Below are 64,274 nucleotides of genomic sequence, written 5' to 3'. Positions count from 1 at the left end.
TACATCATTCAGAACAAACAATTATGTTCCTGCGGAATACTTCTGATCAGGTGTTGTGGATAACCAAAATGAAGTAGTGAGGAGGGATTGGTTTGCTTTCCAACACCAGGTATAGTTGACACATGCTACATTTATTTGCATTTTCCGCCTAAGCAGAGAGTACATAAGTCCTATGCATAAATCCCTCCTGTTCTGAGCAAGATACCACGTGGTTTCATCCGAACATCTTTGCTATGTTGTCAGTTTTAATTGCAACCCGTACTTCAATATGCACATGACTATTTTCAAATATAATGAAAGCTCAAAATAAACAGCGTCAGTCACCAGCATTGCAGCTATCGGTAAATCCTTCACAACTTCAGAAAAAGTCTCTTATACACATTGTGGGAAGTAGATACAGAATGTACAGAGGACAGTTTTCTATACAAAAGTGCATTGTAACATACAATTAGCAGAGAACCTGGAAGAAAAACAAAACAGAGAGAAGCCTCGATTTAATCAACTCCATTCACTCCAACCTTGCACCTCCTATTCTCCCCACCCCAGAAAGACAAAAGAGCAAAAAGAAAAATGAAAAGTAAACCCACACATACCACAAAACTCCACTTTCTCCTTGCTTTGGTTATGAATTATATTCAAGGCTTCAACATCATATTTTTCCTTCATATTTAGGAATTTATTTGCAATTTGGAAAGGTTTAGAGTTTTCCAGATAAGAGAGAAGTGCAGGTATGATTAATGAGACTTAATAGTCAAAACAGATAAGCTTTGAATTTCGCTAACGTTTTCACTTGGTATATTACTAAGCAATCCTTGCAATCCTTAAGTGGAAAACTGCATGTTGAACAGCTATTTCTGAGTCTAAGAACTGCAAGAACAGTAAACTCAAGAACGCTAACTCAGTAAATCCAACAATATTGGCCATGAGAAAGTCTGGCTTATAAAAAGTGAACTTCAAGAGCACTCCCCAAAACAGTCAGGCTATTAATATTTATAGAGCAAGGGATCAACTGTTTTCAGAGCTCGCAGAGTCTTAGGAAAAAGTAGCAGCCTCAGGCCATCTAGCTTAGACAAATAGTAAATATTGCTATTTTTATATGCTTCTCTAATATGCACTCTGATGTAAAAGCATATGAATAAATTTAAGCAGCCTTTTCCCCCCACCCCAGAGAGTAATCTTCACAGGTTTCAAACCACAATATAAGAAAAAATCCAGATGCCAAGTCTGGTGAGACATTGCTCACTTCTCAGTAAGCATCCCATGCTGAACATACTATAATCATCCTTTAGTCAGTTTCCCAAATTAAAATGGTCTTAACAGAGACAAAGGGTTCTGAAGTTAGATACACACACAAAAATTAAACAGGTCTGTCAGGTAGCTAGTTTTCGTCCGCATATTTAAAATCATATTAAAAAAGAAGCTTCTCTATTGTTTACAGTCCTTTTGCAATCAGACTCAGTGCTCCTTCTAAGCCTTTTTAGACAAAGAATTATCGTGGAAGCAAACAGTTAATGTTACAGAGTGTAAACTGATTACATTCATATTATAGTGGGTTCAAAGCACCTACACATAGAGCTTCGGGACCAGGGAGTCCTACAACTACTAGCTCTTTGTTTGTCAGCATTTTGTTCCTAAGTTTGACATTTCCATCAATGAAAAAACAGAGATTCAATTCTGTTTTAAAGAGTATCAATAAGAACTCTGAATTTTGCTGCTTTCGCTGTTAGCCATTGCTGTTCCTGCCTTGTTTTACAGGAGCCCATCCAGAATTTGTCAGGTTCAAATAGCTCTAGGATGACAACAAACTGCTAAAACTAACTGCTAGCCTGATGCTGCAGGCATCCAGCACAATTTGCAAGCACCTTGCAGCACCTTGCAAGGAAGGCCCCAGAATCTGACAAAAACACCTTGGGCTGGGGGAAAACAAAACCCCCCCAAAAAAAACACAGAACTAAGAAGGACCTGATATAATATTGGGCACTGTAGAATGCAAGAACACCATCACTCTGGATACCACAGCTATTTCAGATCTTATTTTCTGAGACGCCTTCAAGCGAGAACATAAAGATCACCTGTATTCTAATCAGAGCTTTCACAATTTTATATTCTGCAGCCATAAACTTCCTGGAACTAGCAAAATACAAACCTATTAGCTGTTAATTCCAGTGCTCCTGGAAATTTGCTTCTTTTCTCCTTTGAACTGTTACAAAAGTGACTGAAGCTCCCAGCTGGAGATGAGCTACTGCTCTTGGCAACTGTGGCACCCAGGGGAAGAAAGGAGAGGGGAAAAAAAAAAAAAAAAAAAAAAGGAAAAAAGTCTCAACAAAACCAGGGGGATTTTTAAACTCAGAAGAGTTGCTGATACACTGCCATAGTCATCACATTGACACACTGCATCCTGCAATTATTTCAGAGCTTCAGTGCTCCACAGCATCAAGCGTGCATTTTTTTCTGGGAGGAGTTAAAGGGAAGAAGAGATTCAAATCTCAGAATCATTGCAGAAAATAAATGTTCTACTGAACTATAATAATGCAACGAGTGAAATGTTTCATGATAAATTCTTTCATAAATGCGCTGCTAAATTGCAAGAGTTCAACGACTGGACCCCGAAACCAGTAAAATCAACGGCAATACAATTTATTTCCTCCAAGAATCTAAAAAATAAACTCCACATTGTAAGTCAATCTACATTATCATATACTGTTAAAAAGTTTTTCATACTGTTTCTACAGGACGAAAGAGAACATCCCCAAGTAACAGTCACTTCTGGTTAGTAGCCAAGTGACTGGCAATATAGGACAGCTCGCATTCAAGTTTGAAATACCATTACTTAGTTTTTAAGTGGTCACTGGCCAAGCATGAGTACCTGTTATCTAGTGGCAGTGACAGTTTTCAATTTGACACAAACTATTTTGTCCATAGATCTCATGAACTTCTTCGTCAAAGCCCTTTCTGAGGTTCCAATTTAAATATTTTCCTGTTCAGGTTGTTGAGGCTACACAGAATGCCCCTCTGAAGGAAACAAGTCATCTTGGAAATCTAATGCATCCTGCAGCAGCATCCCAATGGTGCTCAACCTGCAGTTTGTGCTTGAAAGTGCAGGCCCATGTTTTGTTGGCAAGGTGGTACTCGAAGTGCTGCACTTCATTATCTCCTACAAATATGCTAGTTACTACTTTTGGTCTTATTCTGATGCATGACCTCATATGCATTATTGATAGCTTTTCATCCCTCGCAGAATACTGTTTCTCCCCCAACTTATTTCAGCCATTTGCCAAGATGGAAATTTAAATAGATCCCACTAAAATGCCACCATCGGGTCTAATAACTGTGCACAGGACTTATGAAATGGATGCGAGAGGTCCCACACCTATATAAAATCAGTCATGAAGTTCAACAGAATTGGGCTACATCCTGCATTTATAAGTACCCAGAGCTTCAAACTGTGGAACTTCTCACTTCACAAGAATGAAATAAATGTAATGAAGCACCAATGTAATAATAATTCAAAATTAGAAAATATTTTTATAACCCTTTGAATTTTGCACTGAAATTTAAAAGCAAGAGCTTTATCAAAAGAGGAAGGAAAATGAGGAATCCTGCAGCAAGTAGTTCCAAGATAAAGACAGAAGTTGCTTTACAGATTGACAGGTTTAATAAAAAAGGTTAAACCTCTTAACATCCCTATCTGAAAGCCCCAAGATTGCCTCATTTTTTCTAAAATAATAAGATATTCCAAAAGCAGACTTCTGGAACATTTCAGTAATGATCTAACAAAGGACAAAGAAAACCTATACTCTGCTAGGTGGTAAAGTGACTAAACATATAATTAAAAAACACACAGCTGCATTAAGTTCTCTTGCCCACAAAATGACTATATTTAGATATACTTCTGAGTTGAAGAAAAAAAAATAAAGTTGTTTGCATTTTTTTCTATTGCAAATAGCATGCTAGACAATTTAATTGAAGATTAGTGTACTTCTAATGCACAAAGACTTGTTTAATTTGAATCTCTTTATAGCAACACTAGGGATGTGGTGGTTAACCATTAGCAATAATCAGACTATAAGATATTGAGCAGCAAAATAACTTTCTAAATACTAAATCTGCATTGTTTTTTAAATTGTAAATGCTTACTTAGTTTTATTTGTATTACAGGTTCTCTACATTAGAAGTCCTGCTTCTTGTTTTCTGTGTATAGTTTGAGAGAGGAAAAAAAACCCACATAACTTCTAGAAAGGAGATTTATCACAGTGTTTTGATTTTGTATGATCCAAGAGCAAGATCAAAGAAAACCCTATATAATTAAAGACTTGTTTTTCATGCTAAACAGCCTTCTCAGTAGCAAGAAAGAGACAGAATAAGCCAAGAGTAACATTAACTCAGTTTTTTTTAAAAAAAAAAAAGAAAAAAAAGCTGAAGCATTGAAGCATACTACAGCATGCTTAGCGTCATCCAGAAGCATTGTTAGACTGATGTCTTCAGTTAAGCAACATATTAGCCAAATTAATTTTGCCTTAAAATAGTAACTACTCAGCAGCTTTTCAGAAGTCAATGAAGTTTCTGAAATTTCTGTTGCAAAATTAGCCTCAAAAAGTTCAAGTTACTTAATACTGAAACATCTTACCCAAAGTTACAGTTGAGAAATAATCTGGATTATATTGTTAATGCTAATCAAAATTTGGTCAAGAAATATATGTAAACAATAAGGATAATACATTTAAGGCTTAGAAAGAACACTGATAAATTCACCCCTGTCACATCAAAACATCCACATCTCCTTCATGGTCCTCCTCAGTCACTTTTAAAGATAGCACTTCTTCATTAAGAAATAATCCACTCAGTCTCTCCTTACGAGCCTGTCTTTGTTCTTTCAGCTGTCTCTTGCGTAAAGCCTTTTGCTGTAGTTTCCGTTGCTTAGAACGTTTCTGTCAAAACACAGACAAGACAAAGAATAAGATTTTGTTCTGTAGATTAGAAATTGCTTTTTAAACAACAATCACAGTAACCTCTAAATTAAGATTAGCTCTTAAAATAGCTGAAATGAGTTGTCAGAAGTGGTACAAGCATTCATCCAAAAATAAGCTTATTATTGCTTGAATCAGTTTTGACTGCATTAGGTGGGTATTTAAGTCTTGTTCTACCTTGCACATCAAGACCATTCGCCATGTCTCGGTTATATGGCACATGATCGTCCTGTTATGTTGCATAGCTGAGTCTTTGATTAGAGAATTTTTATTACAGAAGTTATAATCCTACAATAAGGAATCAAACCAAAGTCCAGCTTGGGATGTTGAAGAACAAGCAGGAACTGTTCCTCTCCTCCAGTCTTGAAATTATGGAGACAGGACAAGTGCTACAATACTACTTTTATTGAGTCACACTTCAGTATGTCCCTTCTCACCAAGTAATTTCATGAGACATGCTGGAAGAGTAAATAGAAGATGATTCAAAAAGCCTGATGAAACTTCTAGCCAAAAATACAAAGCGAGTCTTTACTATTCAGAAATTATGTATAGATGAGATTAATCTTTAATCAATTTTATTGATAAAACTGCATGTTCATTCAACAAATGAGATTAGATGCATCAACCCTTCAAGCACTCACCTTACTCAAAACATTCAAAAGCAATCAGAAGATCTACCACATGCAAACATCAACAGACTTTCACTTGCAGAGAAAATGTGGAGAAGAACAAAAGTTTACATTCCTTATGGTCATGTCAGAAAGCAGTCAGCATTAATTTGGCTAGATAATTTCAGCAGATCCACAGTTACTAATCACACTCCTTTGGTACAAATATCCCAATCAAGAACACATGAATGACTTTAACAAGTTACACAGGTTAAAACACATGCACATGATTAGAAACTTTACTTTTGAATCCCGGATTCTTTCTGCAGCACTTGTGGACAAGTTACTATCACTGTGTGCTCGACTCATGTTGGCACTTGAGTTTGAAGCAGAGTTGCCAACACTAGAACCACTGCTGCTTGCAGAGCTGACCATGCTTGCGCTGCTGCTGCTGGCACCGCTCACACCACTGGTGCTTGCACAGCTGTAACTGCTCCTCTTCCAGCTCTCCCTCGCAGATCGTTGTCGAGGTCCATGTTCCTTAATATAGTTTCTCACCTTCAGAACAGGGATAGCAGAGTTACTAAAGCCTGATAAATACTGTATTGGAACACTCTGTTTCATGGTAAGATAGTTAGCCTATCAACATCAAGTTATTGGATTAGTTCAGTTAAATAATGAGTTAACTAGATTAAACATTTTGTGGGGGCTGGTTAAATCCCAAGCCTTCTGACAACCATCAGAAGTTGGCTTAGCAACTTCAATATTAACTTAAAACACAAAAAGAAAGAAAAGATGTAGGGCTTTGTGTGGGAGTGGGAAGGTTCCCTCTCCCAATTTTTTTCCTGCTAGGTAAATAAGTGGTGACACCACAAACACTGAACAGGAACATCGATTTCAACTGAATTAAACTATTTAAGCACAATATTGAAAACCTTTAATCTGCTAGGTGCACCCAAACAATATTAGCCATAAAGAAAGCAGTAGCTTTCTACTTTGAGATAGTACTTATGAATGACTTGTAATGCAAATTGGCATGGAACCTGTCTGGATTCTGTATGCTGTCTTTCCAAAATAACACATTACAACTTGAGGAAAACTAAGACAATAGCATATCTGTAATGCAAACCAAAATCTTTCTCTATTACAAACTATTTTGTAATGCATTGTTTTAAATCCCCTATGTAACATTCATGGTCTGTCCCCACAAAATTCCAATCCACTGCAGTTTTAAACTCTAGTTTACATTCAGTGAGGAAATTAAGACCCTGTACCAGCTGTTGCTTATGAAGGAGATGAATTTTCATTATAAATAGTAATGGTCCCAGAGCTACCTCACTACATATGTGCCATCATTTCAAAAACAACTGCTAGACTTCTCACTTACTGAGATTATGTAATCAAAGGTCTTTCACATAAAGCTTCAATATCTACAATATGCTTTTGAACTCCAGCTTTCTCCTTCATGATAGCATAGTTTGTACTTTACAAAAAAATAAATAAAATAAAATAAAAAAATAGAGACCACAATCCTGTAGGAGACTTTGCGAGACATACTAAATAACAGAGGGCAAAAAAGACAATACATACAAATCTTCAAGTACCTGTTTCAGTTTTTCATCTGTGAGACAGTTCAATTCGATAATGAATTCACTATCTGTAGGCGATATCTGAGCAGTAGGATCAATAATTTTAATAATGTCAAGTTGCTCTCGAAGGCCCATCTCCGTACTGACTTTACGACTTAAGTATTCAATATATTCAACCTAGATCCAGAAAAAGGCAGGTCATTTTTAAAGTACTATTCGTTCAAATACTACAACAATAATAATAATAAAAATAGTAGAATACAATGTTCAAACATCACACTTCCTATGATTCTTGCCTCATTTTTGAATATCTTCAAATCAAGGTGGAAAACTACATGTTAAACTGTCTATTACAGAGGAAGCAGACAAGAAACTTGAGTTTCCAAAAGAAAAAAAATAAATCAAATACTGATGTATAGGGCTTAATTAAAATCTATAGCAACTGTATGTCTTAAAATGCAGCGTTAATTAAAAATTCTTCTGTATCTTACAGTTCCTCACATAGGAAAACAAACAAACAAAACAGTTTCACCTGTTCATCATTTGTCATTGCACTCCACGGAAGTTCATCAAGATTCCTATGCTTGTTTTTCTTTTTTGGAAGCAGACACGGAGAGCTCGGAATACTAGGTATAACATCAGAAAGTACATCACTCCCACTTGTAATGTCGCTGCCAGGCAACTTGGAACATGCAAGAGAAACAGAACAAAGCCTCAGAATACAGTGGGCTCGTTTAAAGTCATTCCAACACTATTAACAATTCAAAACATACTGTCAAATTAGCAGAGCATCAGTTATCTACGCACGTCGTCAAACTTCTTAATAATTACTCATAACCCCGCAGTACTTGTTTTAATCTTATAACAATTTATAGAACTGACATATATCAAAACCAAAACATACTTATTAATCCACTTAACACAAAAACGTAGCATTTCACTATTTGCCTTCTCCATGAAGGGTGCAAATCATCCATTATAAATAAATATAAGCCTTCCCTGCTAAAACATAATTCTAGTTTGAGATCACACTTAGAGTAGGCTTCTAATTTACACCACATGCAGTAATTGCACAAGACAATTGAATTAAATCACCATTATTTTCCTGGAAGCAGCTGCAGAACTTCAGCTTCACTTAACACAGCTGACACGTAATTTAGGAACACACCACCAGTTAAAGTGGCAGTTGGATTACTCATGCTCAGAGTCTGCCAGGTAACACTGCAAAAAGCTATGGAAAAGCCTTTCTAAAATTCAGCAAGTCCAATCAAGTACATCTCTTAATAACAAATCCTTGATTAAAAAACAAACAAACAAACAAAAAAATCCAACCAAGCTACTTACTAATCAAAAGTGTCAGCTAACCAAAACATAGGAAATTGCTTCTTTTCAAAATAATCCCACAGTTTATCAGGCAATTGAAACTGCACAACTCAGTGGTGAAGAACTGAATCACTGAGAAACAACTCAGATTGGAACTATGGGCTGCATTACATAAATGCACTTGCAGCTTCTTTGGTACAGAGTACATACAGAGACTAAAACAATACGGAATTCAGAAAAAAATTTCAGCCCATATTATCTTAAATTAATTTGCATTTTCTCAGCAATTCCTGCAAGATCTGTACTTTCTTGAAATCAGAGTTTCACCCTTTGAAACAACATTTATAAGACTGGATATCCATGGCTCCACAACAAATTTTGAAAGCACCTTTCAGTATATTCTGAAACATCACATTTCCTATTTCAAAGCCATATATATGTTGACATTTGGTCAAAGCCTATAATATAAAAATGCATATCTCAACTGGAATACCGCTGCACAAAGGGGAAGAAAAAGAAAAAAAAAAGAGCTACTGATACAGAACTGCACATAACACAGACCAGGCAGCACAGAATTCGCTTTCACACTTTTCCCAGCCTGGAGAAAGCCAAAGCAAGCTCTGTATTCTCACTAGCACAAAAAGATGGACATTAGGCATGGCTTCACCTACCACCAGCGCCATTCCAAGGAAGATTCAATATCACTAAATCACTGGAATCAGACATCTACAACCACAGGTCATTAGCAGCACAGATCCCAGCACACAGGATCTACATTCACGGCCACAAGCTACAGCCCAGTCACTAAAACCATGTAACCATAATACATAACAACCCCTCTGTGAGGAACTGACCTTTTCCCTACTGCAGACCAAGAATTCTAGAACAAAATAAACACAGTATTTTCTTCAGCATTGAAGTTTCACGTTTCTGCCCTTAAGTTTCAGTGCCTTTCAAGAAACGAGCGCTAAGGATTTTTCAATCAAAACAAAACTCAACATTTAACAGTTTCTCCAAAATCTTAACTTTACAATAGAATTCATTTACCTGCCACTCAAACTCACTATCTGACCAGTCCCAGTACGTGCTGATAGAGGATGAGACATCGCTGCAGACACTGCCTTCAGGGAACAGATCAAAAGAGGTGAACTCCTGGTCATCCAGCAGGGAGAAGCAGTCATCTTGATCACCAACCGAAACTGATGAGAACAGCTCCTCACTGCACTCTGAGCTGGCTACGCTCGTTCCACAAGAAGTCAAGTTCCACCTGCAAAACAAGCCACAATAACAGAAGTCAGCAAACATTTTGGCACCATTTGTCTTGAAAAAGGATTACTTCTAAATCTCCAAGTCACTCCACTTTACTTGTCAAAATTGATGCATGGATTTCACTGAAAAAAGTTATAATTATGTAAACATAAGTATTCTAATATTTTTGAACAGTTCCACAAGTAAAGGCAAAGGAATTTGACACTAAAAATGCCCAAGCAAAAATCCATACATAGCTTGTATAGCCACACCTTTATCTTAATATATTAGATCTTCTACCCTAGGGGCATGGTTCCTATAGTACATAAATTGTTTTTTGAATATACTAAACTAAAAATAGTTTCCCATGCACTGGAATTTTTAAAGTTTTATTTTAAAAACCAAAATAAGCAAAACTATGAAGTAAATCAAATTGGCTTCTAAACAGGATAATTCTTGCTAATCCAAACAGGAATCCAAGAACAACTTTTGAATGATAATCCCACAGAAAATCAGTACTTAGAGAAACATGTTGCGGATACATCCAAGGCTCCATTATTTATGATTTTTAATACTGGACTATTCTCTCCGCAGAGAATACTGGACATACCTTTGGGAACAGGGCCAGATGGAAAAGTGACGCATGTGAAAGCCCTGCTGAGTTAAAACCTTTTCCTCATTTACATGTAGGAGCTAGTTAATGCTATTACTAAAATAAAGCATTTAAGAACTCAGACTTCAGAGAACAGGTTTTCACTCAATGACAGTAAGTCAGAATTTAAAGCACGCATGAAACCAGTCTCCATATCTGGATTTGTTTTACAAATTGGTGAAAAGTAGGCCAAGACAACTATGATTCAGCACAGCGCTGCGGTACAGTTAAATCAAAACAATTTAAAGAGAAATTCACCACACTAACCCATGCAATCAATTCCTATTCCACCAGTCTATCCACTGTGACCCAGCTAACTGGAAAAACCCTTCCCTATTCCACATGCAAAAGCTGAACAATGCTATTTGCCAGCAGACCCATATTCATCTTTATTATTTATACTGTGCACCTGATTGGATGTATAAGCAACACGTTTTAGTGATATGCTCTCTTCCATGCCTATTCGGCCAATAGTAAATTTATCCGACATTAAAGATATAATTTCAAAGACATTTCTCTTTACAGTCTCAGGAACACCTGCTCTCCCTTTTGGCATCATTCACCCATTTGTTTTTGAGGGCTGGCCAATGAATCAGGATGCAAAATAGCCAGCTGACCACCTGACACACACTTAGACTTCAGGAGTGCAAGTGCAATTTCAACACTATGAAATATCAATGAAGAGAGAGACAGAACAGACCAAGTTTTCACAGAACCATAGAAGAGCTGAAGTTGGAAGGGACCTTTAGAGACCATCTAGTCTAACCCCCCTGCTAAAGCAGGCTTTGGAGCCTTTTAAAACACAGGCTGAGGCACTGAGCTCCGTCACAAACCCCACTGTGGTTACAGGCACAATCAGACCCACTCATAGGGCAGCATTTGCTGTGGCTGCTGGAACGAGCCTGGTGCACAGAAGTGGGAACTATCTTACAATTACCCATGCCTTTGAAAAAGAGAAAGCCTCTGCAAATACCACAGGGAAAGCAGTACATTGTAATGGCTTCACTGGAGCAAGACAGGGCATGTCTTTGCCCGGAGAAGTGAAATGCCTAGTCAGGAAGCCTGTGGTGCCTGGGTTCATATAAAGAACAAGCCAGGATAACCCAAAAGCGAAAGACAATATATAAAGGGAAACCTATGAAACAAGTTAAAGACAGATTTGGCTACTATCATACATTTGTGTTATGGATTCACTAGAAATACCGAACTTTTTTTATGTTTATGCTACATGGGAGCCTCCTAGTAATAGAGCATGAAGATGTAGTATTTAATCAATACACTTTGTGCCAAAACACTTAAGAAGCTACATTTAAGAGCTAGCCCTTGTAAACAAGGCTTTTAAAACATAATTCCCATATAGTTTACTTTAAAAAAAAATAATTAAAAAAAAGGTTTCCTTTTAGTCAACTATACATTGGGAGGTACTAGAGGCACAGCCACCCCAAGAGAATATTCCATAGCTCTGCAGCAGGAACAGAAAGCACCCACTGGCACATATGCAGGACTGAATGTTCATAAATCAGTCTCCAAAAAAGCTCCTGGAGTGCACAGATTTAACCCCACACGTGAACAGGGTCGAGACTAGTTTCTCGGCTAGGTAAAAGGGCCCAGTCTCCTTGCACCAGGGCAGCCGGCCCTTCCCCTGCGAGTCTCGCGGGGCTCCACGCGGGCAAGGCCTGGCCGGGGCCAGGCGGGAAGGCCGCGGAGGAAGGCGGAGGGAAGGGGCCCGGGCGGACCTGTTGGAGTGGAAGCGGCGCAGCGGGTCGGTGCGGTGGCATGACGAGAGCTGGCAGCCGAAATCGCTGACGTCCAGGCAGCCCTCCTCGCTAAGGCTGCCGCCGCCGCGCGCCGCCGGCTGCTGCGAGAGCGGCGGGCACGGCTCGTCGGGCGCCAGGAACTTCTCATAAGGCTCCTCCGTCATGGCGGCGAGCAGGGCGCGTCTCCCTCAGGCACGCAGCGGCCGAACCGTGGGCCCTGCTACGGACACCGGTACCGCGGCCGCCATGAGCGCCGCGCCGGCACCAGGATTTACCTCAGGCGCCGCGGCCCGCGCGCCGCGCTCCTTCCGGCCCCGCCCCGTCGCGCCGCGCGCCTCCTGCCGCGCGGGAGGGCGAACGGCGCCACGCGCGAGCCCCGCCCCCCGCCGAGCCCCGCCCCCCGCCGAGCCCCGCCCCCCGCCGAGCCCCGCCCGCCGCCGAGCCCCGCCCCCCGCCAAGCCCCGCCCGCGGCGGCTCTCACTTAGCCCCGCCCCGCAGCCGCTCTCACTTAGCCCCGCCCCGCAGCGCAGCAGTTCCCGGCGGGCGGGGCGAGGCCGGGCCGCCATGGCGGCTGTGGCGGCTAAGGCTGCGGCCCACGGGCCCGGTGAGGGCGGCGGTTTCCTCGGGGTGCGCGTGCCCGCCGAGGTGGAGGCCATGGCGCGGGCCGTGCGGGACGTGGACAGGGAGACCTTCCGGCGGCTCCTCAAAGGTAGGAGCCCCGCCCGCGGCCGGGCTCGCCGCTCTCGCGGGCCTTCTGCGGCGGCAGAGCCCGCAGCCCGGGGGCGCTTCCCGCTGCGCCGAGCCCGCTGGCGGCTCCACAGGAGGTTGGGAGGGTAGCGCGGCCGCGAGGAGCCGCCGCAGCCCCGCGCTCCCCGAGTACGGAGCTTTCCAGTAAGAAACCTCCTGACTGGGGCATTTGGGATAGGATTAGATACACACCAAGAACCGTAATTTGCGGTTTAGTGCGGGGGGAACGGAAATGGAAAGATTATTAATTAATGTCGGGAAGTCTGACCGTCTCCTAAATCCCATGTGGGTTTAATTTCGCCGCAAATTATCGCCTAAGCTTCGCGTGCAGTAAGCGCCTCGCGCTGCAGGGGGAGCGCGCAGACTTGCGCAAATACTTGAAGCTTCCCTCAAATTTCTGAAGCCGGAGCAAGTGAACGTTGCCTTATCGGTCTCTACCAGAGCCAGTGGAAATGTGTTTACAGGTTAAGCAGAGGTAGAAGGAGATCCCAGGTGTCCTCTGCCCTTCCTGGGCTGTGAGAACAGCTTCTAGGATGGGCCTTTTTTCCCTTTGCAGGACTGGTTGCCGTTGAAGACCTGACTGGATTTTAGTAGACTTCTAAGTTCCCTGATGTTTAAACCCTGAGTTTTTTTTTTTTTTTTTTTTTTTAAATTTTCCATAATAAAAGTTGGATAATAGAATAGAAGAATAAGATGGTGTGGATTTTTAGCCAGTTCTTGGGATCAGTCAATAGGAAGAATACAGAACGTTCTGTTACTAAAGCTACCTGGTTAGAAACCATAAGCAAAATGCTATTTTTCACAGAGACAGGTCAAAGTTGTATTTAAGTAGACATTAACCTGTTTTCTGCTCAGAAAATGATCTGACAGGCAGACTTCAGCACTAGTCTGTGCTTGGGCTTTTCAGTACATTGATCCTTTCTTCTCTTCTCAAAGGCAGTTGTTTGGATTTAAGGCGGAGCATTTTCCAGATGGTCTGCAAAGTTGGGTACTAACATTCTGCACCTTCTAGAAAATTTGTGCCAAACCTGCCCTGCAGGTCATGTCAGGTGAACTCAGCCAGCCATATCAATGATTTTAATTTCAATTTTATCTGCACTTAAAAATTTGAAAGAGGAAGAAAGCTAATCCAGAAATAGAAGGTGATACTCACTGGAACACATCTAATATAAAAGGAAGACAGTTCAATTCAAACTTAAAAAAAATAGATTTAAGGTAGTCTCTTAGACTTTGATTTCAGTAGAACTTGCTAGGCTTTTTTAACTTCTTATGTTTTGTTTGCAGCAGTAAATCTGTTGCATTGTAAGTGGCTGCAATGGGCCATGTGGGATCCTTTTTCCCCAGAGGGGCTTTCTGTGTCTCCGTGCATCCACTTACATGTATCAGGCTGCATCAACCAAAATTACGTAAGCCAGTGTGTTTAGGGAAGAAAGAAGAATAATTGGATGCTGCATTTTGAGTTAAAACCAGCCTAGTTAATCATATCTGATATTGCTCTATGGTCACTTCCTGCGAGAGCTTCTACTGTCAGCGGTTGTAGAAACTACTTGAACTCAAAGATTCAGTTTTGCTTCCTTGCTCATTTAATATTTAGTCACTGCTGACGTTGCAATGTAAATTTAATATGCGAAACATTGAAGAACAACCTTGAGTTGTTTATTGTCTTGGTACTTTTTTATTCTGTGTATCAGAAAGTGTAGTTAAGTTGCAAGTAGACTTCTGATGTCAGCAAGTTTGTTGATACAAGGTTAAATTTAAAGGAATACTTCCTTTTTCTTTTTATATCTTACTAGAACAAAATTTCATAGTGGAAACATCTTCAATTTTACAATGCAAATGCATAATCTGTTTAAATTCTCCTGATAAAATACTGTGAGACTGATTTTTGGTAAATAATTAGGTGTTTAGAGACCTGGAGTGGTAGTTTCATGTCAGGAAAAGTGTGAAGCTGCTAAGTCAAGTAAAGTTATAGATATATTTATGCCAATGTCTTCCTCTTTTTTAAAGAATCTTTTATTGGTTTCTTATTTGCAGTCACTGTAAGTGCATTGGAAGGAAAAGATTGCAAAGAGTCTGTCAAACTGATTGCAGAAAGCTCTAATCTCTCTGAAGAACAGCTTGCTTTCCTCATTTCTGGCATGTACACCCTTCTCCGAGAAGCTTTAAGACTCCCCTTATCAACTTTGAAGCAAGAAGTAAGTTCTGGGAATGCTCAAGGCCTTGATAAGCTGAAGTTACGTCAGTCATGAGTTACCATTTAAACCCTATTTGCAAGGGTGGGGAGCTCAGCATAAAAATGCTACTCCAAATTAAAGTAGATGAAAAACTTAAAAATCCAGAGATTATTACTTTTTATGTTGCATAGATTTGCAGTGAACTTGTCAAAAGAGTATTTCTTCTGTGGGAAAGAGGTTTCTTATCTTCTACTGCTTTAGAATCTTGCTTACCACGTGTGTTTGTTTTCACTCTTGAATGAATCCCTGTTGAATTAAACCCGTTGAAAAAAGTTATTTCTGTGGTCTCAACTCTCTCCTACTTTGTTTGTCACACCTACCACTTTGTTTACACTTGGTTTCCTACATTTGTTTCTGTTTTTTTTGTCAGATTTTTGTCATAGAGGAAGGGAGGGCTTACAGGCAGAACAATATGGTGGGATTTGGGAGAATGTGATATTTGTGGTTATGGTATTGATGTTCTGCATGAATGAATGTAGATAGAGCTGCTATATTTTCAACACAGATTTCTTCTTTATGGCTATTTTGTGTTTGTTATGTTATCTTACACTTTTAAATCTTATCACTTATCTTATCACTTTTAAATTTTGCTTTTATGCGGGGAAACCGCTTATGAGCTTCTGGCACCTTGCTCTTGCTTAAGATACCATTTTTGTATTTACTCAGGCATAATGGAAAAGCTCCAGTATGGCAGTAGACATAGGGCAAGTCTTTTAGCATTCAGACTTTATCTTCTGGAACTTCCTTTCTGCTCTTTTGGCTTACACAAGTTACTGTAAAGCATGTGCAAGAATAAGGTCACATAATTACAAGAAAAATGTGTTACAGATAGCAGGGACATTGGTTTTACAATTAGCTTACAAGTAACCACTCTTTAATTCAGCTTGTAAGAAGTCATGTTTCAAAGCTATGGCCTGTAAAAATTTTGCTTTCCTTGTCTTTTTAGGTTTTTAAAGAAGACCTGAAGGAGCTCAGGTAAGCCTGTTAATTTTCACTTGTTTGTTTTAGTAGTCTTTATGCAATTACTTCTCCAAATTATTATTATTATTATTATTTTTGCATAACAAGCTTGCTATACAAATTGCATGCAAGTAGTCCAAGTACATCCCTTACCAAAGGTCATGTGAAGCTAGAGAGGAGAAAAAAAACAGATGTTGGATAAGACTTGTTGTGGTACTGAATGTGAACGATAAATTTTACATGCTCAGGAGATGGGTCTAATGTAGCCCGTAATGCAAGTTAATACAAATGTGACTGACCTCTCTGCCACCCCAACCTGGTCCTGCAGTATTTTCTAGCATGTTTAGTAAGATAACGTTAACTCTTCAGATGCTAGGAAACTGCCTTTTTTTTTTTTTCTCTCCCTTCTTTGAAAGGCCAATGATATGACACTAGTGAAATCCTACTGCATTGTTCAGCTATGATCTCTTGTGCCAATTAGCCAACAAAGCATAACATTTGTTACACAGGCTTAGTAAAAATCTGATTTGTCTATTCAGAGCATCTCTGAATAGAAGTTAATGTCCTAAAAGTTAGGCATCAGTTACTAACAATCTCTGTTTTTTTTACCCTTATTTTCACATTTTGTAATAACAAGAGGGAATCAGAAGTGCACTTGATATTTTGCTCTGTAGAGCAACTTGTTAATTTTCTGAGATTCTCAGTGTTCTGATAACTGACGAGAAGGTGCAGGTTAATGGAGATCTCTCAATCATTTTTTTATCCTTGTTTTCATGTTGGCCTGCAAATTCTGCCGATTGGCTTTCTCGGCCTCTACTCTGCGAAGTCCCAAGCAAATTCAGGCAGATGAAAGGAACAGATTTAGACAGATGCCAGATGTAGTTGAGGCCGCTGGTGAAAGATGCCTTGTTGGGACAATTGTTTGGAGCTCAGTGCTGGAGTTTGGGCTTTGCCTTGTGAGCTAAAACTCAAGCTGCTTCCTCTGGCACATGATGGAGTTTGCACCCAGGTTCAAGAGGGTCAGTAAAACTGATGAATTTGTGTTGACTCCATGGAAGTTGTGGGTGTATGTGTGGGGGGTTTGTTTTGTTTGCTTTTCCCACCTTCTTTTGAACAGTGGAGCAAGCTGATAAGTATCACAAGCCACTGAAAGAGCTGGCTGGGGACAATGGCTGTGTTCAAAAATACAGACTTCTGGGCCTCTGTCCGTGTCATCTGACCACTTTTTAATGTTTCAGACTCCTGTAGTTCTGGTTGTTTTTCTCTCCCTTTAATGGATTATTCATGTCAATATGAAGGTGCTGTTCAGTCTGGATGATCTTTTTTTAGATGTAGCCTAGATGTCTAACTATCTGGTTAACGTGGATTCAATTATATCCAAATCTCTTTTTAAAACTATTTTAATTGTACTTCTACTAAAAAATTCAAGGTCTGACAACTACTGTTTCCTCTTTCCACTATGCAAGTTGAGTTTTTTTCCCCACCATTAGACACTAAGCCCTTTAGGATGGGTCACTTCCTTGTTTGCTTTGATTTTTTTTTTTTTTTTTTGATATGCTGCTATGTTTCTCAAGGCAAGGGTGAGTAATGTCTCTGGACACTGATTCATGATGTATGCTGGACTTAGCAGTGGCAACTGAAGTGGTTATTCTTCCCCCTTGTCCAACCTGCCTCCCTGCAGGAGACTGCTGTCCCTGTGGCAAAGACAGCGGAATGGATGTTGTTTACTCTGCAGTCTTTGGCAGTTCTCAGCTTGATATATTGAACTGAAAATCGACAACAGCTTGTTTATAAGGCGGTCACAACATCAAAGGAATAGTAAAGTAGTAAAGTGGCAAAAAGTGTATGGGATGTGGGTTGGTTTGTTCAACCAACTCTTAGTTCATGGTTCTAATTCAGTTTGTGCCTGTTCTCCCCATGTTAGCTATAGCTCTTTTGTAGGCACCCTTAGCTATACAAGGGTCTCTGGTTTCACTTCTGGAGCAATTCATTCTGTCCTCTTTTCATTGTACTTTAATGGAGCAATGAAATGTGTGCGCTGGGATTTTTGAAAGCATGCATTGCTGGTTCACTTCTGCTCACGGTGCCACCGATAAAATTGATTTTGTGTTCACTGTGGGAAGACTCAGGCAATATTGACTTCTTTTGAAACACACTCCTGCCGTATCTGTATGCTTTAACAAAAAGCTTGTCCTAGGTATGAAAGAAAAATGGAGCTCTTAAGGTTCTTGATGTAAAAAGACTTATTGGAGCCATTCTGAGCAGAACAGTGCCTAGACCAAATCAATACTGAAATGGTTACTTAAGAACTGATGGCAATTTTAAGCAAGGGAAAATGGAAAATGATGTCACTTTTTGCATTCTATAGTAGTTCTTGCAGATAAGACTATATATTTGTGGTTACAGAACACTTAACTGCTTTGTATTGTTGATCTTTTCTTTAAGGATACCAGAAGATTTCATCATGGACTTTTCCAGTGTAGTTTTTGGTAACAGGTTAGTATTTTCATGTTTCATGCAATGTGTAGCCAGAGTGTTGTGCAGACCTTTGCTAGCAAAACCTGAAACTTATTGAAGGAATGGCAAAACTTTCAAATGAGAGCAAAACTTATTGCATAAATTTGATTCAACATAAACTGAAGGCCAGGCTGCATTTAATCATCAAGTCTGCATGAACAATTGACTTGGGAACTCATACTAGGTGACTTGATGATATATATGCAATATAAAGTGCTGTGCTAGCTGGAATTCATTCACAAATTCATTTACAAATACCTCAGTAGCTCATGAGGATGTCCTAATTGAGAACTTCTTTAACAGCTTCTCTTGTGCTGCTTCTAAGGAGATATATATTTATATATATATTTTTTTCTGAATAGTTGTCTGCTCAATTATATTTAGCTTCTATGTGGAATCTGGAAATTGCTTGATCTTTTTGCATGTGCAAAACTTTCTTGAGAGTTGAGGTTACTCAGCATATAGCATCACCAGCCTAGGACTGCTCTGGATGTTCTGCTTGGAGTCCCAATAACTATAGCCATTGTATTTTGGTTACCCTCACAAGGGTGGAATGATACTACCAGAATTAAAAATATATTTAGTTTCTTTGGTTAGGAAGGATCTTGGCTTCAGCTAATTGTTCTTGTGACAAAAATAAGTGTAGCAGCCTCATTTCTTTATCCTTCTGTTTGAATTATAGGTGTTAAGAATGCAAAATTCATAGTTGCAATGTAAAATATTGTTTGCAATAGAGAAAAGATAAATTTAGATGTCACTTGAAGCATGCATGATTGTCTGTTTTCTACTGTGAAATCACGATGCTGGAAAATTTAGCTTTTTCTCTTTTCAAAAGCTGTGATTATCCAGCATAATCTTGCTATGTGTTTTAAGAACAGAGAAGAGCACCTCAAATTTGACTTCCAAACAGATCTGCTTTTATGATCTTAAATATAACGCTGAATCATATATACATATATATATATATATATGCTTGTTGTGTTGTAGATAGTGATGGCAAGGGAAGTATTAGCATCTGATAAAAAATTTAGTATGAGTTAGCCTGGAAAGGTCAGTTTCAAGGCTTTTTATATACTTGCCCTGGCTTTTTCTTCCTTTTCTTTTCCGTTTTGTTTATTGAACAGCTCTGAAGTGTATTTAACATTTGTATTTCAGTGTCCCCATAATTCCAGATCCTTCAAGCTATATAGATTGCAGAAGCATGTCTTACCAAATCGACTCTTATCAAATAACTGCATGGAATTTAAACTTTTTTCCTTTTAAAGGAAATGGAGTACCATAATTCTCTGCTTCTTGAAAGCTTTTAATAAATATACTACAATTGTTTTTCCTACTGTAGCTTTAGTTTCTGCCATGGAAATGGGTTTTGTGTATTATTTGAGAGACCAATTTATGATTCTGCCAGCTCAGTGCCCTGCTAGGGGTGCCTTATCAGGTGTGTAGGGCAGCATTCAGAATGTCTTCAGATTTGGTCTTATTAGGTTGGTTACTGCACCAGATTTTCCAATGTTTCATTTTCAGTTGTTTTTCTGTTGCATCTTTTGGTGTGTGAATTTTTGTTTTTGGCTGTAGGTGCATCATCCTTATCCCAGTATAATTTGGATCATCTCTAAATGATCCATTTTGCCTTATTCAAGTCTTGCATTCTGCAATATGTGCTGACAGTGTGCTGTGCCTGTTGGCAATGAGCATTTATCAAATATAGTTATATTCCATTAGTTATGGATACAAGAGTCTCTTCTGCCTGTATAACTCTCCATATGCTGGCCACTGTGCACATAGTCATCCTTATAGTATTCTTGCTGTTCCAGTTGCAAGCCTTTCCAAGTTGGGAAGGTGCTGAGAGAAGCTGAAACTAAGCTGAAAAAGATCTGACGTTGTCTGAAGGAATGGTATCGGGGTGTCTTCCTCACCAGAACTAAAGCCTTGCAGTTTGGCCACAGAAATTCCCCAACTTAACAAAATTTGGAAACTCCATCTGTGCTCAGGCATTGACCTTCCCCACTGCCCATAACCATAATGATTTTCTGTTCTCTTTAGTCCCTCTCCCAAAACCCTGGTGGTGAACTGAACAGACCTTCTTCCACTGATGGCAGTTAGCATGACTGAAGGAAGCAGCAGCAGCGTGGCTATTTTGAGGCAGTCCCCAAGTTAAGCAATACCCTGGCAGCAGCTTACTGCCAAGGGAAAGGCCTGCTCTTACTGCTTAATCCTGCTAATGACAAGTCTGGGCTCCCGCTTCTCGTGGTTGCACCCAGCTGTGGTGACCTACTTCCTATCCAGCAGTTGACAGTGAATAAGAAGGAGCTGATCTATTTTCTCTGCTTATTCCTTTGCCTTACTACTAGGAATGTGTGTCATTTAAGGCTCCCTGTCCACCCCCAAAGAGGAAAAGGATAAATTCTCCCCTTTAATGCATGCAAGGGAATTGCAGGATCATAGCCTGTTGGTGCAGTGCTCTTTATCAAATCATTAATCTTTCTGGTGTTTTCTGAAAGCACCAGCTAACTTGCACACAAGATCCTAAGTAGGGATGTTAGACTATCATTCCTACAGCTCTTGATTTGTTCAGAGAAGATTCCTGTCTGATGTCAAGTCTGTAATTAGATTATGGCCAGCACCATGGTTAAAGGATGAACCATTTCTTATCCTGCCCTTAACTGGAGTAGCTTTGAAATGCACCGTAAATAACCTCCAGAGACACAGGATGCTTTAAAAAAAGAAAAGTCCGTCCCTGTCGATCTGTATGGTAACACGAAGTCCAGACTAGCTCCCTAATGGACCAGAAGAGTGACCTCATTCTGAAGATATTTTTGTATGTATACCTAAAAATGGATGGCTGCTATGTCTTTGTATAGATTTGCCTTGTTTACTTGCCAGGAGCTTAAGATGCTATTAAAATTTTAAAGACTGTCAGGCATCTGAAGCTTAATCACTGTCAACTGCATTTCCTAATAGAAATAAACTAAGCCTTGATGAGCCTGATTCTTGCTGCATTATAAGTAATAAATGAAAGTCTTGGCTTATTACATGTTAGACCGGACAAAAATCTTAAAGGTTATACTGGGGTTAGAATGAACAATGCATAAAGAACCGGATTTGTAAAGTATGTTAGATTTATCAAGAACCAATGTGTGACTTTTGATTATATGTTTCTCATTATATTGTATGCTCTCATATAATTATATTAAACTTTGCTGCTAGCTAATAGTAGGTGCCTTCTGCTGAAGGAGCACTGTGAGCTTATTGCAACTTTTTCACTTTAGAGTCATCTGTCTTTTGTTCCTGCTTGCTTCTTCCTGCTGTTTGTGCTGGGTTTGCATCCCAGATCCCCTCTTTATCCTAGTTTAATTGGACGTGGAGTGATAGATATGCCAGACACCATGATGATTCTTAAACTCTGCAATTCTGGGAAATGGAGGTTACAACAATGGCCTATATAGTCCCCTAACGGGGACTATAGTTGAGCATAGGAAATGCAGGTAATCTGAGCACAAACATCCTAAATATACAAAGCCTCCACCTATTCGAGCTTCTATAAATGAAGGTATATGTAGAAGACAAATGGGTTCCATGCAAGTTTGTGAAGAATTTTATTTTATCTTGAGGTTGTTTTTTTCCTGATATGAATTTGGCTTTTAACCTTCCAATTCTGGTTTTCTTGGTAGACGTCCTGTTTCTGAAGGCACATCTCTGACACAAAGAAGTAGGCTGCCGAGTGTCCAGGACTTTAAGTGGAGAGTGGATGTGGCTATATCCACAAGGTAAAGAAAGGAACGTTGCATGATCACAGGGAAGACTTTTTCAAGGTTAAACTGACTTGTACTGTTGAAAATGTTAACAGTCTTAAAATACATCTTGCTGTTAGGGTTTTGCATGCAAAATTAAATGATAAGACACAAAGAAAACTTTTGAAACAGTGTGGAACACTGAACGGTGTGAAACAGTTTATATACAGAAGGCTGCTACTGCTGCAGGTATTTGTCAGCTGGTTGCTGTCTCCTTCTCCTAATGATACATTTTTATACTCTTTGTTTGTTCTGATGTCTAAAACCTCTGCTAGAGCATTTCGTGCAAATTCTGAGTCCCTCTTTCTACAGTTTAAAGCTTGATGGGCTGATACAACTCAAGCAGCCCTTAGAGATGATGGAAGCAATTCATGGACTGAGTCTCAGCCAGCCAAGCTTTTGGTTTCAGTGGGAGGAAGGATATAATCCATTCAGCATTTCCAGTAGGCTGGCATTTGTATGTTGCACGTGTTAAATAACTTTATCACCCTTCAGTCTGCTATAGGCACGGCATTAAAAAAGACTTTAGAACAGCAGCCTTGCATTGCCATACTCAGGCAGTTGGCTACTGATCTGCCTCCTACTTTCTTTCATGAAACTGTAGAAAAGTCCTTTGCAGTCATGCTGCTTGTCCCTGCAGTTTCTTGCCATCTGCCACAGCAGAGACATCTAGGAGATGGTTCTCTGGCTACAGCCCAGCCATAAATAGAAGCCTGTTATCTGTGTAGTTCCTGGTGCATGTCTAGGTCTAACCAAGAGTGACCAGAATCAAACAGATTACAAGATGATTCGGTATCTTTCAGTTGCTTAAATTTACATGTGTGTGACGACTTAGGGTATCCTGTGTAACTGGACAAAGGAGAAGGTGCCATTTACTCACTGTTATAGCTGAGGCACCCATTGTAATTTGGGATAGTTTGTCTGAAACCAAGCAAAAAGCTCCCAATTGAAAATTGTGATGGCCAAAAGCTACAAGCTCAGCTGACTCAGATGAGCAGTGCTATAAAAAACGTCTACCTGCAAGAGAGCAAAATGCCCAGATAAACATCCTCTGGCACAATGCCTGCCAGCAAATGCTATGATTCACTTTCCAAACAACACAGGAATGGTGCATTTTCCTTTTCTATTTTTCTTATATTCCTTTCCAACTACCTTCCTCTGGGAATTCTTGTTTATCATCGAGCAGCAGCCTCTGAGGAGCAGTAGAGCTTCCGGCTCCAGGGCCTCTCAGTACCTGAGCAGGCTTCGGCAGCGGCCGTCAACGGATGCTGCTCAAAAATGACTCATTTCCCCTCCTTGGGTCATCAAATAAAATAGCAATGCACAAATTTAGGATGTAGTCTGGAAAAGCTTTGTTCTCCAGCTGAGATGGCAGTTGAGAGCATGAAGGGATGGGAATGGTTAATACAACAGGGTAAACTGCATGGAAAACAGCATATGTTATTCTTGTAGTAGTACTTGATCGGTTCTTATTCCTGTGACAGTTCCATTAAATTGTTTTTATCTAAAATGAAAATATTCTTAAGCCTGAAATTATTAAACAAGAAAAGATTATTTTTTAGTCTTGTTACTGAGGTGGATTGGACAGGATTTCTGTGTTCCCGAGTCTCCTATTTAGCCAGATATGTGACTGTATAATTTGACTTATTCATATGTTCTGTGTAAAGCCTACATGAGCACCTTAGATTGTTAATGCATGATGCTGTACTAATCTCACTGCCAATATGTGTTGTTGTAACACTAATAATCTAACTAATTTCAGTTCATTGGCCCGTGCACTTCAGCCATCCATTTTAATGCTGATGAAGCTTTCAGATGGGACAGCTCATCGCTTTGAAGTAAGTCTGATTGCAGTAATAAATAAAAGGAAACTATTTGATGTTCTTTCTTTTAGAAAGCTGAATTACTATATAAAATGATAAAACTTTGTAAAAAATGCATTGTCACTGCTTGGTTTGCTCTGGAATCCTCCAAGTTCAGTGTAGCCACATGATATATAATCAAATGCTACCCAAATAATTTCATATCTTATTTCTAGGCATGTTTGTGGAAACCTCCTTTGTTAGAAGAATATTAATCATTGTTTTGCAATATCTGCTTTGATTAAATCTTACAGTTTTGTTATCCAGTTTAACTTTCAGATGTGATAATGGCATTTGATACCAGAGTAGTTTATATAATATATGATGCACTACTAAACCTCACTTCTGACAACGCTCTCTCCTGTGGCAGAGGTAGTTTTATTCTTCTTTCTCAATATAGAACTTTCTCTTAGTGCTTTTTACCTCAGAATTAGTCAGTGGCAGGATTTATGATACTCTACATAATGGTTTGCCAGAAAATGGCATAAACTCATCCATATTTTTAACCTTTAAGAAGGAATGCTATTTGTTCTATAAATAACCCAGTGGTGCATACAGGAGTCAGTGCACAACAGGCATCACATTTGGAGTCTTTAAAGATTTTTGGCTTCAGTTCATGTATTCATAGTAGTCTGTAAGAAGCATGGAAGGGCTGTGCGCTGAAAGTGACAGGGAGAAATTATGTTATTTCTTTATTTTTTTTTTATCATAGTGAGTTTACTGACAATGAAGATGTTGAAAGAGCAATGGCTACTGCAGCATTTTGAGTTTGTAGCATACGTTATGAGGGAAAAGAGCATGAGGCTTTTTTATGACTTTCTATGCATTTCTGATCCATATGGGAACTATGAATTGGATCATGGATTGCTCTAACATAACTGATACCTGTGCCACATTGGCAGAAGCGGGGTAGGAGTCTGTCAAAAGAACTGGCCTCTTCCAGCGTGCAGTAAATCAGCCTGTGCTCTGTGGAGCCTCATGGCACTGGCCGTGCTGCAGTGGCCACCTGTGACAGCACGTGCGCTTGTGCACTGCACTGGTGGTGCTCTGTCACCGGGCTCAGTGCCTTCTCACAAAGTTTTAGCAGCACTTAATAGGCTGATTTATCCATTTGACTTGTCAGGCTTGCAATGATAAAAGAAAGTCCATTAGTTTTCTGCCTCCTCTACCTACCTCACACAGATGAGTCTCTTCCAGATGAATCTATGGGTACATTTTTGGCATGATCCAGAGAGCAGACTTTGTATTTCTATATCCTGACCCTACCTCTTAACCTTTGAAAAGCTGATCTCCTTTTCTTTGAAATCTGTGCATTATTCATGCACAGATGTGCGTTATTGCTATTTGGATAGCAAGTGTGGTATCCATTTGTCCTAGCATTTACAATTCTGCAATTCTGAGTTTCAGCAACATCATTTTTCCTACCTAAAGCTCGTCTTCTCTTTGAAGTTGTTATCACATTAGCCTTTATGAAACTGTGTGTGAATTTATGATCAGTGTAGGTAAGCAGAAGGCCTATTTTCTTGGCAGTTGGTTGCAATTAACCTTGTAAAACCAGGTTTTAAGGAAGACTAGGTGGCAAGATCAGAAAATATATTGTATCTAGTTAGAAAGCAAAACCATAGTTGGTGTGCATTAAGTAGTTGTTTCATAATAATGTTATTGTATAAATAATGCTATAATTCTTGCACTCATCTTCACCTCACCATGTCTGTATGATTTGGTGAAGTGTTTAGTTGAAGTGTTTAGTCTTCTGTTTTGGCTATGTCATTTTGAAATGGGGAGTTATGTTGGGGGTCCCAAAATAGTACAGAAGCTTGAAGAATTTGAAACATGGATGCATCTTAGGAAGTCTTGCTTATATATTTGTTGCAACAAAGATTGAATCTTTGAATTTAATCATAGCATAATGAATTCCAAAGATTCGGGTGGGGTTTTTATATGCTGGATTTTGTTCATGCTCTGCTAGTTGACATACAAAAAGATAAGTCAGTAACGGGGACATTGAGTTTAAGATGTAAATCTGGAAGGAAATTTTGTATAAAATCAGGTGTGGGTAGAGAGAGTAACTCTAATGTAACCAGATTTTTATTCCCCAAGTATTCCCTCCACTGCTCCTGCCCATCATGCAGCATTGCAAAAGCAAGTGTACCCAAAGAGTCCAAATGTCCAGAAAGTGAAAGACTTTCTGGTTGTGACTAAGCTGTAAATAAAGCTCTGGAGAGGATGTGTCAGGACAGGGTGTGTTTGTGTAGGTTAAGTATTTTGGAGTTGATCATTTGTTTGAGAATTCTGATCTTGGTGTAAGAGGAGTTTGGCAGTCCTTTTCATTGCCATTTGTCCTTTAGTGTAAAAAACAAATATATCTGATCCACTTCTGTAAGCTGATTTTGGGCAGCTCTTTCACTTTGTGTTTGCATGAAATCTATAGTATGTTGCTATAATTTTTACTATAGTGTTGTGACTACTTCCATTTTCTCATGTAAAATGTGTATGTCTCATAGCTGGTTTTTAGGTGCTTTCAAAATTGTGGCCTATTGGATAAGGGAGAGGATTTGATTTTACAGTTTACAAGGAATGGTGTTTTAGTATTGATAGAATTGATTTCCTACCATTCTCCGTTTCCCACCTCAATGGCAGAGATAGTTTAGTTGAATTAACTGGATTTAATTTACTTCAAGGCTAAAGTCTAAAAAAATATTTCTTTTGAGAGAGATTGGGCTGATGCTGTGGCATGTTCCCTGTTCACAGGCACACCTTAACCACGGTTTCTAAGAACTTTAATGTTTCCTAAACTGAATCCTCTGTTTCAGGTGCCTGTTGCAAAGTTTCAAGAACTGAGATACAATGTTGCTCTTATACTGAAGGAAATGAATGATTTGGAAAAAAGAAGCATACTGAAGATCCAGGACTGAAACATTTCCAAATTGGGAGCTTGCAGATTTGAAATCCTCAGCAAGGTTTGTGAATGGCAAAACAAAAAACAGTACCTTTTTGCTGGTCTGAAACGCACTGTGGCATTTATGATGTCTGCTGTAAATATTTTTTTTTATTTCAAATTAAGTGTTAAAAGCACCAACTCTTTTCTTATGACTTTGGAAAAACAAGAAATATATTGATTAAAAAGTATAATCCTGTTTGTGAGCATTCTTGCATGATTCATCAAAACATTTTTAAGTAACTATCTTAATAGATGTAAGAGCCATTTCTTCCTGATTATGATTCATCAGTTTAATTATTTTTGAAAGCCTGCTACCGGAAACCCCATCAATGTGTATCATAAGAATGCTCTGCAGTGTCTTTTTTTTTAAAAAAAAAAAAAAAAAAAAACTTCCTGCATTCTAGTACAACAAATGTGAAGTTGATTGAGTTTTGCGTAAGTAAAATTGCTGTCTGGCTTCCCCATAAGTGACTGAGGTATATCTATGCTTTTTAATGGTAATTTTGGAGGAAACTGGAAGTTCATTAAGAAGGAAATGTGAATTGAGTTTTCAGAACCATTTCTGTGGAATTGTAAAAGTAGAAATGTGCAGTCTAATGCTTGGTCTGATTGATCAGAATAAGCTAAGAAGCAGTCATCTCCTAGATTCCAAGTGCCTGTGTCTTGTTTCATGTATTTCCTAGTTTTGATTTAAACTGAATTATCTGACCTGTGGCACTGAGCTGATAGCAAAGAGCAGGAGCAGTGACCTTGTAGACCACTGCAGCTATAGACTCCTGAATAGTGTAGGTCAGATCCCAGGATGAAGATGCTGCATCCAGCCCCTGGGATGGAAGTGACAGGTAGGACAATGTCCAAGTTCCCTGGTCAAGAAAACAGTTAAGCATGGGCTGAAACTCCCTTGCCCCGAGTAAAGCTCAGAAGCGTTTGCTTAACTTGTAGCATATGTTTTAAGTCTCATTTAAACTCAGTGGGACCACAAGTATTTCCCCAGGGGTTTGCCAAGAAAGGATGCATTCCTGATTTGGTGCCTGAATGAGTTCCCCCAGCAGCAGAGATATGGAGGCTAAGCAACAGCACAAAGACAACGCAGCGTGAGCCCTAGGACTAGAGGATGTGTAAGTCTGTCAGAGGTAATTCAGAAAGCACAGAGCACTGGCTTTTTATAACTGCTTGATGGGTTTCTGCCTCGTAGTGGTACCACCTGTACTTCTCTTTCATTTTCTGTGATTGCAGAACTCGCCTTTATTCACCTCACTCCCCACAGAAAACTATTGAAATTATCATAGATTGTAGAGGCCTTTTACACTCCTGCAGGTGTTTGTGTGGGAGGGGATGACTTGGCTCTTGGATTTTAAGAATCACAATAGGCATAAAAACACTTCAGTGTGATGTTGGACTTGCTTCAGACTTCAGTGTGACTTTTGGCTGAAATGAATCAAGATATCTACAGAATTTTGAGTAACATGATCATTGAAAGGGCAGTTTTGCAAGGGTGATATTGAGAACATACTAAGGACTGAATGTCCCACTTCACTCAGTGGATGGTTAGGAAGCTTATTGTACTTTGGGTAGCCATGAGTTAGAAGCGGATATGGTCGCTGTCGTTAGGTTTCTCTAGTATGATTTCTGTTGTCACTTTTGTTACAAAATGACTAGTATTTCTTTGCACCTTCTCTATATTACTGGAGATTTCTGAATTTTAGGTATTGTCTGGAAAAAAAGGATTTGATGGCAAGAAGATACATATTGCTGTTTCTAAGACATATTACAATTTTACTTGTAGCATTTGGAAGGTTCAATCTTCTTTCCCCTGTTGAAGCATAGGAATTGAGTAGGAACCAATAGTACAGAGCAGTCTCTTGAGCATCTCTGCGACATAAAGTTGTTTTAGTTTACCTGAAAATCCTTAAGAACTTGCTGCACAGCACGTCTGCAGATCAATGAATATGTTTCTAAACCTGTTGATGGCAATTTCTGTCTCAGCAGAGTATTAACATAGGTAAAGTTGAAAGGTTTTGAGAAAAGGCTTTGGGTAGAACCAAGCAGGAAGCATCAGATTGAAGAAATCTTACTTTTTGAATATTGAAGAGCAGTTCATTTTAGATTTAGTGTATCTTTTAATTACCATTTTTTCTGGTGCTAGGTCAGTTGACCACAGTTCAGTGTTTAGACAGCTATATAGCTGAGGTCCAGAGAGGCTTTCAGGTCTGTGCAACAATTTGTCCTGTAGTTTTAAATGTCAGACATGATTTTGGACATTTAAGAGGCTGAATTTTCTGTTTGCTGTCTTAATAGGCCCCCTCCAGGCTTGGCCCATATTAACTGCTGTAGTCAGGTCATATAGCAAATACAAAGGAATTGGGTCCTATAATATGACTTCAAACACATTATGTTAATATGATAACTTCTTTTTTACTTCATGAAGTTTATTCATCATCTTACTGGAATTATCACAAACTGTGAAACAAAACATATGTTCTTATATTTCTTGTTATTGCCTTTCCCTTCTGAATGTTTAGATTTACGTATTTTTGAACTGGAGAGATATCTCAACTGAGACCATTAGTCAAGTCTTTTACGACAAACTAAAAACTGCATGGGCGTAAAATAACCTCTAATGTTGCTCAAGACGTTTGCAAAGTATTTTCTACTAGTCAAAATAAAATAATCTATAAATACTTTACCTTCTATACAAAATAATTTCATTCAGTGGTTGTCCTAACAGCAATCGCCCAGATTCTCCAGAAATGGAAAGGCTTCCTACCTCGTTTTTCTCATGTTCTCTGCAGTAGGTGATGGACCTAGTCCGAAGTCTGTCTTGCTATACGTTAAGCAAGGATTACCAGGCACCTCGAAGGATACAAACCCCCTTGGCATTTTCATTCTTTTGTACTTGAAGCTGTTCATTGGGGCTTTATTTTTGGCAGAACAGCTTTTCAGTAAATTGGCTTAGTTGTCACCAAAGTGCCTACTGGGAATTTCTTGATTCTGATAAAATAGCTATGTTCAAATTATTGCTAGCTTTCTAAGAATTTCTTGGTGAATTATGTATTTGTTCACTGTTGAAACATTTTCATCCTTCCAACTTAAAATATTCCAGAATTTGCATTCCACAATGAATTTCTGACTTTCCTTCCCATATAGAACAAAAATAGCCTTCCCAAATCTGGGTATGTCTGAACAGAACTTATTTTATGCAAATTACTTGAGGCTTGGTTACCCTTCAGGGACACACTCTGAATTCCCCTTTCTGTATGACAGTGAAAGACGGGATTTGAGTGGGATGCTCACGGTGTCAGTCCCAAGGTCTTGTCAGGCTGATCACTATTCAGTCATCAATTAGGAAGATAAGAGGTTTGCATGAAAAGGGCACCGCTGCCTTCTTACTACTCACTGTTCACGGATCAGTTGGTAACAAGGACCTTTCAAAGGTTCTATTTGCAGTTTTCCCTGAAAAGCAAACCCTGGTGTTCCAGTTGCTTTCTGCGTTTGGTGGTACTGTATATTTAAACCAGCTAATGTATTTATAAGCATATTAATTTTTGCAAATTTCTAAATATGTAATGTGAACATCAAGTTCTCTATTATCACTTTTCTCTCAAGATTAATATGTTAGAATATATTTAAGAACTTGAATTTCTCTTTTCAATATAAATAGTGTGTATAAATAATACAGTAGCAGAAAGATGCCCTGTGTATGGAGGACAAGCTAGTTATGTAGAATTTATAAGGAGAGTTGAAACAATTGCCAAAAATCACTCACTAGCAAAATGATGCTGGCAAACTCGCATCTCTTGACTTTATTTATCTGAGCATGAGTTAGTACAGCTGCTATAATGGTCAGATTTTTTTTAATTGGCTGGACTCCATGGGCCATCGGTCCAAAACTATTTTTGCCTATTGAGTGTACAGAGTGTACAGAGTGTGTGAAAATAAAAAGCTATCTGTGGCTTTATTTGCTATATGACGTCTACATCCCTACCTCCAATGCAGAAGGAGCTTCATCATGATGACTAGTAGGTCAGAATTTCACACTTTGGTTAGTTGTATAAAAGTAGAATTGCTTATTACTTTCGTGGTCCCAACTAGGATGCAGATTATGAATCTAGAAGAAGGTTCAAGAATGTAGTCATGCTCTCATCCTGTCTGTTACACCAGTCATTAGCTGCTGGAAGATCAGTATTGTGCTCATTGTCATTAAAAGGAAGAAATTAAACCTCCCTTTGTAGAAAAAAAAAAAATCATACAAGGGAGACGTGCTTTTGCAGAGTGAGTCACCTCCTAGCTTTAACTTCTGCTTAAATGAAGGATAAATCAATTCTTGATCTCATGAACAACGCAGAGTAAGGATTTGCCTTTTTGCTTTCTTTCTAGTGAAATACACCTTATGACCCCCCTGTTGCTCCAAAGCCATGAATATATGTATGAATGTACGGTGCTTTCAGGGTCTGTTATTTTAAAAAAAAAAAAAAAAAAATCTGGATGGAGTACATATATTCTTACACAGCTGTTTTTGCTAATGTCTTTGCAGAGCTTGGCCAGATGTCAGGAACCAAGTATTTTGTGGTTGTTTGACTTGTGGTGAGCAGCGCAGCGGTAGCTTAGGTTGGAAGTTCTTTGACGTTAGTGAGTGCAAGGCTCAGTCTGTACCTGTTACACCCTACACACTATTAACATTTACCAAACAACACACGCACACCAGGAGCCAGCAGAGGCAGTGCCAGCTGGTTTCTCTCCTAAGAAGTCACAGTGTTTTCCCATAGGCCACCCGTGATAAGGATTTAACTCTTTCCCAGCTCAGGATCGAAGTCTGTGTTCTGACTCCTGGTAAATGTACAGCTCCTGCTGCTGGAGTAGAGCTCACACATGCAGGGTCCTTTTTGCTTGAAATTTTGAAATGTTTCAGCTGTGCTCCGAGGGCTGTTTCCCAGTACTTTTTTGAGCCTCATTTTAGTTCCAAGGGATCAGGCTGTTAGCTGGCTCTCTAGTCATTTTCACATCTTGTAAATAGATCCTGGGGAAGTTCCTTTCTTTCAGAGTGCAAACCCTGTTTGAATTTTCAGCAATAATCTATTTCCATTCCCTATCTTGAACTCATGTAGTGCTAATAAACCCTGCTTTTATACTCCTGACTTTTGCCTCCTTAGTGTGTGCTGTGTAGCTATGTAAATACTGCTGGCATATCCCTGATAGAGAGATTGTGGTTGCATTGCCGCTGGTAACCAGCGGTTATGTCACTTTCCCTCGCTTGAATAGGCTTTGACTCATAGTGGTTTTCAGGACAATGGTTATAAAATAGCACACAGAAGGGCTGCTGAGACTATCGTTTTGCAACAGAGACAACTGTCGACCTCAGGGCTGCAAGAAAATATTTTCCTTTTTTTTCCTTTGCCTGGAAGTTGGAAAACAAGATGTCTCTGCCCTGTAAGCGAGTTTGGGTTGGATGGGAAGCAAAGTGGGTTTTAAGCATAGCAGACACTCTGAGTACATGTGCTGACTTTGTTGTTGTTTTTTTCTCCAACTGTTCTGAAGCATTGCTTAATTGAGACCAACAGAAGTTCTTCAACTGTACTATTCTTTCTATGAACTATTTGATAGCAGGCTGTGCTGTACTTGGGATGAGTGCCTGGCTTAATTAATGTTTTTCAATTTATTAAATAACTTGCCTGGGTATAGCTGTTAGTGTGTGTGTGTGTGTGTGTGTTTGTAAAACTGAAGCACCTCAGAGACCAGAGTGGCCAAATTTTGGTCAGGTGCAAGTTGTGTTAGCACCCCAGGAATCAGACAGCTGAAGGGTCTGATGGCTGGTTTCTTTTGCCAGGTGTATGTCTGTTTTTTTGTTTTGTTTGTTTGTTTTTCCAGGACACTGGGAAAAACATCCCTAAATTAATTCTTACTGTTTAAGTGCTTTTAAGATGCAAGATCCTGAATATAAGTTTTTCACTTGTTTTTCATTTTAAGTCTTAAGTTCAGATGAACTTTTCTCAAGCAACTTCTGTAAATTAAGCTCTTATAAAAGTCAGGTTACCTCTCCCTTCTCTCTCTTGTCGAAGCCCCTCAAGGCAGGGCCTGTTCTTTAGTACCGGCTCGCGCTATAGAATGTGTGGTGGGGAGCCTGGCTCTTGTGGCATTAAGACAAGGGAGGTGACTTTGCTTAGCCCTTCGCTTGAGCTTTGCGAGGAGGCTGTTGGCATCACTGCCAGGATATCCTTGAGAGCTCAAATGTGGCGGTGGGTTTACAGGAGTGTGAAGAGAGGCCTTTTTACTTTTTTTAGAGGATGCATGCATGTAGATTGCAGATGTTTCTAGAAACTAGGTACAAGATCCATGTAAAACTACAAGGATTAGATCAGACAACTTAGTGTGAAAGTGCTGCTCCTGGTCCTGCCCTAACCCCTAGGTGAGTTGCTGGTTTGTTAACATGGCTCCTTTTCTTGATCTTTCCTTAGGTTATGCTTGGCCAAAAGCCTTGCCTGTGTGCCAGGGCCGTTCACATAACAGCAGGCGGTGGTAGGTGTGTGTTGCAACCCCTCTTAAACCAAGTGTCCTTGGGCTGCCTGAGCCCCATGTTGTGACATGGAGCTGCTGTGGCAGGTGGAGCGACCCTGCTTGCCCTGCCCTGTCACCAACCCTGCGCTTGTCCTCTTAATTTTGTGTTCGGTTGTCCTGAGCGGTGTGAGCAGTTCTGTGAAAGCAAACCAGCCTCGGCAGCGCGGAGGTCCCTTCGAAGAAGGGCCAAGGCGGTTATCGGAGCACTTCGCCTGTCCTGTCCCCGCAGAAGGCGCTTCCCGCCGGCAGCGGCGCGGGGGCCGGGCCCACCTCGCCGAGCCCCCGGGGGCGGCGGGGTCAGCCCGCTCTAGGTCAGTGGGTCAGCGGCGGCAGCGGCGCGGGGCGGCCCGGCGCGAGGCGGCGCCGCTCCGGGCAGGGCCGGGCTGGGCCGGGCCGGGCGGCGCCGAAGGCGGCGGGCCGCGCGGTTACAAAACTGTCTGGTTTTGTAACGCTCGGGCGCGCGCGGCCCAATGAGCGGCGCCGCCGCCGTCACGTGCCCGCGCTTTATATAACGCCGGCCCGCGCGGCGGCCGTTAAGAGGTGGCGGGCGGAGCGCCATGGGGCGGCGGCGGGCCGGGCGCCGGGGCCGCGGCCGCGCCGCGCCGCCTCCGCGCCCCTGCGCCCCCCGCTAGCGCCATGGGCTCGCAGCTGCCGCCGCGGGCGGGCGAGGCGCCCCCCTCGGAGGCGGCGGCCGCGAGCCGCGGGCCCGACTGGCAGGTGCTGCTGGGGCGCGCCGAGGCGCTGGCCCGCGGCGGGCGGCTGCACGACGCCTTCCAGCTCTACCAGCTGGCGTCCCGCCACCGGCAGCTGCGCGCCGAGCAGCTGGGCCGCCTCGTGGAGTGCCTGGCGCAGGGCGTCCGCAGCAGAGAGGGGCTGCCCGGGGCGCCGCCGCCCCGCGAGTGGGACGTGTTCAGGTGCCGCAAGTGCCAGGGCTTCCTCTTCGAGCCCGTGTCGCTGCCCTGCGGACACACCTTCTGCAAAAAGTGCCTGGAGAGGGGCCGCGCGGCCGAGCCCCGCTGCGTGCTGTGCCGGGAGGAGGGCGGCGCGGCGGCCGGGCAGCTCCTGCGGGTCAACGTCATCCTGAGCAGCCTGCTGGCCAAGTGGTTCCCCGGGCAGGTGAAGGCGTCGCGGCTCCGCCACGAGGGGAACGCGCTCTACAAGGAGAGGAAGCTGCAGGCTGCGCTGCAGAAGTACAACGAGGCGCTCAGCCTGGGTAAGCGCGAGCGGAGCGGGCCGGGGGGCGCGCAGGGAAAGTGGGTCAGGAGAGCAGCGCGTTGCATAAGCCCCGGAGCCGGCGAGTCCAGCCCGGGCGCCCTGCCCCCGCTCCCGGGCCGGTTGTGTAACCGGGGAGCGCGGGGAGCGCAGCCCGCGGGGCGCCCCCGCGCCGCGGAAACTCCGCTGCCCCGCGCGGGACCCGGCGGCGCGCGGAGAACCTCGCCCAAATGGAGGGGATAGCGGGCAAAAGGCTGCGGGCTCGGGACGCGGCACTGTACCCAAGAGCATCCACGGTTCCTCCTCATTCTAGTGTCCCGTTGTTTCCTACAGCCTCGGAGGATTTTTACCTCCCACTTAAGCACTTTCATCCTAGTAACTTGAAACTTCAGTCCGCACGGCGCGAGCCTGGCGCACGCCACCTTGAATGTTCCCTTTGCGCTGCCGTGGCCCCTCTGAGCCTCTGTCCGAGCTCGTAATTTATTGTACGAGTGTCTCGACATTTATTTATGCAATGTTCTCTGCAGTTATATAATGAGTAGCTGACATGTTGTCTGGAGTTGCCCAAAGAGGTTGCCACATTTGATTTAGTACATAGTTATTTAAGGAATAGATATTTTTGGCTTATTTGTTTGTTGCTTTTTTTTTAAAAGGAGTTCTAGGGAATAAAGTTTTTGTAACTATTTCTTAAATAATTGTAATAACTCATGTTTTTTTCTATTCGCTACAGCTCCAAATGACCACTTACTCTACAGCAACCGGTCCCAGATTAACTCTACTTTGAAAGCTTGTGAAGATGCATTGCACGATGCAGAAACAGCCTGCAGGCTGCAGCCATACTGGCTGAAAGTAAGTGCTGACTTCAGCTGCACTTTGTTTTAAACCTTTATGCTGCATCAGTTACAAAACCGTTACACTGTTCAAGGAGAACTAAATTTGAGAGGTGCTTTAAGCCTTGTAACTTCTTTGACTTCTGTGACTTACAGACATTCAGCTATGACATTCTTGTCCCTTCTGGTGTGAGGGAGGGGAATGATAAACTAGACATACCCTTTCTGGAGGATGAACTACTAAACACTCTATAGCCCATCTCAAGTTCATGAAGAAGTTTTAAAAAAAGAGTGCTGTGCTTACATTTTTCTATAAGCTGTAATAGCACTAGTTTAGTACATTTTTCCAAGACAGAATATGAGTTTCCTCAAGTTTCAACTGTGCCAGTGACCAGCTGGGTGCAGGAAGATGATACTTAATGGAGTTAGCGAATATCCTATTTCTCTCTGTAAGAGCTTATGTATTTGAAGAGTTTTCACGACAAAGTTAATTCACGTTTGCAAATCCAGACACTGGTGGTACCAAGGCATAAGAGACTGTTGTAAGGAATTTTCTCTGCCTAACCTTCTTTTTTTTCTCTGGAAAGATCTTTTGTAAATTCATCTTGCTTTACTTGAATATTCTTGCAGCAAAAGGAACAAAAGCTGCAACTAGATATATTTCATTTCAGGGACATTTAAGGAAAGGACAAGCATTAGCTAATCTGGGGAAAACAGAAGAAGCTTTAAGAGAGTTTCTATTCTGCCTTGCTCTAGATACTGGGAACAAGACGGCCAAATCTGAGGCTCAAAAGGTGAGTTCTCTAAATTGTCTAGACCTGTTTAATCGTTTTCAGTGATCTGTTGTAACGAGGAAAGAAAACATTAAGTAGACACTGTGGAAACAGTTATGATCTTAGCATCGGCACAAGAGAGATAAAATGGAGCTGCTAATAATTGCCACCCACAGATTATTATGGTTGCCTGTAATCAAACTTCTAATCTGTTTCCCAGTTTGGCAATGCATTTCCAGTTATTGAGTGCAAAAGAGGGGGAGCTACTTGTTAATATTTTATCAGGCTACCGAGTGGTAGAAGGCAACGTGCAGCAGCCTTGCAGCTCCACTTGGGAGCAGCAGCTCTCTGCCTTTGGGCCTCACGCACTGCTCCAAGACTCGGCGTGTGCAGGGGCCAGGAAAGGAATCACTCGGCAAAGGAAGAGATTATGTTTTAAAATTGTTTCAGTGATTGCTAATACTTGATGCTAAATAAGCAGTATAGCAGATCTGCAATAAGCCTTTTTCGACAGGTTTTCGTCAGGTTTTGGTGAAAACTGTTAGTTCCCTTTTGTATACCACTTAAGAACTAGTTATGGTTTCTTTTTCTGGAATGAGTAGATGTTTTTACCTTTGACCATTTTTGTTGTTGCCAAGTGACTTAGCATCACAGCAAGGATGGCCTATGAGAATAAAAATATGATAGATATTATGCTCTGCCTTTATTTTATTGAATTCTTTTTTTATGGCAGTGTATTCATGCTTTTGTCTGTGGCTGGTGGGATGGGAAGTTTTGGTGGTCTTAGTGCTGTGATGTGAAAGACTTTATAAAAGCAGGGTAGAATTCTTAGAGTAAAGCTCTGCTCACACAGGTAACTGAGAAAGTGTGGCCTGGGTCTTGCAATCAGATTTTTATCAGATTTTGTATGTGGTTGAGATTTCCATTTCCTGCAGGATTTTCTGTCATTGTTCTTTTTATTCATCTTTTTTTCCAGCATGTTCCATAGGGTCTTTCACTGTCATTGTATCATGATTTGTTCTGGTAGTCATGCTGGGAGGCTTCCTGTGTATAGAGTAAGAAAAGCAAGAACAACAGATATGTTTCTAAATTCAGACTCCAAATAGCCTTGTGCAAGAGAGCTAATTTCTGAGCAGTGGGGTTCTGAAGAAAACTATGCTGCTTGCAACTGAAAGAATTGCTTGTGCACTCGTCAGATACAGAGTTCATCCACGATGTAATATTTTGTTGGGTCATTTCCAAGTCTGTTTGCATAACAATGACATACTATTTTTTACCAAATTCTTCAGGCATAGCTATGACGTTCTGTTTGTGTTATCTGTCCTTCCACGTTAGTTTTGACAGAGTATGATCCCGAGGAATCTTTTTGTCTTTAAAAGGAAATCTTGGCTATCATGTGGCTTCTTCATGTATCAGCAGGATCATCCCAGTAGTGTGCTGGAATTCATTTTAAAGCATGTGAATTTTCTGTGCACCTACCCTTCCCCGCCCCCCGCCTCTTTGACTAATCATCTGATGAGCTGTACTCTAGTGCAAATGGCTACAAGTTGTTGATGCTGATTCACTTATTTTCGGATATCAAATGGAGGCTGTTTTTTCCTATTGCCTTTTCTCTTTTTTTGGTGGTGTTACATAGTTGAATTTAAGTAGTTGTAATTTACAGTGTTGGAGACAATTACTTGATTGAACATGGATTAAACCAGTGAGATTTCTGTACTAATTAACTCCAATGAAAGTTTCTGACATGCAGTAAAAGTGGATTTGAAAGGATGTTAATAAATCCTGTTGAGCTCTAAAATGCAGAACAAGAGGACATGTTTATGCCACTTATGGAGAACGTTTAATAATGTAAGAACTAAGCAGTGAAGTATTCTGTTCTATATTGCAGCTTCTACTTAGTTTATTTTCACTCATCCCGGGAAATGCTCAGGAACACCTACCTGATATCCTGCAGCTGTTGTCGCATCACTCTAGATTAAAGGGGAATCTCCTAAATTCCGTTGGATCTGGAGGCACCAGCCATAGCCTACAAAGGTTGCTCAAGGTAAAGAAATCTGATGTGTGGTTGTTAACTTCGCTGTGTGTTTTAGGTTCACAGTGGGAAGTTGTCTTCTCCTTTACATCTCTGGGAGACTGGATGATGCATTTCGGAAGATATGATGTAACTTAATGGATTCTCTTTAGCTGATTCTTCTCTGTTTAACAAAATCTTTCTTCCTTTTTTTTTTTTTGTTTTGTTTTTGTCAGAATTAGGAAAGGTACTATAGCTGTAACTGTCCTTAGCTCTTCAAAGAAACGGGTAGTAAAGAGCCTCCGAAGTGAAGTCAGTTGGAAAGACAGTTCTCATCTCTCTGTACACTAGGTATCCCTACAGCTTCTGATCATAGGTACTTTGAGGTTCTTCTGGGGGAGTTGGTGTGACAAGCTGATAGGTGATGATCTGTGGAATGGCTGTGAATAGGTTGTAGTAATGATCATTTTATCCCTTGTGAAAGAAATCAGTTTTGCTGAAGGAGCCCTGTGCACTTTGTCTTTTGTAAATTTTGTTTCCTTAGAATAAAACTTGCATTGTTTTTGTTGGTTTGATTGATATTGATAGTTGACAATACATTCAATATACAATACAAACAATATATATTTTTCCACAGACTAACTGATAGCAATGTGCCATGCTGAGATTTAATCACATTTCCGCATGAATCAAGTTTCATGACCAACCCATAAAGCCCTACACAGAGGCTGAAAAAATCCAGTGATAAGGGGGGAGAAGGAAGGGTTAGTTAGAAAAATATTTTGGTTAAAATCAGACACTGAGGAGGTACTCTCAAACTGCTGTGTCTTGACCTCCAAAGTCTTTCTTGATGATCCATAATATTAAGGCTTGTTACAGGGTGTATGTTTGTGTTTTCTTTATGAAGTTGTTTGACGTTTTTAATGTTCATCTTCTCTTTCTACAGATAAATGTAGAACAGAAAAAGAGTTTTCCTGCTCAAGAGGAACAAAATGTAACAACATCTGGCAGTTTGAAGAAATCTGTACAAATTACAGAGAGTAAAAGGGACTGCTTGGAGGAGGAGAACAAACTCGCCTCCATATCAGAGTCTGCCTTTCTCATTTCGGAGAAGTGCAACCTTCTGAAAAGAAAGTGTTGCTCTGAGGAGATGAGAGGTGCTGAGGTACCCTCTAAACTCATGAAGAAAGGTATGTTTAAGCACAGGATGAATTCCATAAAAGGTCATCAGTGGATTTTTTTTTTCTTATTTGTACAGGAAGAGGCTTCAAATTAGACTTATATATGAATATGTACAGCTTTCATATGGATGTATGAAAGCTGTACGTGTTTCGGCACTTTCCGTATCAAGTAAAATATGTATGCTATGCTTAAAAGCATGAATTCTGTTTGATATCCAAGATCCAGCCTTGTTCTTGTGTTGTGGGATGTAGATTTTTAACACTAAAATGTATTTTGATGTTAATGCAAGGCTAAATTCATCCTTCTGTTAGTGGCCATAATGCTACAAAAACTAAAGGGAGGTGTGCTCCCTTTGTGCAGAATTTGATGCTTTGCACAGAAATTATTCTAATGATGCTAGTAGCTCAGTAGTTTGCCAGTAAATACAAAGCATACTTTAATAGCAGATACTGTTTGTGGATACGCAGAAGAAAAATCTCTTTGAAATTCTGCATTGCTTATGTAGTTGTGTCCAATCATATATTGTAATATGTTTTATTATTATTGACAGATACAGTTGACATCAAGGAAAGTAGTGCTGTGCACCATATTCCATTTGAATTTGTGGATCCATCAGATCTGGACTGCTCCCTGTGTATGAGGTAATCATTGTTCTCTCCCACATGTCTTTAGTTTTCAAGTGTTATCTTTCTCTTGTATCATCTGAAGATTTTCTAGTTTACTTATTTTTCTTCTGACTTGAAATCTGCTTCTATTACAATGATTATTCCATTAATACGTTTCTTGTTCTTTGGTTCTGAGCACTGTTGATGAATACAAACTATTTGATCTGGCCAAGAGCAGTGATTGTTTAAGACAAGACAGATAAGGTCATGTGAGGGCTAAGCGCATTAGTGAACATGTCTGAAAGATTTCCCCGCACCCAGTTACACGCGCCCACTCACAGATGCACGTCATGCACAAGACCACAGTTTGTCCTTTGGAATTAGTAGAGCCATATATGCCATTGTATAATGCATAAAATAGCACAGGGAGCATGTTCTATGAATATTCTAAGTTTGCATGTAAAATACAATGTTTCTGCTATTGCAATATGAGGATTGTACAAGAAAAGAGTTTGTTGTAGTTGTTTCCTCCCTCATCCCCCCAGCACTCAAATGTGATGTGCTGAATGCCTGCTTTAGTTAGCTAAGGTCACGGTAACACTTGCTTCATGAGCTCCTCTTTCAGTTAAATAACAGAGTTATTCTCAAGGACATCAATGACTTAATCCTAACAGAATTACTAACTCCATCAATTTCACTACTTGTTTTGTAAAAACATTAATATTGGCAAATGCACATGAGGGTTTTTGTTACTGCAAATTCCTCTGCACTGAGTTTTGTTTCTGCTGTCTTTTTAATTACGTAAACTTATAAACAAAGTATGTTGGCATTAGTCTTGCACTGTATTTTAGATTCTTAAATAGCAGGTGGCCTCTTCATGGAATTTATTTATTTATCTTTGAAAGGCTTGAAAAAAATGTGGATTCCTTTTGTTGTTTAAATGCTGCTGGAGAAAACTCAATTGATTTCAAACAGAATGAAATTTTTGGGGGAATAACTGCTGTGTTGTTTACATTGCTTCTCCTTGGAACAAATCAGGTCTGCCCATTCTCCCTCTGCCTGCCTACTGCTGAAACATGCTCCAGAAGTTTACACAGCTGCCAAAACCCTTATACTGCTAAGAGCAAAACTTTCCTCCAGTGCAAAGCCATGCAATTTGTCTTTGGAGTATTTAAGGAGTCTGCATGTTTATGATGATTGTGTCCAAACCCACATTTTTAAAGAGGTTTCTAATAAAATTAACCCTATTTCCTCACCTTCTATGTTAAATCATAAATGGCTAAACTACACTACAATACATTCTTAAAGGAATTAGCTTAAGGATCTCTGGTTCTCTGAGAGTTTAAGGGATGCTAGTACTGATTCTATATTTGCAGTCACAAATATAGCCCTTACATCCTGAGATGTGTAAACTTAGCCTTCATTACACCAATGAAGGTTTGCACTAAGAGAAGCTGTCACAAGACCTTTCTTGAGTATTGCCATTAATGCAAATTGATTGTAATTATTTCCTGCCATGTTCTGAAGCATTTGGATTCTGAGATACCTTGGACCAATTACCTAGTAACCTACTGATCTATTTGCTATAAACTGCAGGAGCTGTTATTAACCTCTCTGTCAGATGGAGTGGCAAAGTGTTATTGATCTGTGTTCACTCCAGCAGCAAGCAGGAAATAGGAACTAATGGTAAAACAATGTATTGGTGAGAAGTGAGAGCATTACTCAGCAGAAGCAGTTATTTGGTTTCCATCATTATAATAGCTTAAAATGCTGTGACATGAAATCTTTCTATGTAGTGTTTCTTTCTCTAAGTCTTGAAGTTCAGTCCAGGCCCTGTTAGTCACTGGGAAAAGCTGTGCTGGCTTCTCTGAGAGCTAGACCAGGATCGCGCATTCTAACAGGAATTTCTTGTCTTTATGCTAACATTTCAGAACAAGTAAGTCACTGCTGATTGATTACATATGGAAACAAATGCTTACTGCAACGTATTTTCAACTGGGTGTTTTACGAAGTTCAAAGGAACAAGTAGCCTTTGTGCTGTGAAGTTTGTTTGCTAAATAATTTACAATGAAGGGTTCTCAGTTATACAGTCAAGTTGCAGTGAGATAGGTGTGCCTATGTCTTCATATATTTCTTGTTTAAATGCCAGTATTTTTAGTTACTAATGATATTTAATAAACTGGCTATAGCAATTTTGAGCCAATTATGTGCTTAAGCATAATCATATTTAATTATTAATAAACATGGGTTTACATATTTATAATTTCCTCCTGTGAAACAGCATCTTAGTTTGTTCCTTTGGTAAACTGTAATATTAAGTAAACTTCTAAATTTACTTAAACTAAAACTGATACTTGAGACCTTAACATGCTTAGATAACATTGTAAAAATTCTTTTCTAGTTTTGAATGTATTACTTTTTTAAAAGTTTTCATATTTTTTGCATTTCATGAAGGTTCTAATTGGTAAGGCAACATTTCTTTGCAATATCATATAATCACAGTATCATATAATCAAATAATGAAAACAAAATTCCCTACATGGAAATAAGCTTCTCAGAGGTACTTAGATGTCTAAAGATTAGATACTGAGATGCCCTGAAGACCTGGCCTCCAATATTTAATGTCATTTGTTTTCTAGAAAAGCAGTCATTTGAAGGTTAAAAACTGTCTGTATTGCAACAAATCTGCATTCCAAGTTCAGGTTAGAATTAGTAATAACATATTTAATTGCAGTAACCTTTATTTGTAGTGTTACTGCAAATAGCTATTTTGTGCTTAGTTCTACATGTAGAAGTGATGCCACTGATCTCTACAAGAACACTTGGTGCAAGTCTTGTTCACTTGCACTGGAGACACTAAGCAGATTCAAGCTCTGCTACTATTCACTGCTCACATAAGCTAGGATTTCCCTTTCCTCAATCTGAAGTTAGTGACCCCGTTCCCCCTTGCATTCCCTGAAATCGGAATTCCTGGGCTGCCTTCTGTATTGGGAGGCGATAGCGAAGTGTATAAGCAGAATAAGTGTAACAGTTGGATGAAGAAATGAAAAGCAAGAAAAAGCTTCCTCCCTGAAGTGCAAAATCAGCAGTTAAATTAGTGAATGAATACAGCTGTTTTGGTAACAGCTTTTTCTTTTAATTTGGTACACGATATTGGTGTCTTTGTGTTTGGATTTTCCGATCCAGGCTCTTCTATGAACCCGTCACTACGCCTTGTGGGCACACGTTCTGTCTCAAATGCCTTGAGAGATGCCTGGATCACAACCCAAAATGTCCCCTGTGCAAAGAAGGTCTCTCGGAGGTAATTATGCATGGATTTGTTCTGCATAAATTGGAGCACAGAATAGGATCAGGCAGCACCTTTAGAAACCTCTGGTATTGCCAAACTTGAAAGAAATATTACACGCTTTAAGGAAAAAAATGACTTTTAGAATGTCCTGGGGACTAACAAGGTGTGGATAATCTCTGTTCAAACTTTAAGACTGTGTTTATATTTGGAAATCCTGGAAAGGGAAGACAAATGACCTCAGGATTGGCTAATACAAGGCCTGCAGTTCAGTGAATAGTTCAGCAAACAACTCCACTGGTGTCGGGAGCTTAGGGGATCGTCTGTGTGTGCAATAGACACAGCAACACGGAGCTAGCAGGCAGAGGCCCTGTGCTTTGAAGTGCCAGACATTATCTAATAACTGCTTCTCCTTTTCTGCTGCAGTGCTTGGCTATGAGGAAATACTGTAAAACGGTACTAATGGAGGAGCTGATAGCTAAATATCTTCCAGAGGAACTAACTGAAAGAAGAAAGATTTATGAAGAGGAAATAGCGGAACTTTCAAAGTATGTAATCGATTTATTTAAAAAAACAGTATCTAATAGCTACCAAATGGCTGCTGCTGCTGTGGAACATGAACAAAAGTGCTGACAAAGGAGCTTCTTGCTCTGTATCACATGATTCAAAGAGGACAGAGTCCAGGTGAAATTATGCTTTGAGTAGCATTATTAGACACTCTGCTATACGATAAATGGAAGCAGAAGAGATTCAGGTGAGTTGCAGAAATCCATGTCATTGCTTTCTGTGGCCCTTTATGAAAACACCAGAATGAAATAATGGGCGGAGGAAGAGGCCCACAGGCTGGGGATTGGAAATTACTGTGTAGAGAAGAAAAGGGATTAAGGAAAGTAAAATAAAGTAGAAACAGTAATAGAAATTTATTAACACTTTTACTAGCAAAACGAGAAAGCGTAACTAAAAGTTATTCTGCTAAAAACACTGGAATATCAATTTGCATTTTATCTAGCCAGATACCAATTTTAATTATAGTTTTTACTTAAACTAAATCAAGATTTTTATTCTAAATAAACTGTAATTTCACTTTAAACTTACTGTCATTTCAAAGAATATATCACTGCATAAAGTGTATGTATTTTATCTCTGCAATATCTTGGTAAAATGTCATCTCTGTTGTTTCCTTTTTTACAGCCTAAATAAGAATGTTCCTATATTTGTCTGCACAATGGCTTATCCTACAGTCCCATGCCCTTTGCACATATTTGAGCCGTGTTACCGACTGATGATTCGCCGTTGCATGGAGACGGGCACCAAACAGTTTGGGATGTGCATCAGTGATCCCGTCAAGGGGTGAGTGAGCAACCTGCTTGGACCATGTCATCTACTCACTTGGTCTGGGGCAAATCCAGGGAAAAGGTGCAGAAAGGTCTTTGCTTCTAGATGTTTATGTGATAGTCTTCCAACAGAGAAAGTTTCTTTCTAATTATGACAATTAGTGACAGTGAGAAGATCAAAGTTTGCCTCTTGAGCACTTGGATCCTGTCTAGTATGACTGCCCATTGCTTTGAAACCTACAGCTAGAGCTAGTGTTTATTATAAGGGATTGAATGGAGGAAAGTTTACAAGTTTCATTACATTCTAATACTCTGAACTGCGCTGGTTCTTTTGTACCAAATGATGTAATATTTCTAGATTTATATAAACACTGGGGAAAGTCTACTTAGCCATGTAATACCTACATTTTTTTTCAGAAATTCTGTGTATTCCAAAGTATGTAGACAGCCTGAATCTTCCTAATAGTTTTGAAAACAATTGTTAATAATTTGAACTATAGCAGGACAGTACCGTGAGCAAATAAATAGAAATGAGCTGACAGATAAATACCTTTGTGGTATTGAACCGGCTGTATGGCAGTCCTAAGGGTGGAGAGAATAAGGCTTTTTTACTTGCTTTTGTTCTGATTTTAAATAGGTTTGCAGATTACGGCTGCATTCTGGAGATAAGAAATGTTGAATTCTTTGCTGATGGTCGCTCTGTTGTAGACAGCATTGGCAAGAGGAGATTTAAGGTGATACAGCACAGCCAGCGTGATGGCTATAATACAGCAGATATTGAGTACATTGAGGATCAAAAGGTGAGCCTAGAAACACTTCATATAAAGCATATGAATCTGAAAATCTACATCTTATTTTCAGTGAGTTCTTTTTGGTTCAGCATTTTTTTTCTAGTAAAGCAAACTATGGTATTTACCAACTGGTTGTGGTTAAAGATGGGGGAAAAAAAGTATTTAATCACATGCATACAAACACAGCATTTTTGGCAGAATGCTTTCTTAAAACAAAATGAATCCAGCATGAGATATTACTGCTGTTCTAGATCATGTTTTTTTTTTTTTTTTTTTTTTTTTTTTTTTTTTTTTTTTTTTAAAGTCTATAATATAGACACAGGCTCTGGTCTCATGGAAGCCAATTGGAAAGCTTCCATTTCAGTAAGTGGCAGCAGGACTGAGCCCATTACAGCTTTTATATTATTTATGTTTAAATAAGCAAGCAAGCAAAGTATTCTGGGTGATGTATCTTTTGCTATATAGTGGTAAGATGGTTCTATTCCAAGGAGTCTAAATTGAAATAAAATTGCACAAAGCTTTTGTTCTGTGCTGGGTAAATGAGGAACTTACGTAAAGGTGATTTCATACCAGTAGTTTGGAAAATATTTTGCTGATAAAGAGCAGTGTCTCTAGCAGGTCAAGGGAGGTGATCCTGCCCCTCTACTCAGCCCTGGTGAGGCCGCATCTGGAGTATTGTGTCCAGTTCTGGGCTCCACAGTACAAGAGGGATGTGGAGTTGCTGGAGGGAGTCCAGCGCAGGGCTACAAGGATGATGAGGGGCCTGGAACATCTGCCCTATGAGGAGAGGCTGAGGGAGCTGGGCCTGTTCAGCCTGGAGAAGAGAAGGCTGAGAGGGGACCTGAGCAGTGTCTATAAGTACCTCAAGGGAGGCAGTGAGGAGGATGGTGCTGGCCTCTTTTCACTGGTGGCCACTGACAGAACTAGAGGACACGGCCGGAAGCTGAAGCATCAAAATTTCCACAGGAACTTAAGGAAAAAATTCTTGACAAGTGAGGGTACCAGAGCGCTGGAACAGGCTGCCCAGAGAGGTTGTGGAGTCTCCTTCTCTGGAGATCTTCAAGACCCGCTTGGACGCAGTCCTGTGCCACGTGCTCTAGGTGACCCTGCATGTGCAGGGGGTTGGACTAGATGACCTCTAGAGGTCCCTTCCAACCTTAAGCATTCTATGATTCTATGAGAGTTGTCTTCGGTTTAGAATAGAAAATAAGGTGAAAGAGTTGATGGACGGACTTACTTTAGGAAAAAAATACTTAAAATTTGAATTCAGGATTTATCATGAAGTCCTTCAATATCTCTTTTTTTCTCCCCTCCCTACCAAAAGAAACCATGAAAATAATTTTGCTGCTTTCTGGAACATGTAAGCTGAAGTAACCTACCTCCTCTCTCTACTCATTTCAGGTTCAAGGACAAGACTATGCTGCATTACTTGTTCTCCACGATTCAGTCTACGATCAGGCCTACATGTGGTTCAACTCGCTCAAGCAAGCACTCAAGAGTCGAATTCTCAGTCACTTTGGTCCAATGCCAGCTAAGGATCCTGACCCACAGGTATCCACAATCAATGGTTTACCTAACTTCTTTTTTGGACAGAAATCACAGAACAAGCAATAGGGCAAGAAGCATGTTGCCTTTATGATGAAAATGGGAATCCTATAAATTGCTGCTAGAAATAGAAAAGTCTCCCCCTACCTTTAAGATCCTATTTTTAGAAAAGGTGCAGCTTGGCTGTAACTTTTCAGGCCAACCTGTAATTACAAGCCATTAGGTTGTTGGTTAGGTAGCCATTTAGCAAGCAAATTGTCAAAATACTGTCTCAGACTCCTCAAAAACAAGACCTTGCTCTCTAAAGATAACCTAACTTCTGCTTTCCTCCCTTGCTGCAGGCTAACCCTAATGGGCCAGCCTGGTGTTGGTGGGTCCTGGCTGTCCTTCCACTTGAGAACAGAGCTCAGCTCCCCTTCCTTGCCATGAAATCCCTCAAAGACCGCTTGAATGGCATCAGACGTGTCCTTACGTTCATGTCTCGTACAAGAGCACGGTGATGGTGAGGAGGAGAACTGTGAAGTCTCCCGCAGTACTTGACTGTAGAGTGTCTCTTGTGACTTCATCTAACTGCAATAATGTCTTACAGATCTGAGTGTCAGGATGTTTCAAGCCTGAATTTCAAAGAAAATAAGTTAAAGAGCAAAGGATGCTTCAAAAATTTCCTTTTGGAACTCTGAGAAGGTTATTCAATCACTGCACTGCTAAATTAATAACAAATGTGATAGAACAAAAAGTGATCTTGTTTGCCATAAACCTTTTAAAAAGCTTAAGAGGTTTTTTAATTTATTTTATTTTTATTTTTTGTAGTGGATAAAGGAAATTGTGCAGTTTAATGTGAAGCAGAAATAATAATGTTAATGCATTATTTCAGTCAACTGCAAAGTCTTTTATTCCAAATGGTTCAGGTTTTATATAGCATTGTGTAAAATAATGTTCACAACTTCCATTTGATAATTTATTTTTGCACTACAATTTTTTTGTTTCAAAATGTATATTATTTATGTGTACATTCTCTAAAGGAAAATGAGTTGCTCTATTTATTTATAGTGTTATTACCCTGTATTTATGACTGGGGAGAAAACAATATTAGCAGTGCAGAAGCAGCTGCTTTGGTCTTTTTTTTTTTTTTTTTTTTTTTTTTTTTTCCAGCATATTGTGTTCAAATACTCTGAATGTTTTCTTACTTATCCCCAGTTCTGTTGCAGCCTAAGAAGGATTTTTTTTTTCCTTGAAACAGCCTGCCATGAAGTTGTCAACACACACAGACTGTCTGAGATAACTCCAGCCTAGTTGTTAGAGCAGAATCACCTGTGACTTGGTCCCCGATATCACAACAGTTGAGCACATGCTCAACTTGAAGCATGAGATTTAATGCTTTGTTGAATTCAGTAGTGATTGGCTGGAGTGGTGACCGAAGGATCCCTTCCTTAGTGTTTTACAAAAGGGAGAATAACTTGGAGTTAATATCTGAACCCTGTTACAATATAGGTTAATGGCTGCTACAATTGTTAGGAAAGAACCGTACTATATGAGAAGTGGCTCCTCCCAGAAGAAAAGATGTGGTATCATTTCGTTGTGGGTTATTACGTAGATCCTTTACATAAATTCTTTACATAAAGTCTTTATGCTGTTAAGATCAATTTTTTTTAACAGCTTGGTGGGATTTGATTTTAGGTGGGGGAGTTGCTTTGAACTGTAGGACTCAGAGGGCAGTTTGTGCCACGTGAGAAGAAATATGTTTTAATAAACACGCTATTTATTTCACCTCAATATAAAGGTTTCTGTTAGCTTCAAATCTCCTCAACTACTGCAGTCTCCTTGGCAGAGATTAGGTAGTGTTGCTAATAACAGCTAATGCACAACAACAGTGGATTTTAGGGAGATACCTGCCTTACAGCTAGAAGTTAAAAACAAGACAGAAAGGAGAATAGCAGTAACTTGGTTTTAGTTTGAAAACAGCATTTCACCTTTCTTTCCTATTTTCCTTTTATTATTATTATATTATTGCTTTCTGTTTGCCGCTTTATGGAACTGATCCTGCCTCCAATAGGATGAATTTGACTGTGTGATCAGGATTCGGTCTTTTATTTTAATCCATTTCCCTTTCAGTGGAAAAAGAAATAGCTTAAATTTAAATATGGTGGAATACTATAAGTTTCTTTATTACTTTTACCCAGAAAAGCACTGTTTGCTGTTCCATGCCTTTATGGAAAAATGCAGTAGAATTTAATGTTTTTTTTTTCTACATTTTTTGTGCCATTATTATATCATCAGAAATATTTATTAGTTAAGAGTAACTGCTGTACCATTAAGCTTCAATAAAACTGTTTCCTGTCTTGTTAAATTCTATAGGACTTTTCCATAAGGGTACAAAGCAACTAAATGGAACTGAAACATGTTTCACCCTGATGAAGGAATATGTATCCTGTATGTGCATTTAGTTTCTCTAGAAATGCTGCAACTTGTTTCCATACTGTTAGGCTGCTCCACTGTTTTCTGTAGTTGATACTTTACATGCTTCTCTGTGAACAATGTATAGAAATACGTACACAGTCTGAACCAGTGTGATGGCTGAGACCTGCTATGGCATTTGTCTCCATAAGTCAATCATTAAGTGATTTTTTTGTTTTTGTTTGGAAGCAAAGCTGCATTAAATACAGTTCTTCCTTAAAGCATTATGTATTAATGCATAATGTAAGGAGCCCGTATTGCTCCTACAGAAATAAGCTGGCATTTTTTCTTTGGTGAGAAAAGGTCCTTAAATATCTCTCATTTTCAGATTTCTTCACTGATTTTTGTGTGCGGCATCTTCTATATACTTCTATTCTGCCCATTCTGTTGACATAAAAATTGCCATGGGAGTAATCCTTAATCCTTTAATTTCAAGTGATTTTATTTTATTTTAATTATCCAGGGGTAACCTGCCAGCATTTCCTAAGCAGAATTTTGTGTGCATGCACTGTGGTCATGCACAGCCACTGCATCCGTTGCAGCCTGGAGACGCTGGCCCTGTTGCACATAGTCTGCACGTGCAAATAACCTGTGTGCACTAAACGCCCCGCGCTGAGCAGGCCGACCTGTGTGTGCACGTGCCCTAGATCAGCGTAGCCCAAGCGTGCAAAATCCTTTTAAGGGAAAAAATTGCTGGAACACACAAACCTGTTCAGGGAACAGCTGGATGAAGAGTAGCCTTAGACTTTGGTGAGTTAAGTTGGTAACTCAGTAATGAGGTTTAAAAACAAAACAAAATCTTTCCATTATGCCACAGCATTGTTGATTTTTTCAATTGTATTCATTAGAAGCATGAATAAACAGCTGAATAGATTTTAAAATACTTTCACTTTATAGATAAAGCATTGATCAGATAAGATGCTAATTGGGGGATATTTTATTATGCTTCTCACAGTGTTCTAGATACTATTTGTCCGATACTGTGTCTTGCTGATTCTGCTGAAGAAAATCATGACTCAATCTCGCTTTTCTTGCGTGGCCAGAAGCACTGATAAGTCTTTGTTGTTAGGGCATAAGCAACACAGGTTTTTTGCTAGTCCTCCATTGAGATTAATTTTCATTGACCCCTAGATCACTGAGTTAGGATTACTAAAAGCAATGGAATTTTTTTGATTCCATGGAAATGTCATCAGTCCCTCTTAAAAGAAGGAAGTGGAAAAAGACACTCCCCTGTGAGACAGGGAGAAAAGGCAAGAAAAGGCTTGAACTATAATTAAATACTCACTAGTCTCCAGGAGAAGACCATGTGTTAAGGCACCTGAACATCTCCTGGAGGTTCCTTGAAAGCTCTAGGCTTCCATTTGTGAGATAGTTTTGTTTGTTTGTGAAATCTCTTCACTCTTCTGTAAGTGAAGTATTTAATGCAAATACATTAAAATAACAAAGGCTGGCTATGTCACCTTTCCAAATATTTGTGTGTATATGTATGGTTTCTAATTAAAAACATTCTCTCAGATGACTATTATGTCCTCCAGAGAACTTATTTATCATTCTCATGTACAGAGCAACTTCTAACAGTTGTGGTAACTTTCCTTCGCTTTGTATGCTAATTGTCTAGCAATAACTTAAAGGAAAATATTTCCATGAAAATAGTTATCTTGGCTGGCATGACTTGCTTGAAATAAACTTGAGGTAGGAGTGGAGTAATCAAGGGCGGGGGGAAATATCAAACATGATGAAACGCTAGAATGGTCTGGGTCTAATTGACATTCTGGTGTTAGTTGTAACTAAGGTCTCCGTACTACGGTATTCTGAATTTCTTCTCTTCCTCTAGCTGGTAGCAATAAGAAATACCCTGTGTCATACTGAATGGCTGACCTACTGGGCCTGTGCTTCCGTCCTGACGGCTCCCTAAGAACACCTGAACCAGTGACTTCTTAACCCAAAGATTATTTTAATCTTTGGAGGAGAGAGAGGAGGGAAAAAAGGAGAGGGAGAGAGAGAGAGAGAGAGAGAAAAAAAAAAAAGCTTAGATTTGGATTTAGCATTTAGATTTATGCTGCATGATAAAGAATAGATAAGGAGCTTTGTGGAAAATCAAGTTTTGTGGTTTAGATGGTGATGTAGTGATGTTTTTACTTGGTGCTGGCATTTTACTAGTGTTCAGGACAGCAGCTGTATTTCAGTGCAATGTTTAGGAATGGAGACTTGTGACTGGTGCAGCAGATAGTTTAAGGTATGGTGATCTGGGGTCTCTTCCAAAGTCCAGCAAATCACCAGAAGACTTACAGCTATAAAAAGAAGGTAAAGTTTCAGTAAAGTCACTATTCTGAAGCAGATTTCTAAATAAATGCTATCTGGGAACAAGAAACTAATCTGCTTAGTTAAGATTAAAATAGTGGATAATAAAAACTGAACTATTACTCATATATGAAGTGTTTACTAATGTCAGAGTTTCATAAGGTCTAAATTTACCCTCACATACAAGTGCCTGTATTATTGGTTGCCATTCTTGAGCTTTTTCGGAAAGTCATAGCCATATATTTTATAAATATATATACACACATGCACCTTTAAGTCTTTATATTAAATTTGCAGAACAAATGTTTCTTACAGAGCAGAAGTGTAGCAAAAATAAGTTAATAGCTTCTATAACTAAGATGAGGTAAGGGAGAAGTACAAAAGGTGAGGAGGAAAAGACTGTAAAGATGTCTTAATATGACAATGTACAATTGTCCCTTTAATTGCATCAAGCTATGTGGTTACAAGAGTGCCAGAAATATATCAAGCCATTTTAAAACATTTTTGTAGGCTTGTATATTCCATTTGTTTGTAAAACATCTTTTTTGTGTAATGTAATGAACTTGAAAAAAGTTATACTCCTATATCACTGAACAGAGAACTGTTCAGCTACCTCTACATAAGATTAAAGTACTTTCTTTTCCAAATTTGTTCACATTGTCATATACAGTATCTTCTTAAAAAGAAATCCTAGTCCAAAGAACCTGTATGTGTTTGTAGATGTACTTATACCTATGTTGTACTGACAAAGTCTGTGTGGAGAGTTGTTTGCTAATTAAAATCTTTGTGTTCTTTACTCTTTGGCTCTCATAAAAGAATTGCAAAGATGAACACACTGAATAAACATGACAATTATATTACTCAAACAGGACAAGAAAGCAGTAAAAAAAAAAAATCTTTGCTTAAGACAATCTTTCAGATGCATCCTGAACCAGATTTGTCTAAGATTTGTCTAGGATCTTTAGGAATGTTCTTCCTGCTGTGCTCTCAAGCTCTGACTACTGCAGTTAAATATGCAAGTCACTTAAAACCTTGCTTTAATAGGCTCGGTTGTTGGGTATGCTGCTCTGTCAGTCAGAGGTCTGACTCGTCTACTACATTTTACAATAACTCCCTAAACATTCTATATCTTTACATAAATGTGTGTTTGATCAGTTAATAACCAAGTTGCTGTTCTTGTCACAGAACTCGTAATAAGCGAGCTGCTGCTTTTAGGTGTTTTAGATAAACAAAGACACCAAGAAAACCTCCTACATTGAACAATCACATGGTCTTGATGAGGGAACAAATGTGTAGACAGGGACCTGCCTGAAGCTCATTGTTTGTAAAGGGTGCCAAAGGAAGGATGATTTTCCTTGTCACATTAAATGAAGAAAAAGGGGAACTGAAGGAGTAGCACTTCTAAGCACTTCTCTGGACTGTGCAGCAGCATTTGCTTTACGGTGACCTGTTGCACTTTCTGCAATTTAAAACAGTAACCAGAATCTCTCTTCACTCAAAGTCCTAGGCAAGAATGATTTGTAGCTGCTTTTAAGTTTCATTAGTGAACAGGGAAAAGGTCTGTTTTTAGCAAGACCAGCACAGCTCTTAAAGAGGAGGAGGAAGGAAAAAAAAAATCTGCTTTATTTCTGACCTCTATAGGCAAGGTAGAAAATAAGTTTTATCCGAGCTATTCTTTTCACAGCTTAGTACCTACATATATTTATTCAAATCATATTTTAAGTATTCTAGTCATCTACAATTATATACTGCTACATATTAAAATAATCATCCAGAGCTACTACTGATCTCTCACAGCATCATGGAAAGCAGTTTTAGGGAAACTGCTTACTCCAATATTAGCCTTTGCTTTCCTGACATAGTTCCCAACACCCAGTTTCTGCCTCAGCTTCAGCTGTTCTCTTCTGTGAATGAGAGACCACAAAATCCTGGAACATTTATTAATGTGCTATGGTTCTTTGTATAGTTGAGTTGAAGGAACGGTAATGTTTTTATCTGCAAAAGCAAAGCCAGGTTGATGGCTGCAGTTGCTAAATTAACAGTTATCTCTGTGCTGTGTCAGCAGCCATGGATTGCCTGTTCTTCCCTCCGTCCTAGTCACCACCCTCCCCTGTAACACACGCTCCATCCCTGTCCTGGGCACATGCACACATGGGGGAAGAACATAACCTTCAATCATGAACAACTGTAAGGCTCAGCTTTCCAGCAAGGGCCAAGGCGCTGGTTTTAAAGTATTTCTGATCCTCAAATTGAGTAAGATTTTATCAGCAGTTTCCTGTACCAAGTTCTCCATAAACTATACTACAGAGAAAGGATGATGAACTATGACAGAATTATCATTTTTTGCTAGTGAGCTGTAATGCCACCAGGCTTTCTTTACCAGCGATATTATTTTATATACTGAACTAAACAAGATGTATAGTGATATTAAAAATTAAAATACAGAGGCTACTTGAAAAGTGGGGCACTGACATGAAGCACAGGAATTGCTATGAGGATTAGCTCTGAGCTGCCACACCATCAATAGCTTACAATTTACAACAGGATTTGTAATGTTGAAACAGAAAATACACTGGCTGATAAAATCTATATAATAAAAGTCCAAGTGCACTGTCAATACCAGCTTTAGGCTAGTGTAACATCTTTTGTTTAGGTAGATCTGCTCTTGGTTTGTATGCCATAAATGAAAGAAAAATAAGCTATTAATGTAAGTGACTATATAAGTGACATTTACTCATGCTGAATTATGTGATTGAAAAGGAAGCTAAGCACATGGTTTTTTGTGTTTCTATGAGTTAGTTACAGAACGATTTGATAAAAATAATAAATAGTTTTCTCTCTGTGGCTTATACTAGAATTTCAGTTTCATCCATGCAGGGTTTATCACAAGTAGAAACATGGTCATAGATGACATGATAATGTAAAGGATTTCAGCAATTCTGCAGATAATCTAGAAATTCTGAGCATCACAATTTGGACTGTAGGTTAGTTCAATAAAGCAATTGTTATGCCTTAGATGACTCAATTACTTGTACTGTGACTATTAGTACTGAATGTACCATCTGAAATTCATTTTGAAAGATTACTGAAGCATTAATGATCTAGAAGCAGTTTCCACATGTGTTTTTATCAATGACGAGCACAGGCTCGAGCAAAGCCCGGGAACACACACGAGGATCTTCAACATCGCTGAAATAATTTTCCTTCAAATTTTGTGTATTGTTTTTCACTCCTTAGTGAGTGATGACTACATAAAATCTAGGAAATCAGGGTCAGTAGGGTAAATGTTTCCGTAGCAATTTGGCAGACACACCTTTCATAACTCATAAAGTCACTACTGGAAAGGCACAAGTGGGTCACAGAAGTGCATGGTGGGAGCTGCTTTCCACTTACGCAAGGAGGGTAACTAAAGGTTAGAGAGCGAGCACCAGAATAACGAGCTTTTGGCCAGAAAGAGTAGAACAGAAAAACACAGTGTTTTTAAATGCTGGCTTCTGAGCAGCAGCCGCCTAACACGTCTCGTTAGGAGTCATCACACCGAAATAGCACCGGGTGCGTCAGAACTCTGAAGAATAGCAATTCAATGTCCCAAAAGAAAAAAAGAATCGCTTGTATTCCAGAAGTAAATTCTGCTGATTATCTGATTCTGAGAGAAGGCACTAGATCCATTTGACGTATGTTGCTCAGCTTATTCTTTTATCCCTCTGTAACTGGCTTTATCACTCATCTCTTCCCCTTTTCTCCAGCAATGTTTTCAATTTATGGAATCCCACAAGTTACCTCTGTTTTACTTGCACCATTTTTGTCATCCCAGCCCTTCTCTATTCCTCTGATTACTTAGAGTCCATTTGTCTGCTCTTCACCACACACACACACACCTTCCTGCTACTTATATTTTTCTGGAGTATGTCTAATAATTATTAAGAAAGTCTTACCAGACTCGTTACAGGGGAAAGTAAAGAGCAAGGAAGTTTTGATTTTGCAGTGTAGATTTCTAAGGTTTGCAGAGCCAGGACATACAACGAGGGCACAGATTATCCCATTAACTAACAACCCCCTTCAAGTCTGGGGACATCAGTGACAAAAACTGAACGCTCTGCTGTAAAGAGATGAAACAAAACAGTGCTCTTTCAATCCCAATTACATCTCCTGCTACAGCTGCACACCAGATAAATATATTAATCAAAATGACCTCATTTTAGGCATGAGTAGCAGTGTGTTATATAACCGTGTTAAGTATGCTATTTTATTTCCCTCCCGCCAAGGAGAAATGGTGTTTGTCTTACAAGAGTTCCAAATAAGTCTGGTTATAAAGTGATGGGGAAAAGAACAGGAGGGAGAAACGAAAGCAAGAGAATTAATGAGCAAAATGACTCATTCTCCCAGTGCAGAGGTGATGTTAGCCTTCCCTGTTGAGTATTAGTAGCACTCCAGGAAGCTAATGTCACTGGCAGGCTGAGTGTTCCTAATGTGCCCAGCACTTCCCAGGACAGGAAATACAGAAGTGTTACAAGAATGGAAAATGCGTCTTTTCAGCCTTCTCAATCAGATGCCATGGGCTTACAGCGCTCCTGTTGTGCTTTCAGAATTGTTTCTAAAGGCAGCCCCCGTAAACAGGGCGTTTGCAGAATCCCCTGCCATTCTCTCTGTTGCTCAATTCTTTCACGAGAAGTGGCATCGAATTATTTATTTTCCTGGTGCTATGAGTCATGCATTAAACAACCTCAAAAACACCCTTTCAAGTAGCATATCCCCACACACGTAACACGGCTGAGGCTCAACTAGATTTATAAGGCACTACAGAAATAAAGGAGCAAGAGGCATACGTTTTTGCAATATAAGATCACTCAGGCAGAGAACTCTGATAAGTGCTGAAAATGTGGAAAACAAATGGCAGGGAATGCGTTTCCCATTTGCTCAATATGCACACATAAAAGAAAAACTGTGTAGGTTTCAATGCAGCATACCAGTGCGTCCAAAACTCAAAGGTTAGTTACATAAATGATAAGGCGTGGGCTTAAATGCTTCATTCAGCTTGTTAATTACTTGCTTTGTGGTCCCAGCCAATGTTCTGAAACAGGTTCAGCCAATATTGTGTTGCTTCCTCTGCATTTTCATTTAGTGTATTAAGGTGAAGTGCTGGGAACAATTTATTGCAGTATCTAGGAAGAGTCTGTTTTCTTCTCAAGCAATTCACAGAACAAACTTACTCAGAGTAACTCACAGCTGCTCTTTGAATGTCCTCCCTATTCTGGAAAATTATGAAATTTACATCTAAAAGCATTCTCTGTAAGGAAGGGGACTGCTGGCAGCCCTAAAAGTACATGCATTATTGCTGTTTTGATGATTCCTCTGTATTCTTTTTTTCTTTTTAATCTACATACCTATAGACTATTATGAAATGAACTCAAATTACGTGCCAGTAAAAACTACGGTTTGATGAAAAATGCAAATATCTTCTCTTTGGCTAATTTGGACACCTATTTGATGAGAAATTTTAATGCCATGGAGAAGTCCGAGCCTTCATCATTGAATGGCCTAAGAAAAGCAGAGCCGCTATCCATTTCCTGAGGTGTGCAGGCAGAAACTGGAGCTTTAGAATTCCTTAGCGCTGCTGAAATAACCCATATTGTATTTGGAGAAAATTATAGCTTTAGCATGAAATATCTCTTCAAGATACTAAGGATATCCTGTAATATTTACTTAATGACATCATTTTTTAAAAAAAACTAAGACCCTGTAGCTTTTCTTTATCCATGTACTTTTGCAGACATCTTGATTTCTAACACAGACATGCTGTTAGATGTCTATTCTGACCTTTAATATGTTGCAAAAGCTACAGGGAAAAGGAAACAAACTAAATGAAAATATTTCAGAATACTTGTTGACTCCCAGCATTTTACATGACTGATGCAGTCCCTTTAAATCTTACCATCCTATTTCTGCACTATGGAGCCATTTTTTCCTTCTATGATTAAGTTGCCAGTTAGAGATTTCTGAGTCACAAATGCAGATTAGCATTTGGATCTGAATTACAAGTCTCCAAAAACTGAAGTTGACTGAAACAGAAATCTCATCCAGCCCATTATAGAGAGACTAACAGCAAAACATAGATTTCACTTTGAAGTCCTGGCTTAGCTGAAGCTGAAGCTTGGCTGAAGCTATTTGGCCCATATGCTGTGCTACGTGAAAGGTGATGAGATACAGCTCAGCTACGTGTAACCTTCTGTGCACATCAATACCCAGGTTTTTCAGGAATATTCCTTCAGAAGTCACTCATTTCCTTTAGTTCTGCATTTCAGGTTATTTCATCTCCTTGTACTGGCTTGCTTTACTTTCCCCATTCTGTTATTTCCTGCCCATGGGCCATACTGCATCACATCATCAATATTTCAGCAGAATGACTCCCCACTGAAATCAGTATAGATCTGCTCTCAAAAACTAATAGCACAATATGGTGCCATGTCTCTGTTCTTGTGCACCTGTTCCTGCTCAGTTACGATCTCTCTTTCATATCTCCTTTCTTCAGATTGCTCAAAACACCGGAGCATTCTTAACTGCATTTAACCTATCAAAGACAACTTCTAAACAAGAACATGCATAAAAGCCTTTGCTGTTAGCTAGAGAGACCTGACCACAGTACTTAGCTGATTTCACTATACAGATCGCTTTCATCTTCAGGCTGAACATTGTTTCTTCAAACTGAAGATGAAAACTGCAATTAAATATAGGCCACAGATGTTCAGGATACAGAGGACAAAAATATAGGTTTCATAACTCGACAGTTATGCAACCAGTTGCTCTTTCACATATTAAAATGAATGTGTAATTTTATGCTCTTATTTACCCTTAATCTAGACACAAATAAATTTATACATGTCCTTAAAATGATAAGACTATAAACAAATGCTTCTGATCTATTTTAGTCACTGATATCTTCTCTCCCTCGAGATGTTCATCATTGTTTTCTAATTTAACTTTAGATCCCCAAATACTCAGACCTCTGATTCTCCGTTCAGTTACTGAGACACCTAAATAACTTTGAGGATCTGAGCCTTAATTTTGTAGCAGACCTCGTAAAGGCCAGACTATTTTAAAACAAGGTCACTATATAAGAGATTATTTACCTTACCTCCTGAATCTCGGTTAAAGTGTCTACCCCGATAGTCAAAGCCCTCTCTGGGAGCAGCTGCATTCGCTCCCGCAGCAGCGAAACTCTCTACTAATACAGCAGTCACACCTGCAAGAGACGATTTTTTATAGCACTTGGACCTAGACAATGGAGTTTAATCCCTCAATAGATAAAACTTATCAGAATTAAGCACTTTTAGTATTTACATAAAGATCCTTTTCTTCAACATAGCTCCCCTCTACTAAATCACACATATTAGTTCTCTTGCACAAAAATAAAGCAGCAAACCAAACAATTTGTTCCCTTTGCTGTCTGGAAATGCAGACAGAAATGCAGAGGTGAGAAAAAAAGATCTTGTTACAATGATTTATACTTCTAGCTTGGTTTGCCAGGGAGGCTCAACTTACAAAATTACACTGCCTGTCCATCATTTTTGATAAGTTTTGAATTAGGTGGCTGTTTTTAACCAAAATTGAAAGGGGGTGGTAAAAACTTCATAAATTCTACTAGTTTCATTAAAATCAAGGGCTGGCAGAGAAAATGATGAGAACTAACAGAGTGATGGAAGAAAAGGCATAAAGAACCCAGCCACGAGCACCCTGTTTGCGCTTGCCAGCCCGTGTGTGCAGAGGCCTCCACACACATCTAGACCAGCTGCACTGTGGAGAGGACAGCACAGGGGACAGGAAATGGGACAAATGCAGTGGGAGATCCCCGGGTCAAGGAACACAACTCCATATGAAACCAGACTTTTTCAGTGTTTGCAGAATTACTTCTTGAATATTCAGGCATGATCCTCAAGGGCTGTGGTAGCAGGAGCTCTGTTCACAATGAGAAAAGCAAATTGAAAAGTCTGTTAGGTATCATCTAGCATGTTTTTTTTTGAAGTAGGGTCCCAAAGCACTTGCTTAATAATGAATAATAGTAACCAATAGCAGCTTGGGGAGGCAACAGGTTTGCTTAGAGTCAGTAAACACAGCCATTCCCCAAACCAGTGATGTCTGGCAAGGAATGAGGTGTAAAGGCCTCAATCTGCATTTCACAGTGTGAATCTGCAAACTGGTATGTTTTTATTTTTATTTTGAAGTTATGGAAGTTGAAGTCAGACACAGTCAGCACAGAGCCTCACAATGCCATTTTGCAGTAGTTTAGAAGCAGAATTGCTTTTGAAGACTGCAGATAAGAGTTAAGAGCCTTCGATTTCTCCTGTGTAATACAACCCATGTAAACACCTAGAAGAGCTCTTAACCCTTCTGAAATGCCTAAGGAACTGGAAAACTACATAAACAAGACACTTACGAACTTGAGTTACTGCTGCTGTTATAAACCCCTAATGCTTGTGCCTGTTCATTGCAGGTCCCCACCACCCGGTGAAGGCAGACCTCAGAATCAGATGTCCCCAACCCATAAAAAGCTCCACACCATTAATCTTCTCTCTAAGAATCTGACACAGCTCAGCTGAGTTTTGGTAGGTTCAGAATGAGTCGCATCACACAAGTCAAGACTAGTTTCATGGGTGACTCGGAGAGGCGACAGAGATGGTTGGTTGAAGCCCCTGTAACTGCCAGTCCGACTCTGGCAGACCCGTGTCTCTCCCCAGCACAAAGCAAGCCGCTCTCCGCTCCTAAATGAAGCACAAAGTCCTTAATGCAGTTACTAAATGAGAAGTGGCATCTCAGTGGGCTGCCTCTGTGGATTAATTTTAAATGCATAATTCAGTATGGACCCACATAAACCTTTTTGAATAGAAATAGAGGTTATATAAGCTTGTTCTTGCAGCGTATACTGCAAACTCCAAGCCCAGATTGAGTGCAAATCAACAGTATCTTTTATTAATATTTTCACTTTCTCTTTGGTTCATTTCCCCAGCACATGGGCTAATCAGATTACTTTCTTCACTCATACGCTGAGATGCCTGAAATAAAAAAACAGTATCTTGCTACTAGTGTCAGAGACCAATCAATCCTTCAAAAAAAGTTTACGTCAGACTTCTCCTGAGGCGGCAGCTTGCATCAGCGCCAGCCCAGCCAAGGCTCTGCCTGCAAAACCATCATTTAACAGTGGTGAAAGCTGAAGGTCCCCAAGTCCTGCAGGGATCTGTCCACATCTCTCAGAGCCCAATGGCAGCAGTAAAGATGCTGGACGCGTTTCCACGGAGAGTCAGTGCTGGGAAGTGTCCCAGGAAGCATCCTTGGGCAAGTGTACCAAGGTGTCACATACGAGGAGAGTGGCACATCTCCAAAAACAAGGCATAAGCTGCATGTTTGCTCCCCGCCCTCCTTGGAGCCAAAATACACAGGCTTTGGAAAACCAACCAATCATGCACACGTTAGCTTAACAGTCTCAGAAATACAGTGAGAGTTGTCTTTTTAGCTATGGATTAATTTTGCCTTCCACCAAGGTATCCCATTTAAAGCCAGATCTGCAAAACTGATTAGCAACTTCTCCAGTTAAAAAAATATGTCCAAAGGGTTACCACAATTCATTATTAAATATAATCAGATTAATTAAAGGCAGAAGACCAAGCTTGGGCTATTAGTAGAAATATTTGTAATTACATGTGGATACCTAATAACAGCTGCTTCCCTATTAAGTTTCATTTTAACAGATTGGCTTTAAAATGAACCTTGTTTTTTTTGTTTTAGAGATCTTTTGAGATTTATTTTTGAGCCATGAAGTAGCAAAAGGGCCAATTACAGTCTTATTGATACCAAACTAATTCTACTAACTTTAGTAATTTGATCCCAATGGACAGAATCTTTCCTGCGATCTGAAAGAAAGTCCAAAGCATCACTTAGCACCAAAACACTCATCATTTTACATTTCCTTGGAAAATGGCACAAAGTCTGTTCTTGTTTAAGTTCATTCCCCCAAAGAAACATAACCATACTGCCTACAAAAAACCTCAAAGGTCTAGTGAAAATACCAATTCTGCTGCCTGACACTGCTGATTTTTTCCTGCCTGTGCCCATGAAGTGGCAGCAGGTTGGCAGAGTGGTTTGGGCCAGGAAGCGCAGTGGCCACGGAGCAGCACACCCTGGAATTGAGTTCAGCAAAATCATCCACCTCGCTCTCGAGGAAGACCCCAAAAGAGAAGTCTCTATGAAAACGGATGGGATAAAGAAAAAGAGAGAAAACAGCATTAACAGATGAAAACTCACTGAGCTGAACCGACCGCGTTGGACCAAACCAGCAGCGTGCAGTCATAAAGCCATGTGTGCTTTGCAAAAACTACTAAACCAAATTAATTAAACACAGTATGAAAGACACTAGTGATCACATCTGGACAACTACTGGCGCCAGCTCATTCATGAGCGTCCCTAAGCTGAAGCTGCACATACATTTATTTTGCTAGGTTGCAGCAGGGAGGCTTCTGGCTGAAAGCAAAGCAGAACAGGGAGCCAGCAGCGGGGAGCTGGCGCGGCCCGAGCACGCTGCACAGCGGCTGCTCTGCATCTGCCCTTAAGAGAACCTCAGAAGTGACTTACTCCTCTTCAGAGGGATCACATCGAGTTGTGACCATGGCTGATCAAGCACAGGACTAGCCTGCAGTCCACTTTTAGATGCTGTCAGTCCAAGCCCCAGCACACCCAAGTGCTTCACAGAAGTTGTGCTTTAGTAATGAGTTGTGCTTCAAAACTACTGAACAAATAACAAATAATAGGGGGTGTTGATTCTGTTAGCATTTTACACACAGTATACATGTAGCCTCATTTTTTATTCTACCTCAGTACGCAGCATTTTTTCCTGATGTTTTTAAAATAAGAGCTTTGGCTGTGAGGTATGGAGGCAGTTACTTTCTCAAGAGATCTGAACATTAGGAATACTCTGAACATCTGAACATTAGCTGCTGTTCAAAACGATAAATGTAAAATGAAGCCCCGTGTCAAGCACCTCTTATGTCTTTTCATACAAGTGCAGATGAGGTCCCTCATTGCGGAGCTTCTCTTTACCAATGAAGTGGTCTGCTAGGAAAGAAAGGCCACGTATATTCTTCTTTAGAAAGCGATTCTGGATCCAAACAGAATGAACAGAATGAAATATTGTGTTTAAAGCACAGCTCTGCCCTTTTTAATGTAGACATATCCTAATTTGCACATTTAGCTGTGACAGAAACGTCGCTTTATTTATTCATGGATCAATAAAACATGCATTCACAGCTCACAGAGCCCAGTGAAGTTATTTCACCCCACGTGCACCACTGGTAAGACACAGCTCTGCGGGGGACACATCACCAGCGCTGCTGGACGATGGTGGCTTCGCTCAGCCGCCCCAGTTGCCTTCGTCACCAGTGACATAGTTGGTATTTAGGACAGCAGGAAGGACGTGCTCAACCCGAGCCAGCCAACAACATCTCCTCCTGCCTCGTTAGCTCCCTGCGGTGCCAACAGCATCATTAGGGAGGGCTGCTGCAAGCAAGTTAAGTTCTATGGAAACAAAACACCTCCTGGACTTAGGCCCTTTCCTATGCATGGCTGCTGTTGCTACACTGACCTTACTGCGTAATTTGGAAAAAGTTACTTAAATGCCACAGAAACCTATTTCTGAACTGTGTGAAAAGTTTCTAATTTTGAAACACACAGCCTCATTCTTCTGCTCTGGAAAAATACCTGCAAACCAAAGCTAATCTGGAAGTGAGAATGGGACAGTATGGAAAATGTGATATAATTAGCTTAAATTGCTTATTAAAGTAGGTAACAGTGATCTTTGAAGATTCCTACAAAGTATGACTGATTATAAAAGAAATTAAAGAGTGAATGTTTTTTTATCCCACAAATAAAAAGTAAGACTGAGAGAGAAACTAGCTTTTTCAACAACAACAAAAAACCCTGAGGGAGACATGGCTGGACTGAGGCAGTTTCAGGTACCAAACTGCCTTTGCACATGGATTATTTTATCAATCCCTGTTGCTGCCTCTTCATCTTTACATCATGGGAAATTGTGATGTCAATTGCTTATTCTACACCCTCATGCATTTTCATACCTACTTGTTGTTTAATGGCTCATTTGGTTTACAGATCAGTCTAATATTTGATAGTTATACACCTGTACCTGTAGATTTCTTCTTTCGAT

The 64,274-nt window shown here is 40.0% G+C and overlaps 3 protein-coding genes across 3 annotated transcripts; 2 read left to right on the top strand and 1 right to left on the bottom strand.

Moving 5' to 3' along the window:
• Nucleotides 1–4,568: 4,568 nt before the first annotated feature.
• On the bottom strand, nt 4,569–12,327 carry FAM199X (family with sequence similarity 199, X-linked). Its single transcript, XM_010227496.2, has 6 exons — nt 12,124–12,327; nt 9,535–9,754; nt 7,697–7,846; nt 7,180–7,341; nt 5,879–6,133; nt 4,569–4,928 (listed from the first exon to the last, which is right to left on the bottom strand). Exons 1-6 carry the CDS (start codon nt 12,306–12,308, stop codon nt 4,758–4,760), a joined length of 1,143 nt encoding a protein of 380 aa, XP_010225798.2. The 5' UTR covers nt 12,309–12,327; the 3' UTR covers nt 4,569–4,757.
• A 357-nt stretch (nt 12,328–12,684) lies between these two features.
• COMMD5 (COMM domain containing 5) lies at nt 12,685–27,384 on the top strand. Its single transcript, XM_088527441.1, has 7 exons — nt 12,685–12,853; nt 14,926–15,086; nt 16,072–16,100; nt 18,531–18,581; nt 22,271–22,366; nt 24,153–24,228; nt 27,066–27,384. Exons 1-7 carry the CDS (start codon nt 12,709–12,711, stop codon nt 27,165–27,167), a joined length of 660 nt encoding a protein of 219 aa, XP_088383567.1. The 5' UTR covers nt 12,685–12,708; the 3' UTR covers nt 27,168–27,384.
• A 6,997-nt stretch (nt 27,385–34,381) lies between these two features.
• On the top strand, nt 34,382–48,420 carry LONRF3 (LON peptidase N-terminal domain and ring finger 3). The gene is made up of 12 exons (XM_088527625.1): nt 34,382–34,958; nt 35,688–35,806; nt 36,459–36,581; nt 38,449–38,604; nt 39,518–39,761; nt 40,304–40,394; nt 43,545–43,659; nt 44,071–44,192; nt 44,836–44,994; nt 45,616–45,778; nt 47,171–47,320; nt 47,656–48,420. Exons 1-12 carry the CDS (start codon nt 34,382–34,384, stop codon nt 47,812–47,814), a joined length of 2,178 nt encoding a protein of 725 aa, XP_088383751.1. The 3' UTR covers nt 47,815–48,420.
• Nucleotides 48,421–64,274: the final 15,854 nt, after the last annotated feature.

Source organism: Tinamus guttatus, unplaced genomic scaffold (genome assembly GCF_059628265.1).
Source record: "Tinamus guttatus ecotype Peru unplaced genomic scaffold, ASM5962826v1 Tinamus_guttatus_pri_ptg000287l, whole genome shotgun sequence".
Lineage (NCBI taxonomy): Eukaryota > Metazoa > Chordata > Aves > Tinamiformes > Tinamidae > Tinamus > Tinamus guttatus.
The sequence above is the reverse complement of the archived record's forward strand: the minus strand, read 5'-3'. Positions and strand labels throughout refer to the sequence as shown.

What these genes read in the sequence shown, in the direction of transcription:
- FAM199X (XM_010227496.2), bottom strand. Translation starts at nt 12,308, where the DNA reads ATGACGGAGGAGCCTTATGAGAAGTTCCTGGCGCCCGACGAGCCGTGC. An exon ending in ATAGTGAGTTTGAGTGGCAG is followed by an intron (nt 7,847 to 9,534) that starts GTAAATGAATTC and finishes GCATGTTCCAAG; the next exon opens with TTGCCTGGCAGCGACATTAC. An exon ending in CAGATGAAAAACTGAAACAG is followed by an intron (nt 6,134 to 7,179) that starts GTACTTGAAGAT and finishes CCTGTTCTGAAG; the next exon opens with GTGAGAAACTATATTAAGGA.
- COMMD5 (XM_088527441.1), top strand. Translation starts at nt 12,709, where the DNA reads ATGGCGGCTGTGGCGGCTAAGGCTGCGGCCCACGGGCCCGGTGAGGGC. An exon ending in AGTGTAGTTTTTGGTAACAG is followed by an intron (nt 18,582 to 22,270) that starts GTTAGTATTTTC and finishes TTTTCTTGGTAG; the next exon opens with ACGTCCTGTTTCTGAAGGCA. An exon ending in GATGTGGCTATATCCACAAG is followed by an intron (nt 22,367 to 24,152) that starts GTAAAGAAAGGA and finishes AACTAATTTCAG; the next exon opens with TTCATTGGCCCGTGCACTTC.
- LONRF3 (XM_088527625.1), top strand. Translation starts at nt 34,382, where the DNA reads ATGGGCTCGCAGCTGCCGCCGCGGGCGGGCGAGGCGCCCCCCTCGGAG. An exon ending in CAACGAGGCGCTCAGCCTGG is followed by an intron (nt 34,959 to 35,687) that starts GTAAGCGCGAGC and finishes TATTCGCTACAG; the next exon opens with CTCCAAATGACCACTTACTC. An exon ending in ATCAGTGATCCCGTCAAGGG is followed by an intron (nt 44,995 to 45,615) that starts GTGAGTGAGCAA and finishes GATTTTAAATAG; the next exon opens with GTTTGCAGATTACGGCTGCA.